This window comes from Mirounga leonina, unplaced genomic scaffold (assembly GCF_011800145.1).
Source record: "Mirounga leonina isolate KUSES-001 unplaced genomic scaffold, KU_Mleo_1.0 Mir_128, whole genome shotgun sequence".
Classification (NCBI taxonomy): Eukaryota; Metazoa; Chordata; class Mammalia; order Carnivora; family Phocidae; genus Mirounga; species Mirounga leonina.
The window spans coordinates 28,353,228-28,425,316 of NW_023270320.1; positions in this window are offsets into that span (position 1 = coordinate 28,353,228).

Below are 72,089 nucleotides of genomic sequence, written 5' to 3' on the forward strand. Positions count from 1 at the left end.
CCCTGTCAAATTACTCCCCAGATCTCCAGACCAAATACTGATCAGCCTTAGTGACAGTTCCACATGTATGGCCCATAGGTACCACTGATGCAATACATCCCAAACTTAGCTCATTATTAAACCAAAACAAATCTTATTTTTTCCTACCCTATGTTTTCTAACTCAGTGACAGACACACCATCTAACCTGGATTCCAAACTAAGAGGCTAAAGGCTACCTTGCACTTTTTACTTTTACTTTTCCTTATCACTCACACTTAGTGACCAGGTCTATTGATTTTGCCTTCTTGATACCTTGGCAATTGCTCCTTTTTCTCTCTCCCTACCTAGGTCAGCTGCCCACTTAAATGAATGATAACATTTCTTACCTTCAAAATAAGGTCTAAACTTCCCATCACGGCACTTACAATCCTTTTCCACCTTGACTCTCCCTCTTTCTTCAATATCATCTCCTACTAACTTCATACTCCAGCCTTAAAGAACTAGATTTTAACACATTCTTTTGCCTTTCTGCCTTTGTAGATAATGTTCTGTCTTTCTAGAATGATCTTTTTCTCTCACCTTTCTCTATGTATCTAACTGCTATTCATCTTCATGAATTCAAGAGTTACTTTATCAGAGAAGTCTTTCCTGACTCCCCTTTATCCAAGGCTAGATTAGGTGCCATCCCTATGTACTTGTATCAAGCTTTGTCTTAATATCCCTCTCTTAGAGCTTTCTCAAACTCACTGCAAGGTAATCCCACCAGAAATCCCACCCTGTTTCAATGATGACTCCCTCATTAGACCTCTTCTAGAGAGATTTCCTTTAGAATGCATTTATGAGTCACACAAGAAAACTTATTTTTATGGCTCAATTTTGTTTTTGCTCAGAAGTAGTACTGCCCAGTGTGATCACCAAAATTATTGAACAGATTTGACCATGAATAACTTTTGGCTATTTCAAAACATTCAAATATGCTTTCAAAGGATAAATACTTCTTCCCACTGAGAATATCAAAAGACTGCTATCAGATGTGAGAATTATTTAATGTTTGCTAAAAAGAAATAGTCAAAGTACTGCAGAACTATAGTTTTAAGTGTACACATGCTTTCCAATACATATTTCAGTAAAAATCACCAAGTAAATAAAAATACAGTTCTTAAATGGAAAAAAAATTAAGCTAATTCTTATTTTTAGAACACTGATATATAGAAATGCTGCACATCAGTGGATAAGAGAAAATGGTTAAAAATGCAGCATGTAAAGTCATACACAGAACATAGTACTATAACACATCAAAATAACCACATTAGGAAATGCAAGGAATAAAAAAAATGATATCAGGTAGGAGTATCTTGGGAGAACATTATAATATAGGACTAGATTATTAATGGGAAGAACATAGCAATACTAACGTGGGAGTCTAATTCATGTTTTACATGTTGATTCTTATATTAATATCAGAAATAATCTTCCCATGGAACTATTATTTGTCATTAGTATTTTCTCTCAATGAATAGCATTATGTTTGAAAAGAGGAAAAAAGAAATAATTTAGAAATATTGATTTAGAGGTATTGTTGCTCAGTACTTGAATATTTTAAAATCAGACCATGTGGCATAAATTAAAACAGATATACTACTACCTAGCTTGATGAAGAGCTGTCCTTAGAGAGTATTCATCCAGCACATTAAAGCATCGAGGTCTTTTGAAAATGTCACACAGTAAAAGCATCGCATGAATCTAAGGCAAATGATACAATCCATGCAGTAGGCACTTAATGAGTATTTGTGAAATTGAACATCAAAGATGAATCAAGGGAGGTAGCAGTGAATAGTAAAGTGACCCAAAGTGACTTTTATAGTCATGATTTCCATGATTTCCTACTTCATTTTATTTTATTTTATTTTTTATTTTTTTAAAGATTTTATTTATTTCTTTGAGAGAGAGAATGAGAGACAGAGAGCATGAGAGGGAGGAGCAGACTCCCCGCCGAGCAGGGAGCCCGGTGCGGGACTCGATCCCGGGACTCCAGGATCATGACCTGAGCCGAAGGCAGTCGCTTAACCAACTGAGCCACCCAGGCGCCCCTCCTACTTCATTTTAATGAGCATTAAGAAATCGTAATTCTAAGCTGAACTTATTACATAGACTATTGCTTAACATAGGGGATTATCTTTTAACACTTAGAAATACTCAGTGTCCAAGTCTTTTCCGTGTGACTTTGGGCTTTTTATTTGTTTTTGGCATATGTGTGTTCTTTTTCCAAGGAGAACTCTGATATCTCAGCTATACAGCTATATATCAATTATACAAAACAAAGGAGAAACTATGGTCATGTCATAAGAAGTATATATTTCACCAAACCTTTATTGAACACTTACAGTCTCTTACTGTTGGGTGTACAAAGATGAAAAGCAAGACTCAATCCTTGCCTTCAGACATGTCCAGTGGGGCAGCAAGGAACCTTCTATTATAAAGTAATGCAGCAAAACAAGGCTAAAGAGGGACACCTGGGTGGCTCAGTCGGTTGAGCGTCTGCTCATGATCCCAGGGTCCTGATATGGAGTCCCGCATTGGGCTCCTTGCTCGGCAGGAAGCCTGCTTCTCTCTCTGCTTGTGCTCATGTGCTTTCTCTCTCTGACAAATAAATAAAATCTTAAAAAAACAAAACAAAACAAGGCTAAACAGTGTGAGATCAGGTGAGTAGCTGGCCCAAGGCAGACTGGAAATTCTTAAATAACTGACGGCCATCACACATTTGTGGCAATTTCCATTGAGGACAAACCCTAATAAGCTTTGTATTCATTCTGGATTCAAATCCTGGTTTTATCTCTTACTAGCTGTGTGACGTGGGTATACAGTAGGTGTTTATCAAATTAGTCTACCAAACACTGTCAGAAGTAAAAGGAGGCATAATTGAGAGCTATGGGAGTTTGGAAAGCCTTGGTGGGTGAGGCAGGACTCAAACTGAACCTGGGGTGCCCTGTAGGATATTTGGATGGGAGGAGGCCGTTTTGGCTCTGAGGAATGAAGGAAGTTTCAGAGAAAAGAGTATACATCGCATGTGATCTAAAGGCAGATGGGCACAGAGGTTGCCTGCCAGCAAGGAAAATATATCAAATTCCACGATCACAGAAAATCTTTGAATGCTATTTCATAAAAGATCGAGACAGTGTCTTTCCAAGCTTCTATTCCTCCACGCTCTCACACTCTCCCTGATTTCTTTCAAATACACATTTAGAAATACTTAATTGAATGTAATATTTTGCCAGTATTTATGGTAATTACTTCCTGTTAGTTCTTTTATTAAGGAACAACACAATTTTATGTAGGATGCATGGCCCCAATTTTCTCAGTTTGTAGTAAGTTATCTGACGTATCTCGCAATAAACCAGCATCCGCAAGAGTTATTCTTCTGGTTTAACAAGAGAACACTACTTAGATTTTTAAACATCCAACCTCGCACTATTTACATCACATACGGTGAAGGTGGAGCAAGTAGTTAATTCATCTTATTCAAGTATATTGTCTCCACTCCTGTCTCGCACAGTATTTTATTACTATTATTTTTTTGCATACAATTGAATAGGCTTTTGTGCTACATAGTTCAGTGGGAAGGAATAGATGCACACAGCCACATTCTAGACAGAGAGATACCAGATGCAAACAATACCTCTCTGCAGAGTTCACAAGAGATTTATCACAATAAAAGGGGCCAGGAGAATGTGGACATTTCTGGGTTACTGTGCTATTCCCCCACCGCTATGCTCTAACCATCTCAGACAGGCTGACAGAAACTATTGTTATAACTTCTGCTGGTGTTGTATTTATATACCATATTGGTTGGGCTGCAAGACCTCAGTACCGACATGCCCTCTAATGTGCTCTTTCAATTTGCACACAGAAACTTTAAGAGTCTATTATCTGGTTTACTTACAGTGTCTACCACCATTGCTAAAAAAAGAGAAAATGGCACCATCAGTTTGAAAACAGAAGAATGTCTGTTGTATAGAGAATAAAAGGAAATTTTTAAAAATCTCTGCTGGAACATTTTATACCCCATGGCTACCTCCTGCAATTTTCACTTTGACATGAAAAAGTTCGTTATGGCCAAAAAAAATAAGAAAAGAACTCCTATTACATTGTGACCTGTCAATAATTGTGCAGCCACATTCAAATACGAGGTCATTCACATGTTTCCAATGTATGATTGGGCAAGGGGCCCAACAATGAACTGATTATGTGAATCCTCTTGCCTGCATAAATTCCGATTTACTTAGAAGCCAGCAGACAACCTCCAGATTCAAATCTACACATCCCTTAACACATGATATATGGTGAGGGATCAAAATCAAATCAAAGCTCTAAGGCTCAGTATCAGGAGTGGCTAAGCGACTAGTACATTCTGTGCTTCTGTTTATCCACCAAATTTGGCAAGAATACGTGCTAATAATCCCAAACTGAAAGAAATGGTATGAGAAACAGTTTCTGTTTGTGAGGTGTGTGTGTGCATGTGTGTGTGCTGGGCAGGGGCGGGGGGGTTGGTGAGGAGAAGAAAGTCCATTTGTGTCATAATATCTACTGACGAAGTTTTTTCTTCTTGTTGTTGTTTCTATCACAGCTTTTGACATTTTTCTATTGTATTAAAAAAAACTAAATCTATAGAATATTATTAACCTTTACTGAGAACTTACTTTGTGTCAGTTCTAAGTACTTTACATCCATTAACTCATTTCATTCCCACAAAGCCTTTTGACATAGACTTTATTTTTATGACCTGGATATTAGAGGTGATGAAACTAGAGCACACAGAGGTTAGGTAAATAGCCCAAGATCACGTAGCTAGTAAAGGGTAGATCTGGGATTCAAACGCAGGAAGACTGGCTGAGGTGTGACTAGAGTTGGACTGGCCAATATGATAGCCTCAGCCACAGAGGGCTACTGAGCAATTACAATAGGGCTGATTTGACCCAAGATGCCCTGCAGACATGAAATATACATAGGACTTGACTTAGTAAGGAAAGGAATATAATAGTATCTTATCTTGCCTGTTTAACATCTCATCAAAAACTTTTGTATTGATTACAGGCTGAAATGATAATATTTTGGATATTGGGTTAAATAAAACATACTATTAAAAATAATAATTTCACATGGCTCATTCTACTTTTTAATGTGGACACTAGAATATTTAAAATTACATATATGACTATATTTTTAATGTTGGCTCTAGTCTGTTTTTGTTTTCTGTTATTTTTTTTTTTAGAGAGAGTGAGTGGGGGCAGAGGGAGAGGGAGAGAGAACCTTAAGCAGGCTCCACCGTGGAGCCCTACTCAGGGTATGATCTCTCAACCCTGAGATCATGAACTGAGCCGAAATCGAGTCAGATGCTTAACCGACTTAGCCACCCAGGTGCCTCTCTAGTTTGGACCCTTAACTACTCTGCAATATTGGTTTTATTTTTAATTAATTAATTTTTTAAGTAGGCTCTATTCCCAGCATGGAGCCCAATGCAGAGCTTGAAGTTACAACCCTGAGATCAAGATCTGAGCTGTGATCAAGGGTCAGAGGCTTAACCAACACCCAGGCACCCTGCAATATTGATTTTAAAATCAGAGTGAATATTAGCCCAAACATGGATCCTTCCTTCACCTTATTTTGTATTTTATTAATTTACTACATGTGTATTATAATATAATCCCTTCAAGCTTAAAAACATAAACTGAACCTTTATATAAAATCACCTGGTGAGGGGCGCCTGGGTGGCTCAGTCGTTAAGCGTCTGCCTTCGGCTCAGGTCATGATCCCAGGGTCCTGGGATCGAGCCCTGCATCGGGCTCCCTGCTCTGTGGGAAGCCTGCTTCTCCCTCTCCCACTCCCCCTGCTTGTGTTCCCTCTCTCGCTGTGTCTCTCTCTGTCAAATAAATAAATAAAAAATCTTAAAAAAAAAAAAAATCACCTGGTGAACCAACTACAGGGACATTAGTTATTTTCATAGGTTGTTGATGAACCTGTGACTGATAAACAGTGAAGCTGAACAATGTCATCAGCACAAGGAATAAATATGATTCAATTATTATCTGCAGGGCCATTAATAAAAATAATCATAATAGGGCTAACATCTATTAAGAACTTACAATATGTCAGGCCTTGGGCAAAGCCAGTGTCATCCATAGGGTTGGTACTGCCCACTAGGCTGCATTTTGGAAATTTGTCGGCCCATTTCGGTTGTCCCAGAGGACATGGGTGGTACAAGAAGTCTTGGGTCAATCCTGCTCAATGAAGAATGCCACTGGATATTCTCAGAGATGCAACATCATTTCATAGTTATCTCAGCCTAATTGGCTAAGCCTAAAGCCTTACATAAAAACACAAAATATTTGTTGCAAAGTTTTAATATGCACAGAGTTTTCCAGGAATTCAGCTGCCATGAAAGTCAAGAAAAGACTGTACTTTGATCAGAACTTCACAAAAGTCATTTACCATTTTAGAAAATTACACCCTTGGTGTCAATACCGCTCTGGGTATTAGAGTTACTGATTCAGCACACCTGTATTTATACTACTGTATCTGCCATATTAATGATGGTAAACTGCAAGCATCTGATTACTTCCAATGTCATTTAGATTTGTCATGTATAATCATTGACATATTGAATATATGTCCCTTTATTATAAATAGCTTTCCTTTTATTTTCTCCTTTAAATCAGAGTGAGGGAATTAATTCCTTTTTAAAATTATGTATGCATTCGGTTATATTATGCATAAATTATTTTTTGGAGAGTAAATGGGGCATTATAAAATATTAATTTAAGAAAGGGCATATTGGTCTGGTAAGAATGAGAACTGCAAGGCTAAATTCTTTATATGCATTAACTAATTTTTTCTTTAAAAATGACAAGCTTTAGGAAGTAGGTACCTTTTTTTTATCTCTATTTCACAGATAAGTTAAATAACTTAAGTATTTTAATTGTTCGAGGTCAACATCTGAGATTCAAAAATTTAAAAATCTTATAATCTATGTCCTAACAAGTATATTGTCTTCTTATTTTTTCTTATAAATTATATATAACTATATTTTATATTATAATATACACTACATATTATAATTTATACAAGTTATTATATAAATGTATTTTAAAATATTCAATTTAAAGATATTTTTAAATGCTACCTATTGATAATTTGTTGTTTTTAAAGGATTTGTGTTCCAAATGACTATCTTCAGTATTCCCCACTGAAAGCATAGGAAAGCATTTACTTTGTCATTTCCAGTAGGGCCTCATTATCTTAAAATTTTGAATGCTCATCCTTAAGGAAAAATAAATTGAAGAATAATGGATTTTGTTTTAAAAAATGTGTAACAGATGGGATATTTAAAATCTCCAGCCAATAGGAAATTACAACATTTACATATGCATTTACCCTATGTCTCAGAATTTCTACTTCCAGGAATCTATCCTCATGACAGGTTGGAAAAAATGGAAAAATTATTAAAAGAAGAATACCCAAGGCTATTTATTAGAATTGGTACCACATATTGGAAACAACTCAAATGTTCACGTTGGGGAACGAGTAGAAGAAACTGTGGTAACTCCTCCCAGTGGAGTACTATGAAGCTACCAAAAAATAAGTAAAATTCTCTTTCTATTGCTGGAGTGATCTCCAGAATATAATCTGCAGTGGAAAAATGAAGTACAGAGTACTACATAGAGCACTCAGAGTGTGGCCTCCAGACCATCACCAGGATCACCATCACCTGGGAACTTGTTAAAAATTCAAACAATTGGGGGCACCTGGGTGGCTCAGTCGTTAAGCGTCTGCCTTCGGCTCAGGTCATGATCCCAGGGTTCTGGGATCGAGTGCCGCATTGGGCTCCCTCCTGGGCGGGAGGCCTATTCTCCCTCTCCCACTCCCCCTCCTTGTGTTCCTGCTCTCTGTCAAATAAATAAATAAAATCTTAAAAAAAAAAAATTCAAACAATTGGATGGCTATCCTAAACCTACTGAAATAGAAAGTCTGTGGGTAGGATTCAGAAATCTGTGTTTTAACAACCCCCCCAACCCACTGATTTATTTGTAGCTGAGTGTGAAACCTTTTGCTATACATTATCCTACTGTTTTTCACAGAATGGTAGAGAATATAATACAAATACATACATATATAATTATACTATACAGATATATTTGTTTATGTGTTTTTTTAAAGCTAGAAGATTAAACCACTGAAATAAATAAGAGGTAATAAAGCTATATAAAATGGTTAACTGTGGAAGAATCAAGGGGAAAGAGACATGCACAGAAGCCAGACCACTCTGAATATAGTTTGAGTTGTAGATTTGAATTTGGCATCATATACATACATGTAATTTTTTTTTAATACAAGGTAAAACAAATAAACTTGTATTTAGTTGGTGGCTTAATAAGATAGAATTTTAAAGCAGTAATTTGTACTCGATTAGGGTATAACAAAGTAGAACAAAAAGAACTAAAAGATATGTTACATTCTTTGCAGTAATAATTTTGTTACCAGTAATACTGATGTTAGTATTCTCAAACTATGGAATAGTGATATTACTATAGGATCAAAGAAATAAGGAACCATGCTAATGTCATTAGGAATCTAGAATTTCATTGAAAGAGAAAAGAAATACAAATACAAAACCAAACAACTCAGGTTAAAACAGTATAATTCTAAATTTAAACTCGCAATATTGCTATGAACTATGATATATATCCTCTTAAAATTTTTTTTTCTTAGTCCTGTCCAGAAAAAGACCTAGAAACAAATGGCAAACAAAATGGATCCATGGAACACAGCTGTGATCTCCAAATACCATTTCTCACTAAAAGAAACTTGAGTTCCCTGAGAAGGAACTGAATTCACGTGTGAGGCTAGAAATGCACTAGAGAAGCCCAACCTCCTTGTCATACCAGAAGGCAATGAAGCTATCAAAGACTACTATGATAATGTCCAAAAAACTCAGCCAAACCCCCAACAGGTTTCTACTGACCAAAGATGAGGCAATCTAAACATCAATAAGTATAATAATGACAATGAATTAAAGTATGTTAAATATGTTAAAAGCCCAGTGTCATTTCACAGCAATACCAAACTAACACATAAAAGACTTCATTGTTCATCTCTGAAGTTGCTCAAAATTCATCTAAAACTTTTGCAAACTATAAAGAGAAAGAGCTAAACACTTAATTTGTCTTTCCTGTGCTAATTGTTATTTCAGGGTAACCAAATAGTTAATGAGAGAAAGTTTCTTTTTATGGAGTATTTCAGTTAATAAAGAAGAAGCAATTACAGAACTAGAATATCACTATTTGGCAAAACCTTTATGAAATAATTAATTTAGGTGATGATCACCATAGCTGCTACCTGAATGAAAAGAGATATAACCTGATAGAATTATACATTCCCTATATATTAACCTTAAATAAAAAGAAATAAAACAAGAGAACTCAAAGCAAATTAAACTACAAGCTTACATAATTTAGAGGAGCATGAACAACTCTACAGAATCCCTTTTAGTATTTTCTCTACTTTTGTATACTAACAGAATTCTTTTTTTTTTTTTTTTAAAGATTTTATTTATTTATTTGACAGAGAGAGACACAGTGAGAGAGGAGCACAGGCAGGGGGAGTGGAGGGGGGAGAGGCAGGCTTCCCGCCGAGCGGGGAGCCCGATGCGGGGCTCGATCCCAGAACGCTGGGATCATGACCTGAGCCGAAGGCAGGCGCTTAACGACTGAGCCACCCAGGCGCCCCACTAACAGAATTCTTTAAAATAAAAAGACAAAAAAAAAAAATAGGAGGCAAAAATGGATATCTGTAAGAACTTTGAAAAAATGATTTGTATATAAATTATAGTGAATTAATTTGAACAGGTAAAAATTCATATGACCAAGATCATAAGGCTTGCTATCCTATTCACCTTGGTATCCTCTCTATGTCCTAACACTGTGCTTAAGCACATAGTATTATATAATAATTACTCTGATTTTTCTCATGTCTACTGATGCTCCAAGTAATTAAGTAGAATACAGAATAAACATGATAAAAATTGTTGACAATTAGCTTAACTGAGATAACTCTCATTGGCACATTTAATTTTTAAAAATGAATATAATGTAACACTATTGTTCTGAAAAGACAAAAATTGGCAATTCTCATTTAGACTAAGAATTATATTTTCAAAAAATGTAATAAAGCCTATAAAAACAGTTTTGACACCCAAGACATTTAGGTAGAATATTTTTTTTCTTAAGAGCAGATGCTGTCTGAATACTCTAAATAAGTATATCTTTAGAAAAAAATTAGAAAAAAATCTATATTATACTTATGGCATCTTATTACATCATTTCAAAACTAAATAGCAAAAACTCTCTGGGAAAGAAATAATCTTTTGAAGCATTTTATTAAAGAAGATTTTTAGTTTTCCTCGGTCATACAAATTCTTTTCCATCTTTTTTTTTTTTTCAAATTCTTTTCCTTCTTATTCTAAATAATAACCATGTTAATTTTTAATAAGAATAATGTTGGTAATGCTCATTCTAAAACCCATTTTTATATCTTATTTTACAGAAATCAGTGTTAACCAAATTTCATTCTGTAACATATAGAATTGAATGCTCTTTAAAAACGCATTTCATGGTCAAATGCATTTGGGAGATACTACATACTACATTCTCTGCAAATTCAGAGTACAAAGTTATATAGTAAAAGGCTCTGAGAAGTCTACTAGCAGAAATATTTCCCACGAACTTTGTAACAGCACATTTCCAAAACTTACTTGATGATGGAACTCTCTTGTGTAACATGTTTCAATGTTCTATAGAACAAATGTTGGGAGTGCTGGACTAAGTTAATTGTCATTTTCTAAGCACAGATTATAGCACGCAGACTACTGAAAGAACTTTCCTTAGTGTCATTTTACACACGTGAAAAAGTTTAAAAAACACAAGAAATCAATGAGCTATTAAAAATCAGAAGCAAGTTATCATTGGGTTTAGAAATACTACCCCTTAATTCAAAGACTGGTATGCATACTTTTCCAGTTTAAAAACTAAAATATATTTTTACTATTTCAAAATGTCATTAACTAAGTGACCATAAAAGTTAACATAGTTAATTTTCACTATGATAGGGATTGTGTACCATATAACTTGGAATAATTACTCCTACTACAGTATATTTGTTTTCTTAAAAAGTAGAATACAAATTCAGTCATAGTCTCAAATTTTTTTTTTCATATTCCACTGTTTAACTCATTAAAAAATCAATAATAAAATAATTTTCTACTAAAACATCAAATGGAACCAAAACAATCCAACACTTTAATAATCAGACACACCAGGAAATTCTAGGTCTTATGATTTGATAAGTTGGGGTTCTGTTTTAACTGGCTATTAATATGCCAAGGCACTCAGTCAGATCCCAAGAAGGTGCAGATAGCTTCTCCTTGTGGTTGGTTTTTGAACCTCAATTTGCAAGGGAAACTATAACACCCCACCTAGTCATCATTGAGGTTAAAATAGAGAGAGCAATATGATACTGGAAACATGTCCATTTAACAAGAGTGGATGACCTGGAAGTATGTACAGAGACTAGAACAGAATGGAATGAACCCCCCAAATATTATATTATATAAAGACTTAAAAAAACTTTAATTTCAAACTACAGTATCTTTATGGGTAATAATTCTTTTTTCAAAAACTCTGAAGCCCCTCTAGAGCCAAGAGGGGATAAAGGGAAAAGGATAAAGAAAAAACAAATAAGCTAGAGAGAACAATGATTTCTTCTTCCTCCTTAACCCCAGTCAATTTATCTGCCTTGTCCATGTTATGTTTTTCAGAAAGTAATTCAATACTACAAAATTACTATCAAAGGATGTGTAGAAAGACTCTGGTAGCTTGTTACAAGAGAATGAGCACAGACTCTGAAGTTAAAGATATGGGTTCTAGACCCTCCTTTACCTTGTATGATCAAAGCAATTAGGCAAGTCTTCAAGCTCTCATTCTTTTTCCAACTAGAACATGCTGGTAATACTTTAAAAATTGTCCATGAATGTATTTTTTAAAGTGTAGTCAAATTTTTGGTTGTTATTGAGTTCATCACCTCTAAGGACTGCAATAGAAATAAACATTTATCTTTTTATGGAATTTTTTAGAACCTGTATCTTGAACTTCAGAGTCTGTGTTCATTCTTGAGGCCCCAGTGTCACACCTGGGATTCTGTCCCACTTCGCCACCTGAGCACCCTTAAACCAGGCACATCCCCCACTGCAGCAGACCTCTAAAAGTTCTGATTTTGAGCTCCACCACTTATAACACTTTGTGGTATCCACAGTTATATCACACCAGATTCAAGTCTCCATACCACCTACCTTCTCCGTATCTCCTACCTTCCAAAAAGTGGTCACTTTCCAAATCGTAGACTTTCAGTATTTGTTCTCTCAGGACTCTGATTGATATCTTGGGTGATCAGAATGATTTCTCTCTTTTTTTTAAAGATTTTTAAAATTTATTTTGAGAGAGAGAGACAGAGAGTGACAGAGATAGCGGGAGAGAGCACAAGCGGGGAGGAGAGAAAGAAGCAGGCTCCTGCCGAGCAGGGAGCCTGACGTGGGGTTCGATCGCAGGACCCTGGGATCATGACCTGAGCCGAAGGCAGACGCTTAACCAACTGAGCCACCCAGGTGCCCCGATGAGAATGATTTGATAACTACCTAGCTGTATTCAAGGTATGACACAAACTTAGGGTTTCTCTACTCCACCATCTTAACTCCTCCCCCAGAATTTTCTTTTAAAAGAAAAACAAAATTGACCAACTTTTAGTTAGACTAACAAAGAAAAAAAAAAAGAAAACTCAAATAAATAAAATTATAAATGAAAGAGAAAAGAATACAACTAATGCCATAGAAATATATAGAATCATAAGAGACTAATATGAAAAGTTACACATTAACAAATTGGACAACCTAGAATTGGGGCACCTGGGTGGCTCAGTTGGTTAAGTGCCCGACTCTTGATTTCAGCTCAGGTCATGATCTCAGGGTCATGAAATTGAGCCCCGAATTGGGCTCTGTGCTGAATGTGGAGTCTGCTTAAGATTCTCTCTCTCCTCCTTTCCCTTTGCCCCTCCCCCACCTCTCTCTCTCTCTCCCTCTCTCTAAAAAAAAAAAAATTATAATAAAAAAAATTGGATACATTGCTAGAAACATACAACCTCCTGACACTGAATCCTGAGAAATAGAAAATCTGAAGAAACCAGTAACAAGTAAGGAGACTGAACCAAAAACCTACCAATAAAGAGAAGTCCAGAACTAGATTACTTTACTGGTGAATTCTACCAAACATTTAAACAAGAATTAATGCTAAATCTTCTCAAACACTTCCAAAAAACTGAAGAGGAGGGAATACTCCCAAACTCATGAGACTAGCATTATCCTGATATTAAATCCAAAAAGAGATTACAAGAAAATTACAGGCTAATAACCTTGGCAGATATAGATGCAAACATTCTTAATAAAATGCTAGCAATCTGAGTTCAACAGCACATTGAAAGGACCAGACATGATCAAGTGAGATTTATCCCTGGGGTGCCAGGATGTCTCAAACATATGGAAATCAACAAGTGTGATATACCATCCTAACAGAATGAAATCTACAAATCATATAATCATCTCAATAGATGCAGAAAAAGCATTAGAAAGAGTTCAAAATCCATTAATGATAAAAAACTCTAAACAAACTGAGTATAGAAAAAAGTTCCTAGGCATAATGCAGGCCATATGTAAGAAGCCCAGAGCTAGCATACAGAGTGGTGGAAGGTGAAAGCTTCTCCCCTAAGATAAAACAAACAAACAAACAAAGGGAAAAACAGTATGACCACTCTCACCTCTTCTATTTGACATATTATTAGAAGTCCTAGCCAGAGCCATCAGGTGAAAAACAAAACAAAACAAAACAAAACAAAACAAAACACAAACATCCAAAACTTAAAAAAAGAAAGAAAATTACCCTGTTTGTGGATGACATGATCTTATATATAGAAAATCTTAAAAATTGCACACACACACAAACTGTTAGAACTATTTAATAAATTCAATAAGATTACAGAATACAAACTCAACATACCAAAATTAGTTGCATTGCTATACACTAATAACAAACCATCTGAAAAACAAAGAAAACAATTCCATATACAACTGCATCAAAAGCTAAAAAAAATACTTAGGAATAAGTTTAACAAAGGAGGTGAAAAATCTGTACACTGAACACTAAAACACTGATGAAAGAAATTGAGGAGACACAAACAGAAACCTATCCAATGTTCATGGATTAGAATTAATATTGATAAGACATAGCACCCAAAGACATGTATAGATTCAGTGTAATAACTATCAAGATTCCAATGACATTTTACCAAAATGTTTTTGGCAAGATCCCTAAAAGTCTATGGAACTTCAAAAGACCCCAAATTGCCAAAGCAATCCTGAGAAAGAACAAAGCTGGAGGCATCACATGTCCTGATTTCAAACTATATTACAAAGTTATAGTAATCAAAACAATGTGTTACTGACATAAATACAGGCACATAGAACAATGGAACGGAATCAAGAGCCCAGAAATGAATCCACATATATAGTCAACTAATATTTGAAAAGGAAGCCAAAAATCCTTAATGGAGAAAACACAGTCTTTTCAATAAATGGAGTTGGGAATGCTGATATTCACATACAAAAGAATGAAATTGGATCCCTATCATACACCACCACATACAAAAATTAACTCTAAATGAATTAAAGACTTAAGTGTAAGACCAAAAACCATTAAACCCTTAGAAGAAAACATAGGGAAAATGAACCTTAACATTGGTCTTGGCAATGATGTTATGGATATGACAACAAAAGCATAAGCAACAGAAGCTAAAATAAATAAGTGGGACTACATCAAACTAAAAGCCTTCTTCACAGCAAAAGAAACCATCAACAAAACAAAAAAGCAACCTATGGAATGAGAGAAAACATTTGTGAACCACATATCTGATAAGAGGTTAATATCTAAAATATATAACAAACTCATACAACTCATCAAAACAAAAACAAAAGCAAATATTTTGATTAAAAATTGGACAAAGACCTGAGTAAACGTTTTCCGAAGAAGACCTACAAATGGTCAACAGGTACTCGAAAAGGTGCTCGACCTCATTAGCCATCAGGAAATGCAAATCAAAACTACAATGAGATATCACCTCCCACCTTTCAGAAGGCTACTATCAAAAAAGACAAGAAATAATTTGGTGAGGATGTGGAGAAAAAGGAATCCTTCTGCACTGTTGGTGGGAATGTAAGTTGGTGCAGCTACTGAAACAGTATGGAGATTCCTCCAAAAAGTTAAAAATAGGAATACACCCTACAAAATAATAATAATTCGTTTTTCTACCCTGAATGTTCATAGTGATGATGAGATACAGGGTCCCGGGTGGAAAGAACTTGCTTCCTATATGATGTTGTTAGTAAATTAATCATCTCTGAAGTTCCCCTACATTCAGGCTTCTTGTGATATGAGAAAAATAAATCCTCTCTTTTTTATTTTTATGGCATTTTTAGTTGAGGCCTCTGTTACTTGCCAAAATCATTCTTACTGACAATGGCATAATGCTCTAAGAGAGATTTTTGTAATTTCTAATTATTTACTGTTTCTCTTTTTTTCTTTCTTTCTTTTTTTTTTTTTTGCATTAGAGAGCTATAATTGTAAGAAAGATAAACTAAGATTTTAGGTTTCCTTTAACTTTGACAGTTTGTTCATCACAAGGTAAAGGTCTTAAATTAATTCATTTACTTTATGGGTGATATTGTTGAATTTTTATTTTAGGACTACAACCTCTCATTTTATATTAATTTTTAGAAAAAATTTTCAAATAGGATTGTATTGCTTCTATTTAATTCAGATTTGGAGGATCTAGGAACTGAGGCAGATCTCATTCCTTCTCAATTAGTTGAGTCTAGGAATAATATTCTTGGTTCATGCGAGTTCTGACTCAAACAGACTGTAATTTTAGAGGCAGTCTTTCTATGTCCTTAGACACCGTGGTTCTCAGGGAGGCACTTAGTGCATTTAAACTAATATACGATTTATTGACCTAATGATGGCATTTTAGTATTTCCCCCTTTTCTAAGAGATGCTAATTATTTGTAATCCTCCCAATAACATTTATATTAGTTCTTGTGCACATGTAACTTGTTGGATAGACTAGCCCAATGCAGCCACCACTTTGGTCAGATAGACTATATGAGCAGTGGCATGTGAGTTGGTAGTTGGTAGGGAATTTTTCTCATAGAGATAAGGTAGTCTGTATTGTTCCATCCTACCCCAGTTCTATATATTTTCTAACATATGGAGTCTTCAGACACTGAATAACTTTGGAGCTATTTTGATGTGCAAACATTTAACAATTTATAAGATGAAAAACCATTCTTTGCGTCAATGACTTTAACAAGTGTAAGCATGATTCCCATCATTCTTCAACCTTTGATAAAGTTGATTGTCTATTTCTCTTTGGCTGGAGTGAGGTATCTCCATCCTGACATTATCATTTATTTGGATATATACAAAGTTATCCTTATTATTTGTGGATTTCATATTTATGAATTCACCTACTTGCTAAGATTTATCTGTAAGAAATGTGATCAGAGGTTCCTGAAACTCTAACTCTGTTTCCCCTGGGGACAATGGTTCAATAATCACTGATTTCGTGTTTGTGGCAACTATATAGAGCATAACTGCTGTGAACAGTGAGAATGGACTGTATTTACTTAAATTTAGCAGACGATATACATTATACTTATAGGCGCCCTTGTCTGACTGCCAACTAGATGGTGTCCAGGGCCCTCCCTTGACATCTCATATTGCCCTTCAGCTATGACCCTGTTTCTTTGATCCTCTTTATAAGAAAATTTTTATGTGACCAAATCCAGTGTTCAATTCTCAGTCCACATCTTACTAGACCCTCAGCTGCATTTATGAAGGTTACTACTCTCTTGCTAGAATTGTGATTTGACTTCTAGAAAGCACATTTCTGGTTTTCTTTGTGCATTACTGGCTCCTCACTCTCATGTTCTTTTGTTTTGTTTTGTTTTCTCTGACTCTTCTTGACCTCTAAGTATTAGTACCCCAGGACTCCATCCTCAAACCACTTCTCTGGTTTCTCTCTAGCTTCTTCTTGGGCACCATGGCGTCAAATACCATCTATGTACTGATGGTTCCCTAATTTCTGTTAACAGCATCATTGTGCTCCCTGAGCTTGACAATCAAATATTTAACTGGCCCCTTAAACTGGGATATTTAATATGCATTTCAAACTTAATATGTCCAGAATAAATTATCAATGCTTCCTTCCCCACCCTAAATATATTTCTGCTTTGGGCTCCACATGTCAATAAATGACACCACTCTTGACCCTGTTGCTCAAGGAAAAAAAAAATAAAGATTCATCCTTGAATTTCTCCTTTCTCCCAAACCTATTCCCAGTCAAAAACTCTTTTTAGCTCTAAGAAAAAGAGTCTTAAATCTAATCACTTTCCACCTACTCACTGCAACACCTCTTAGACTCTCGCCTGATCTCCCAACTGGTATCCCATTTCCAGGGCTTCCTGCTTTAATCCACATGCCCGCTCATGCCCAAGCCCCAAGTGATCCGGTCCCATCACCTGCTCATGCCCAAGCCCCAAGTGATCCGGTCCCTGGCTGCCCCTCTGACCCCAGTTTCTTGCTTCAGTCATACTGGCATTCCAGCTGACCATTCATACCTCAGGGCCTTTGCACTTGCTGTTCCTCTGCCCCTAGAGAGTCTTAATCTCATTCCCTCATTTTATTCAGATCTCTATTCAAACATTAACATTTTAGAAACTTTCTCAGTAGTGATCTCTACAGTGGTCTCATTCTCTCCTACCTCTCTATCCTCTTACCCTGAATTACTTTTCTTCATAGCATTTACTGATGTGTTATTACGTGTCGCCCCGATTTCTTCCAACTAGAATGTATATTCCTTGAAGTCAAGGCTGACATTAACAACATAACTCTAGTGCCTAGAACATTATCTGGCACATAATAGATATTCAAATCCTTGAGGAATAAAGAAACTAGGAAATTCTGAATAAATAAATTGAGTTCATGAATATCTGGCACTTTCTATAAATATTATTATAAATATCTTTCTTTTAGTGGCTTTGTATATATGATCCTCCTATACATATGTTTGTATTATGGTCTTAGTGCTTTTCATAGATTCCATTCATTTCAATTGACTATTTGTTTTCCATCTGATATTCAGATTGCATCAATTTTGAAAATTCCTGTAAGTTTATTCTTTCTACATTTTTTAGCCCAATCCCAGATAGTTTGGAAACTATTCTTGTTTTTTTAACAACACAAGATGTTCTAGATTTATCCTGATGTGCTAGCTGCAACCCTAGAATCAGCTATTCTCCAAGGATGCTAATTTCTTTCAGGTAGTATCTCTTAAGCATGTCTGTGCATTAAAATCATGTGCGAAGCTTTTAAAACTCTCAGTGCTCAGGCTGCACCCCAGACCTATCAAATTAGAATCTTGGTGATGGGATCCAGGTATCAGTACTTTTTTTTGAGGGGTAGCCAAAATTGAAAACAAATCAGGAGACCAAATAGATTTTCATATGAGTATTAATTGAAAATAGATGATGCAAGGAGCTCCTTCTGTTACTTTAGAGACAGAAAAAAAATTTTTTTTTTTAAACAAAAAACTTTTTTTTTTTACTGAAGGTTGAACTCATGTTCATGTTTTCAATATAACTTATTCAACTAAGTTCTTTCTTATCTTGTTCTGGTAGAAAACTTAAAATTTATGGGCACTTCCAAAAGTCCCAGCTTTTCTTATCTGACATATGCAATACCATGCTATATATATTGTAATACCAAATTCTGTCTCTAAGTTACAATATTATTTAAAATATTGAAAGCCTTCCATTTTCTTAAACACAATTGTATCTTATCTGGGTGTACTGAAAATATATCCACAATTCACTATTCATTTTTACCATTCCATTGAGGGCTTAAGAACAAACAGTATGTGCTATAATTAGACAAGGATATTTAGGCAAAATATACATGAGGATTACTACATGGTATACAATGCCTTATTAGATTCTTAACCTAATCTTAGAAATAGTTTAACAGTATAAAGACCCTAATGTCACTGTTTTTCACTCACTATAATATACTTTAAGAATGAGAAGAAAAGTAAAATCACAGCTAACATGTTGGGAATTTTAAATAGCTCTGAAGACACCAATGAGCATATGTCCTGCTACTGAATCATTTGTCACAGAAAAAAAAAAAATGACTCAGAACTATTATGTATTGGCCAACTTCTTCTGTATCCCATATTTTTTTTATAATTTATCTTTTCATTATCTTTTTAGGAACCAACTATTAGATCCATTAAAATCCATGAGATGCTAAACCAAATTATGCATGCTAACTTTGAATTTGTACTGAACAATATTTAGACTGATAGGTTCTTAGTAACAATGGCTGACAGAAGGATTCAAAGCAGGTAAGTTGTACAGAACCTATAATTGTTGAATATTAGTTGAAAGGCATCTAGTCCAGATATTTCTTAGGCTTTTTTGATTACTGACACCTTTGATCATCACGGGGAATTTATGGACTCTGCCTATAGAAAAACAAATAATGCGTCGATGACCACAGATACATTTTCATACTACGCTCGTAGGTTTAGCTATGGACTTCTCAAAAGGCCATCTTACAGATAAGAAAACTAAAATCTACAAAGGGACAGTAACTTTACTAAGAACTCAAGAATCATTATTCCAGCGCTTCACTTATTATTATATCTACTTAGGAGTTTCGCACGAGTCTCCAAAGATGGTGTTTTTCTGTTTTATCAACATGTTGAGCTCCAGTTTGTCCTTGCAATGCCAGATTCTTTTCAATCTAAAATGAAAAGATGGGTCCGGCAGAGAATAATTATAATTATAATTATAATTATATGAATTATTATAATTATAATTATAATAAAAATAACTATTTACACAGCAAAACAGAAACGGGAGAGTAGCCCTCTGCATCCAGATTTATTACAGCACATCTATTTTGTTTTGTTCTTAAATTTCCCCACATGCTGTTACTTCTCCAAGTGATTCAATTTGGGGTCAAACAAAGCTGACAGCCAGAAAGGTAGAAAAAGGCAGGTTCCTTTTCCCGGCACCCTATGCAACTACCCATTCAGCTGTGAAGCACTTTCTAATGTATCTCCTGGAGAATATATTGATATGGTCTGCAATCTTCCACTTCAATCAGACTCTCACTTGTGGGAGATGAAGAAGGAAAAGCCATTGAACATCCTTATCTGGAAACTCCCAGGACAAGGCATCTGGCAACCTCACAGATAGGGGACTCGGCTGGTATCTGCACTCCAGAGATCAGTAGCCAGATGAAATGTCCATAAGTGGAAGAATAGCCTCATAAATATTAGAATGCCTACAATGGCCTCGCAATGGGGAAAATCAAGTCCGAACCCTGGGCTTCTCCATTTCTCCTTCTATTGCTTCGTATAATGCAGGTCTTATTTATGATGTTGCCAGACCTTAGAAACTCAAAAGTAGATCGTTACCTTCTCCTCAGAGTGCAGGGAAGTTCACGGACACAGAATCATTTCTAGTTTATCACATTTACTATGGATGATATTCTTAAAAACACTTTAATATTCATCCTATTTCAGTACAGAAGAATATTTTTATCTGAGGGATACCACCCATCAATGGGACAAAAGTTGAATCTCACGATTGCCCATGTCACGTATTTATCTTGATAACATTGCCGTGCCTGACTTGAATTTCCTGTTAAGAGGCACTATGCTATTACCACTTTAGTCACAACCAGACTATGTGGCACTCTGGAAAGACGGCTGCTATGGGCAGATTGTGCCCCCTCTCCATTCATAACTGAAATCCCTACACCCAGTACTCAGAATGAGACCCTATTTGGAGAGAGGCTCATTAGAGAGGTAAGTAAGTTACAGTGAGCTCATGTGGGTGAGCTATAACACAATATTAGCAGTGTCATGATAAGAAGAGGAAATTTGGACACAGACAGGGACAGAGGGAAGGCGATGTGAAGTTGCAAAGAAAAGATGGCCGCCTACGAGCCAAGGGGAGAGTCCTGGGACAGACCCTTCCCTCACAGCCTCAGAAAGAACCTGCCCTTAAAAGAGCTTGATCTTCAACTTTCAGCCTCCAGGATTGTGAGAAAATAAATTTCTGTTGTTTTAGCCACTCGGTCTGTGATAGTTTATTACAGCAGCCCTAAGAAACTAATATAATGTCTTAAATTTATATTCAACAAGACCAGTAAAGGATAGTGTGAGGTTTGGAAGCCATGGTGACTCTCCTCTGCAAACAGGGCCATCCTATTTAATTTTTCTAACTTGTTCTCTCATGGGTGAGATGGTTTAATAGGACTATTGGTAGGCAGGCATAAACAAGCTTGAAAAAAAACAGAGAACCCAGTCTTAAAAATCTTAATGTTTGGGCGCCTGGGTGGCTCAGTTGGTTAAGTGACTGCCTTCGGCTCAGGTCATGATCCTGGAGTCCCTGGATCGAGTCCCGCATCGGGCTCCCTGCTCGGCAGGGAGCCTGCTTCTCCCTCTGACCCTCCTCCCTCTCATGCTCTCTGTCTCTCATTCTCTCTCTCAAATAAATAAATAAAATCTTAAAAAAAAATCTTAATGTTTAATGGCATTGTTTTTGCTTATCAACCAAAGTGAAAGACAGGAATGAAAAAGCAATCAGCCATTTCTTGTCAATGAAAATGATGGCTCAAACAGCAGTGAATTGAAATTTAAACTAGATTTTCCTGCTATCGACTTTCAAGATTTATCTTTGGAGTGTTCTACCATGCAAGCAATGGATCAAAAAGAGAACACAAAAAAGATAATTCAGATTTTCCAAAAAATTGGAATTCTCCAAATGTATATTTACGTACATTTGGGTTTTTTTTTTTTTTAAAGATTTTATTTATTTATTTGAGAGAGAGAGAATGAGAGACAGAGAGCATGAGAGGGAGGAGGGTCAGAGGGAGAAGCAGACTCCCTGCTGAGCAGGGAGCCCGATGTGGGACTCGATCCCAGGACTCCAGGATCATGACCTGAGCCGAAGGCAGTCGCTTAACCAACTGAACCACCCAGGCGCCCATTTACGTACATTTGTATAATGTATATAATATTTGCAATGGGTTGGTTCACTTGTTCAGTAAACTTTTAGGACATGCCGACCCCCTCCCTAGTTTTATGTGAAACTTCCACCCTTATAGCTTTCATTTCAGACTGCACTTTTCCGTAGAGTTCTTATAATAACTTGAATAAAATTATTATGGCGATGTTAATTTATGTGATGACAATTCTCCCTCCATCCACCCACCTCACATCCAATCAGGACAGAGATGGGGGTCTCCTTTTATTATTAAGATCCCATCACCTAGTGTAGCACATTGCAGAAACATACAGAAAAAAAAAATCAAATCAGTTTCTGAGTAAATATTATAGGGTGAGAAACTTTCAATAAATAACTATCAAAGTGGGGGGATTCTTATATGATTATAAATTATTATTTCCATTTCAGTTTGTAAGTTTACATGTCTACCAGAAGGAAAAAAAAAGATTTTTATCTCAACAACATTTGATCTCAACGAGATTGGCTGGGGGTTGTAGTGAGGAGGGGAGGAAAGAAAAGAGGGCACTTACTTGTGAGAAAGAAACTGTATTCACATGAGAATGACCAACTTTTCCCTTTCACCACACTGCTACAGAGAATTTCTGTTTTTTCTCTTAATCTGCCCATCTCTACCACTGACATTTTTTTTTAAGATTTTATTTATTTATTTGACAGAGCGAGCATGAGCAGGGGGGAGGAGCAAGGGGAGAGGGAGAAGCAGACTCCACGCTGAGCAGGGAGCCCAGTGTGGGACTCGATCCTAGGACCCTGGGATCATGACCTGAGCTGAAGGCAGACGCTTAACCCATTCTCCTAGGCCAGATGTAGTTCTTTGACTCGCATGGCAGGATCTGTAGGAAGAGGAAAGGCAGACTGGAGCCTGTGGCTAGGAAGCCTTGCCTCTTGGACCTGAGGTGACTGCAGGGAAAGATTGGGAGGGTAATAAATGGGGCAGTGAATGGGAAGAATATAAAAGGAGTTGCTAAAGGGGTGGCTGATGTAACAACTTTACATCCTCAAGCAGTAAGCAGCGAGGATCTGAATTATGTTGCTGTTCTTTTCATTGTTGCATTAAGTTCTCTATAGTGCGGCACGACCACATCCATCCACCTGCTTGCAGAAGCTGGTATTGCCAGGGAAGGAGACCAAGGAGAGTGCTGTCTTTCCGTCTTTCTGTGTGATTTCAGCTCCAGACAAGTATGCCTGAGACCAGATTCCATCCGCATGTGAGTACTCTGTCATATTTCACACCCAAGCAATCACTGAACCGCTGGGTCATTTTTTAATGGTGAAACGCAATTTAATAAAGTTGAAGAAAGTATTATACTGCTTTTCTTTATACTTACGCAAGGAAGGAAAAAAACAAAAACAAAAACAAAAAAACCTCCACAAAGAATGTCTAGCCATTAAAGAGGAAGGAAGAGAAGTCCTGGATGCCGGGAGGAAAAGGAAAATCAGCTTACTAGGCAGACAGACATTGCTTCTACCTGCTCCGCACAGGAAACATGACGTTCGCCAACTCAGCTGTTAGAAGAATGAAACAAGCCCGCAAGAGCCTCTGCATTCTGCTCTGCTGTAGGGAGCAGGAAACAGGGTGGCCTTGAAGAGCGTTTCTGAAACCGAGGGTAAGAAAGTCACGGTGGGAGACGGGGAGAAAAATGTTCTCATGCATCAACATCACACCTTGTTAAGGACAAAATCTATCATCCCGTTCCTAGGTCTTATCTATTTCCCCTCTCAGATCTGCATGCATCCATTTATGTTAAAACTAAGCAACCTGACTTTATGGATATTAGAAATAGTGTTTTATACTGTAAGAAAGCAAGCCTGAGGGTAAATTATTCAAATCCCTGAGCACTTAGCAGAGAACAGAAGGTTCTCTAACAGTAGACATGTCTAGTCTATGACGTGCACAACTCCCACATCTCAAATCAAGGGAGACCTGGCTGGTATATGGTGTGTCAACTTCGAATGTGTGGAAGTGCTTGGGGGCGGTGTCATTCAGTGACTAAGTGCGCAGACTCTGGTTTGAATGCAGTTCCAGTGCTCACGGTGGGATCCTAGTCAAGATACTGAAGCCCTCCGCACCTTCCTTTCCTTGTGATAATAATACATCCTACCTCATATAGTGTTGCGAGGATAAAGTTACTAGGGGGCAATAATTGGACTATACTTAGCTCTTAATAAGTGCTAGCTCTTTTTTTTTTTTATATTGGTTAGGAATAGTTCACATTTACAATCATAGAGCGTTAGTTTCATCAGATGCTAAATGCTCTAAAGTAATCAATGGCTAAAAACCAAGATAAAGACGAATGATCATAGAAGTTATCATAAGAAAAAATGTGAGCCCACGATGAAATGGAGATTCATAAAAATAGAATGCCACACCTACTTATGCAATGGAGACTCTTACTCATTTTAGCAGGGAGTATAATGTGTTTTTATAAGTTTTGCTCTGCATTATTGGTTGGATTTTTTTAATAGGTTTGTGAAAACACTTCCTTAGAATCAAACTATTCGCAAAATAGATTTTATATAAGAAACTAAATTTTTAAAATAAATAATCTGTACATATCTGATCAAATCACTTTTTCTATTCTATCAAAATATGATTATTTTTTCCTTCCTACTGAGTATCACGGTTTTGTTTGACAAGCCTATTACCCACTGAGAAAATGTTGGGAAGTTGGGCTTGGTAACAGCTCTTCCTTTACTTTTCCTTCTAACAGCAACAACACGATCCGATGTTAATTCACCTTCTCTTAGCAGTCCTCTTTGTAGTGAGTGCCGAGGGTTAGGGTTGAGTTCTTCAATTTTATTTCTGTATTTTAACATCAAATAAAGCAGTCGTGCATATTAGACCTGATGTGGAATCTCAGTGACTAAAGGAGAGGAAAACAAAAGACAAATGACAGGGAGGAGGAGCCTGTGAAAACGTTGGCCAGAGTGTGGGTTCCCCCCTCCTGCCACGCCTCTCTCTTCCATTTGCAGGCAGAGCTTCCAGGGGGGCTTGAGAATAACACCAGACAGTGGGGAGAGATGTGCTGTACTCTTTACTTGCTTCATCATGTGTCTGGCAACATTTACAGCATAAATTCAGGGTACGCTGCACACAGATGTTCTGGACTCAGGACCACCAACCTGGCCGACCAGCGCAGAGCTACGCTGCTTCCTGCAAGGGGCAGAGAGGCTGGAGAACAGGGAGCTGACCTGTGCCAAACCCACCAGCCCATTTACAAGTGACTGATAGTACTTTCAGTCACTTTGGAGAAGTTAAACATCCGGAAGCCCCGACAAGAAAAGTTCTGTTCACTGTGCATAAATGTAACCCATTTATGAAAGAAAGCTGAAAATCTGCATTGATTTAAATAAATCCTCAGCTTCCAAATATGTGCAGCAGCTCGGACTTAATGAAATATTTATTCAAAATCAACAAACCACCCTCTAGGAGTCTTTCACTATAAAGGCAAACATTTTATTTAGTGCACTTGATTCTCACCTATGGCAATCTTGCAGCGGGTCTAACATTAGGGAAACTGATTTATTTCAGATCAGGCCATTTAAATAGAATGTAACCTGTAACCTTGCCATACAGGTAAAAGCGCTTGCCCTTGGCTATTACTTAGCCTGACCACAGGGCTTTCTGGAAACAGCAAAAGCTTTATGAGTGTCAGCTCATGGCTAAATCAATGTTTATGCATGATGTACCTCTGAATAGCAAACACTTGCTGCCTGCAAGCTAAACAATGTTTTTATCTGTTTGCCTATTTCTGGTTCTTCAACCACTGCATGGAGTGTTGCAAATCGCATTTAGTAACAATTATCTGCTGGTAGTTCATGAAAAGGAAAGTGGTGTGATTAATGAAAAGTGACACCCACCGATTACTTTGTCATGCCAGTCTCCTTGGCGAGACAGTGCCTGTGCTGAACCCAAGTCTGGCCCCCTTTACCTTTAACAAGGTCAAGGGGAATGCTAAGCGCCTGGCAGATTAGCTCCTACAAATGCTCCAGTAGGACTTAATGATGCTGCCTCCCTTAACGAACTGTAGGTAGCCAATTAAATAGAATGACACTGCCTTCACCTCAGCAGCAAAGGTGGGATTAAAGACAAAAGATGGTATGTTTTCTATTGAAATGTGTAAAGTATAAAACTTGGAAATTTGACATGGCATTGTTCCCTGTTCGACGAAATAAAGGAAGAAACAGTTCAAAATTAAAGTTTGTCCACACTGACCAGGTGATTCGCTCCTTGTTCTGATTCACATCAAAAATGTTACTCCACCCCATTCCACCAAGGGGAAACACTGATAGCATCTTTTTCCACTCTTGTGTGGCTCTGCAGAGTGACTAACTGACAAAACGATACTGACTTCCACCAGCAAGTGAACTTTCCTTGCAAAAATATATTTCTTGTGACCAAAATAGTTCATCTTTTTGATAGTGCTGTTGTATAAATAGGTCACAAAGAATAGAGGTGGGGGGGGAGGTGATAATCTTGGATGAGATTAAATACTTCATCAAGATTTCTAGGCTTCTCCCAAGTACTCAGTTTCAGTTGGCAAACACACAAAAGCAAGCAAGTAGCAATGAAATGAGACACAAACGGATTGTATGGTATTAACTAAGAAAAAATGTCAAAGTCAAGGCGTAATGAGATCACATACAAAACACTTTTTTTCTCCTCCTTTCATATCCCACCAATTTTGGCAGACTGATTCTTTCTTTGCATCAGTAATATTTATAGCTTGATTTAGAAGCAACTGATTCTTTTTAACTTGATTAAAATTAAGGAATAAATGTATTTCTGAAAAGCAAAAAAATTACACATTTTTGTCACTAACTTCTACTGGGAATGCTTTCTTGCAGAAAAAAAAAATGACTCTGAAATAAAATAAAAATCAAGCCTAGAAATGCTGACATTCACTTTAAGGAGGCAATATTCATGAGCATTTTCTTTTCCCACATGCAATCTGCACAATGTAGCAACATTGTTCTACACTGTCAATGCCTACTTTATTGGAAATCCTCACTGATTCTGAATGTGAATGACTCAACAGTCGCCCTGGAGGGTCACTTTTAAATTTTTCAGGAGTATTTCTGTGTGTGTAGAAGTCTATAGGAAGATTAAAACAAAACAAAATATACATACCTCATTAAGATACTATGCTCTTTGTCAATGATCATTTTTGTTCGAAGGAAAAAAAATCCTCTTCAGAAGATTTGATTGTTAATCCTCCCCTGAATTTAAGTACATATTAGTTAAGCAGCCATTCATTAATTGTGGAGGTTAAACTACTAGGTGTTAATTGTCTCATAGGGCATATCCAATTTTCTTTCTGCAATGATTCGACTTCCAATAATTTCTATGAAGAGTTGCTTTATTATAAGAAGGAAACAAAAGTTTGTCTATGTGAGACAATAGTAGGTGTAGCTCTCATTCCGTCTTAAAAATGAAACTGCATAAGTAAATATACTTCCAGGGCTTGGTCTACATTCCCTTCTCAATTTAAAGGAAATCCTGTCTTGCATCTACCTCAACTGGGAAAAGTCCTCAGCTGATTATTTTCCATATGTTGTAAAACGATGTGTTAATAATACAACTTCAGTGTTTTCTTATCATTCTTGCCCACAGGCCTGAATCTTTTTTTTTTTAAAGATTTTATTATTTATTTGTCAGAGAGAGAGAGCACACAAGCGGGGGGAGTGGGAGAGGGAGAAGCAGGCTTCCCACTGAGCAGGGAGCCCGATGCGGGGCTCGATCCCAGGACCCTGGGATCATGACCTGAGCCGAAGGCAGACGCTTAACCGACTGAGCCACCCAGGTGCCCAGGCATGAATCTGGATGGAGACTGGGGTGGGCACGCTAGCCCATTCAGCCCCTCACACGTCCACAAAATGATACTTGAAGCTCTGTCTCAACAGTGTTCACTTTGTTCTTCTACCTAAAGGCAAATTTATTTTCCCATCACTTAATCTGCAGTGAAAGAGTTTTACCGAAGCCCTGTGTCTCAACGAGTTAAGTAAAAGTAATTTCCATTTCAATTCTTTAACCATGTTAGTATCAGTAAATTCTATTAGAGGGAACATAAAACAACAGATTCATGGCCCTGAGGGCTTTTTTAAAGGGAGGTATAATTAATCGTGTATTGCACAAATAATTGGAAATCACTTTCCTTTCCAGATCTTTAAAATGTATAGACAAGTTCTAGGACTGGAGAGCACTTTCAATATCATCTTGATTATATTGGAATGGAAACTGAGGTCCAAAGAAGTTAGGTGATTTGCCAAGATCTTACTGCCAGTTTTTGGCAGATTTGAGATCAGAATCTTGATCTGCTAGTTTCCACTACTGGGTCATATTTTCTCTTTATTCCACACTGCCTTTCAGTACAGAATCCTGAAACCAAAATATCATTTTATGAAGGCCATGGGGTTGCTGAATAAGATGGCTACTATTCTGGAATACAGCTCCATATTCAGAGTGGGCCAGAGTAAGTTTTTCTAAAATACAGCCTCTCAGTACATGACTTATGGGAAATTTATGTTATGGGTAAGTTCCTTGGCATCAAAATATGTAACTAGAAATATCTTTAAGACCTGGATTAGACCAGAGAGAGCATCAAGGATCTCTGGAATTAGATTTCAACAGCCCTTTGCTATTTTTTGGCCTTGGGCACCTTATTTACATCTTTGACCCTAATGTCCTTATTCATAAAGGAAGATGTATTAAGTTCTAACTTAAGGTCTTTATTGTCTTTTTTTCTAAGATTCGGACACACAATGCCTTGCAGAGTAGGCATTCAGTAGTTGTTAGTTTTTTTTTTCTTTACTCTTAGAAATTAGCATTAAAGGGAATATAATCTGCTGGGAAATCTGATTACTCTGTACATCTCATTAACTGTGTTTGATAACACAAACACAGTGAGATTTGCACTTGGTATAATGTTATAAAACAAGGACAAGGATAAGATGACTATACAGTGATAGACTTTGTGCATCTCATAGCTGTGAAGGAAAAGGTCCCAAACCTGGCATCAGTCAGCTAGCTGTGTCCTCACCCATAGACTTCCCTTGTAACGGCTGGTCCATGCCAGAGCAAAGGACCAGGCCTATCCACATCTCGTTCTATTTGAAGATGCCTGAAGTCACGAGTCTGATTTTGAAAAAGCTCAGTAACAGGAGACAGATAATTATTAGTAATGGAGGGATCCTAATCAGTGGAAGAGGAGAGGCAGGGATGTAAGCCACAAAGAGAGAAGTTGGTTGACCTCCAAAGATTTGTGAGAGAAAGAAAAAAAAAAGATGAAGTCTGGCTTCTGAAACAGGCACTGTCCCCTTGTTCCCTGGCATCCTGAGGAAGGCCCTCTGACTCATCCCACCCCCAGCCTTGATAGAGTCAGAGTGCTGATTTACAAAGAGCCCCGAGCGCTGGAGTCAGATGTTCCAAGTTCAGCCTCTGTCCCCGCACCTCGCTAGCTGTCACCCTGGGCATCTAAGTTCTTGGGCCTTAGTCCCTTCCACCATAAAATGAAAGTCATAATAACTCAGTTTGGTTTACCATTCACTGAGTGTGATCCAGCACTACGAACCAGGCTCTGTGCTAGGCAGCACTGGGTGTTATACGCAAACAATGAATCCTGGAACACTACGTCAAAAACTAATGATGTAATGTATGGGGATTAGCATAACAATAAAAATTTAAACAAATGCATCAACTTTGGCCTTTTACTTGAAGAGTCTACCTAGCCATATTTCCCTTAGGAACACATGACAAGAGACAAACGAAAGTGCTCTGTATGAGCTACCGTGGTATATAAAGACATGCACATAAATCCGTGGTGTTATCAGGATGCAGTGTTTCAGGTTAATATGTTTATTGGAGAGATTAGAGGGCATTCTTCATGTGTGTAGTTCATTGCTATGGCCTTTGGGAGACAACTTCCCTTTTGTTCAATACCTTGGTGGATAAATGTCAGGTAGTAAAGGAAGTATTGATGAAGGAGAAAGGGAGGGGTCAGAGAGGCAGCGACAGAAAACAGCGTGCCCTTCTGCTGTGCGCTCCGACTCTAGTAGGAACATGCTTTATCAGTCCCAGATTGCTACCGTACATGCTATAAAACCATGAGGCTGTCAGCTAAAATGTCTCTTTCTATTAGTCCTTAATGTACATTGATACCTGTAATGTAATTCTACCAGTCATAATTCACCACATTGCATTGTCATGAAATGCCAAAATGATAGTCTCAGAAAATGCAAACACATGTCCAGCTTCAGGGAGTTCATTTACACATGGCTTTCCAGTCAGTTGTTATTCTAAATAAAATTTCCAGAATAGTAAAAATACATTCAGACTTGCATCTAAGTGCTGTTTTAACCCCCTACATTAAAAAAAACAAAAACAAAAACAAGGACAAAAAACCCTTCCTTCTAGAAAGTGCTTAGCTTGTAAAAAGAATACAATCGGTATTACTGACTTCTCCCTGGCATAAACTGTCCATTCTCTTGATCAAGCTAGCAACTGGCTGTGGCCAAGTCTCCATTACAGAGTAGATCAGTAGTTCTCAAAAAAAAAAACAAAACAACAACTTTTTTTTTTTTTTAAATCTACAAAATTACCTACTCCGCTTACTGAAGTACTTTGTTAACATAAAATGATTTTTGCCTATTCTGGCTGAGAAGCTAGAACTCTTTCATATGAAAACAATTATCCCCCTGTCCTAGAGTAGATATGAAAGAGCAAATGCATAAGGAAGCTCCATCTTCAGCATCAGCATGGGAAGGGAAATCATTCACTCTGAACATAAAGTAGGGAGTGGGAGGGGATGTGTCAGTGGGAGGAAAGAAAGCAAAGTTGAGTAATCGACTAAAATCTCAGGATTTCATTATTTTGCTTGCTCTTCTGTGAAATCCCAAAATATTACAAATACTTTGTTTAAATATACAGTAACTAATAAAAACACATTTGAATGCTACATTTAATTGATTTGGGGATTACCCCGGTTTTGAATTGTTCACATCACTGCTCCCCTCCCTTGGGTCTATTGCCTGAGAGTTGAATCTATTTGCTAAATTGTCTTCAGATAAATTCTGGGTTATAAGATGATGTTAGAATCTGAGGAGCAGAGAGGCCTTCTTTAGCTATATATTTTTTCCCCAGACATTTTTGGAATCAGATTGTTCAATTATTACATCATCAACTGAACAAATAATTTACTAGTAAAATTGTTCATTAGGCAAATGTCATTTCTTAGGATGTTGAAAATCACTAGTTAATTACAATGAATAGAATAAGAATGATCATTTTATCATATTTTATATTTTCCATGTTTTCTGAAGTGAGCAAAGTGCTTACAATAGAAATCAACATCATGTATCCACCAACATCTTTTTTTTTTTTAAAGATTTTATTTATTTATTTGATAGAGAGAGTGAGGGAGCACAAGCAGGGGGAACAGTAGAGGGAGAGGGAGAAGCAGGCTCCCCGCCAAGCAGGGAGCCCGATGTGGGGCTCGATCCCAGGACCCTGGGATCATGACCTGAGCCGAAGGCAGACACTTAACCATCTGAGCCACCCAGGCGCCCCTATCCACCAACATCTTAATGATGGGTTGGGTTCAAGAATATAGAGACCATAATACTGACTTTGCTAGTAGTTTGGTTTTGAAGGCAAGGTGACAAGACAGGCAGTTGGAATAATGCTAAAGGTGAGGATAATTTTCTTTCTTCTAGAATGGCAAACTCTTAAATCACAAAACAACCAGTAATAAACATTTTGTTTTCTCTAAATAGATACAAGAACTGAGTAAGAGAGAAGGCTGGGTTGAGCAAATTGGTTGTTGGCCAAGCACAGCTGTGTCTATTCCATTCCAAAGGTCATCTTCTCCCTTTGGCTGGGTCACATGAGCATCTCTACTACACCCTAAGCATACTTTGCTTCAACACTGTATCTTTATTACTGATTTACGTGTGGATGTCCCCCAACTAGCCTATTAGCTCCTTGAAAGTAAGATTGCATCTTATTTCACCTCTGTCTCCTTAGATCTAGCACACGAATTGATACCCAGTAAGTGTCTGTGTTGCTATACATAGTTATGCACCGAACTTGAATAAAGCTTTTAAAACTTTAATTGATAAATGTATTTGCTATTTTATAGGGATAGCTTGAGTCTGTAGCCAACCCGAAACCAAATCTCTGTTTATTCTGATCCAGGCTGTGTGTGTGTGTGCCCGCGTGCACGTGCGCGAGCATAGGTCAGAAACTTATTTTTTCTTTGTCTTCCCCTAATAACAGCAGCTGATGTCTACTGAAATCTTCCCATGTTTTAGGTGCTGTTCTAGGGGTTTGGCACAGTAGAATAATCACATGTAATACTCTAAATAATCTTTTCAGATAGGTATTATTATTTTCCCCTTTTTAGATAAAGACGTGAAAGCTTAGAAGGATTAAGTAATTTATCCAAGATGCCCGGGCACTCTGAATACAGACACTGTGCTCTTAATTACTATACTTGGATCACTCTAGAATGTCATCACATTCTGAAAATAGAATAAAAATTAATAAAATAGCACAGTCCAGTATAGGTTTGCTCAAGAAGACCTAAGCAGCCAATCGGATTTCCACTGGTGCCTATTACATGCGAGAAATTCTCATTTTATTCCATGTGGGGGAAGCAAATTTAAGTCCTTCTGCCTAAAGATAGGATTTCCAGGGGAGCCGTGCTGATGCTGAACTAGGCACCATAGCGAGCTCTCAGAGGGAGTGCCAAGTAATTCTGCCCAGACTCCCACTACAGAACTGTACTCAAGCTCCCAAACTCCCAGCTCCTGGAGCTGAAAAAATGAAAAAACCCTGGAGATTCCTTTTCTTTCCCTGAGAACAAAAGTAATTCAGCTCTCAGCTTTTTTTTCCAAAGTCAAAGTCAGGAAACCACTTAACTGTACTCTTCCTGGTTGGCTACACGTTTCAGTCAGGTATGATGAGAATATATCAGGATATCAGGCACCCTGGGCCATCTCCGCTGGGTGTCTGAGGAATGAACTGTCAATGGTAATTAACACGCAGAAGAAATAAAAATTATGGATGACGGATCTGCTTAGAAACAAATAAACCTGACAGGTCACCTCTGAAGGCTTGTGAAATCTCTAAGACAAGTCACAGAAAAATGAATATTTTGGGGCTCCTGGGTGGCTCAGTCGTTAGGCATCTGCCTTCGGCTGGGGTCATGAGCCCGGAGTCCTGGGATCGAGTCCCGCGTCGGGCTCCCTGCTCTGCGGGAAGCCTGCTTCTCCCTCTCCCACTCCCCCTGCTTGTGTTCCTTCTCTCTCTGTCAAATAAATAAAATCTTAAAAAAAAAAGAAAAGAATATTTTGGTTTTTAATGCAACAGACACAACCATATGCATTTGCCAAAGGATATTTCAAACGACAAATTCACTCTTAACTACCGTGTATTTTACATATCACATTCGGTTAACAGAGTTATAAAGAACGGATGCCACATGGCACCAAATGTAAGAACGTCTAGTTTGTTTGGATCAGAAGGGTCTGGTGCATCTGACCTGCTGGCAACACAGCAAGTCTGGGGTGGGGCCCGGCATAAGCATACTCTTCGACTACTCTCTCTGCCCACCTCTCGCTTGGCCCTGAGAAAGGCTTCCTAATTACCCAGAGCTCTCCTTTGCAGTGCCTCTTCTAGAACTGAATTCCTCGAGTAGTTGCCATGTCCAACCCTCCCCAATTTCTATTGCAAAAGCAGCTCTCTTGGGACAGCTGATCTCAGCCAGTTGACAGGAGGCTAAATCTTACCTCGGGGGCTTAATAATATTAGTAAGTAAAAAAAAAAAAAAAAAGAGAGGTGAATTACCAATACTACCATTTCAGCAGCAGCAAAGACCCGTTCACGTCCCTCACATCCTGCTGTACATGCTTGCCAACTCATTCCAGCTGTGGATCCTAACCTGCCTAATACCTTTGGTATTACTCTAACAGTATGCTATTAATATTTTCCCTGTCGGTTAACTGCGGTAATGGACACAAGGATGCATGCTTTCACAATGATTGTAATACCAAACTAAACACATGGATTATAGGCCATCAGAGCAATAATGTAAAATCCATATACTGATGGCCCTCATCGGTGAAGGGTCTGTGATGAATCTTTTGTTTTAAGCTGAAATGCTCAGTTACATGCACCTTAGTAGAATTTTGGTCTGGTAAATTACCTTGAACATTAGACTACAACCTAAAACCTTAAAACATGACACAGTGTGGTGTTCCACCATGATCGCAAAGCCTCTGACATCTTATAGACTTATAAATGACAGAGCACAAAACAACACAGCAGAAATTAATTGTGTGTGCCAAACACTTATTCAACAGCGACTCTTTTGCAGAATGTTTGAATATCTTTACTTGAGCAAAATTTGCCAAGTTGATTATAAATGTGATATCTTACCTCTTAATACATTTTACAATTTGCACATAATGGTTCCAAGGGAACTTGCAAACCATAGTAAATCATAAAATTCATTTTGCTTTGCATCAATTCATTCATCCATGCACCAACTAATCACCTCATTTCAAAATTCAATAAACCTAAATACCTGGATTTATGATGCTTTGTCAGAATTAACAAGGGAATATCAACAATGTGGAATTAGAAGTCTATTGCAACTTAAAGACAAGCACCTAGTTGAAAACGATTAAAAAGACTCAGCAGCAATAATTATATCCACAGTGTTAGCAAATAAAATAAATTAAAACTGATTTAATTTCTGCTCTGGGAGATGGGGGAAACACAGAAAAGCCTTAATTTAGTCAGTTAAAACACTGAAGTTGTTTGAAGCAAAACTTTGAAGTGACTGTCAATTGGGGTTGTGGTATGAACAATCCTTTTTTTTTTGAAAAATTTTTTTTATTCTTATGTTAATCCCCATCCTTAACTACAAAGACAATGCGCACACAGGTGTATGTTTAAGGATGCATTGGTTGGTCACATTGTATAATGGTCACAATAGTTCTGGAAAATTATTTTCCTTCTAAGAATTTTGACAGTGAGTATTTTATTGCAGGATTTATTGGTATAAATCCACTTGACATGCCGTTACAATAGCATAAGAGAAAACACACACACTTTCCACTTGAGGCATGCGAAAGCACAATTCATGGAAAGGGGCCCTCTTTGCTAAAACTGCATTTTGACACACAACCTTTAAAAGATGTCTTTCGGGCGCCTGGGTGGTTCAGATGGTTAAGCGTCTGCCTTCGGCTCAGGTCATGATCCCAGGGTCCTGGGATCGAGCCCCGCATCGGGCTCTCTGCTCCTTGGGAGCCTGCTTCTCCCTCTGCCTCTCTCTCTCTCTCTCTTTGTCTCTCATGAATAAAGAAATAAAATCTTAAAAAAATAAAAAATAAAAAAAAAAAAAGATGTCTTTCACCTTCTGTATTAAACACTAGCTTTTGATTTATAGTTCTGTTGGAGAAAAATGTCTATAATGCTGATGTGAAATGCATGGTCTTTGTGTGTATGTGGCATGCACACACCCCTGAATATGGACAGGTACACACACACACACACAGAGCTCGTATTCATTACTTTGAGTTGAGGAGACAGGAAAAGTATAATTATGTTTGATTTTTAGTTCAAAAATAAAATCTGGAGCCATCAGATAAGCAGCTCTTCTTATTCATTGTCTCTCGGTATGTATTTAAATTAAAATAATTTCTCTGCTAATAACGGTGGATGCTTTTGCCGCTCGTTTTCAATGTTTCCCTAATAAATTTTTCTTGCAGGTCTAAAATGATATACAGAAGAAAAAATAACATGCATGAAGATTCATGGAGCAGTTAGTAAAGACAAAGCAAAAGGACAGAGTAGTCATATATTTTTCTTTAAAAAGGCTTAAAGAGGTATCTGATTGTTAGAGTCGCAAAAGGTCTATATGGTCCTCTTGCCCCTTTAATTAAATTCTTAGGAGTAATCAGATGCAAAATGACAAATGGCAAGAAGAGAACATACCACTGCTGAATAATTTTATCATTTATACCTATAACTGTCAATCCACGAAGGGCTATTTTTTACATGTCACCTAAATCATAAGAGCTGGTACCTTTTCCTGTGATTCATGTTAGCCCTGCTCTATGATTTACTGCTAAATTATTTCCCTTCTCTTTCAGGGAATTTTTTATCTCCTTTCTGTGATTAATCTCTCTGGTTTGAATGAGCAAAGCTTTTTAGATGAGTGAGTGTCACAATTTCGTGGAGTATAAATTTTTTCAGTATGATTTTTTATACATATGTTTTTTTTTAATGTGCTCAGAAAAGACAATTATTTATTTAAAGGCTTATAGTTCCATTAAAAAAATCCTTGTCTACCCCAGTTATATATTCCAGGCTTTTCTTCCAGAAATAAATGGGCTTTGCTTTGACAAGATGTGGTGACAATGGTTATTGGCAATGATACCACACAATCACAGAGCTTTTGCACAAAGTAGATGGCCCTGGTTTGAGTGATTTAAGACCACAGAACATCTTGATGTCTACTTTCCTTGTGTGAGAGAGTGCTAAATAGTCTTTGTGTGTGTGTATATGTGCACGCACACGCTTTCCTGCTGGTTCTTAAATGCTAATAGGCCTGCCCTCTCTGTGAGTGAGTAACACATCAGTCTCTGAATTTTTGTCTTTTGAACAGGGAAAGCAGATGTTTTAAACTGCTTTAATGAGCCCCATCAACTAGACTCGGTTGCCATATTGGATGCCTGGGAATCACATTTTATTTTAGACTGACATGTCCAATACGTACATGGCGATCTTTCTGAAGGCAATTGACACCCCATCACCCACCTTCCACATACATTTTTTCCTCCCTTCTTTTACTAAAAATTTTACCTCGACTTTTCACATGTATGTCCCTAATGCTTATGTTGGTTATGCAAGCAGTCAACTTGCCTTAGTGTTGTCATGGAATGCATACCACCAAGAAAAGCCCATTTTAGCCAGCTTCTTTTTTTTTTTCTTTTAGTTCATCAAACCTTCAACCGTGAAAGCTGCTTATGGATTATTAAGTGACTTTTATGTGCCTTCTCTGAATTTGCCTTTTCTCTGGTGAAAGGCTGAAAGAGGAATGTCCTCAAGTAGTCCATTTTTAGATATAGGAGAGGACGCCCATGCCTCAGTTTTACCAGGAGCTGGATTATCCACCACTGAGTAATTAGACTTTGATCAGTATTACCCCTGCTTCCCCTCACCTTACCTTGCTAGAATCATAAATACTGTCAAGAGAATCCCGGACATAGGACAAGTACCTAGGTATGGTGTCTCGGCTCAATAAATGCTAATTCTCTTTCCTTTCTTGAACCTTTAGATCTGAAGACCCAAAAGGGAAATAATCTTTCCATATATGGCTTCTCAAAGTTGAATAAAAATTCTAGTTGGGTCATATAAGTCTGCCAGATTTCAATCAATCAATCAGTCAATCAATCAGTCAATCAAATATCAAATTTAGATAGATAAAAGCAAGCACTTCCAGCAAACAGATTAAAAAAAAAACCCAGCTGTGTGCTCTAATTTTCAGATGACTTTTGCTCTATCTAAAGTAGTGGCATATAATCCTGAGATTCTTTACAAAAAAAACAATATTGGGAAGTGGAATTTTAAAAATAGGTCCTCGCCACCCATACACAGAATAATGTCCTGCATTGTTCATGTGCGCACTCATTCATTCCTTCTCTCCTCAACACAGCCTCTGGTTCTTGGCATTGGGCTATCCATGCAGACTGAAAGATAAATAAAGCTTACGTGTGCCCAGGAGAGGGAAGAGAAGGCATTGAAGTGAATGGGGAAGAGAGAATTTGATATATCCTCACTTTGAGGCCAAGTGTCGAGCTAGAGACTAAGGGTAACCGGGATGAATGCAATCCTATGAAAGGGAGAAGTGAATTGGAAACAGAAACGATAATGTGGTATTTTCCAGAAACTTTGTTGTCTTGTATCATCTTGCTCAGTAGTCGAAGACATGCACTTAAACCCTGAGTGTTGCAGGTTTTCCCCATCTGTGCTACACTTACTCACGGACATAGACCCATACTCTGTCACAGGACCCCTTTTCCAAGAAAAAAAAATTGTTTCCCATTGTCCATTTTACAACAGGAAATGTTGAAGTCAGATGCTCAGTGGACCACAGTGACATTTATGGGTCAAGATGCACATTCAAATGCAAGTTGATTTTCACAGTAGGGGATGTGAGACACAATGACACCTACTTGCAAAACCCTGAGGGCCCGACTCGGAACAAGATCAAAAACAATTTTTTAACAACAAACTGTAGCACATGAATTGGTTTCTGTCTAGAGAAAAACTTAACTTTGTTGAGTGTGAAGACATGACTTGCACCCAAAGTACTGATTTTTCATTTTTCCCCTAGCTATTATCTATGGAAAAAAAAATCAGATTTCTTTTGTGAAATAAGTAGAATGAGATGGAAATTTTAAGAAAGGATTAGACTTAGGCGAAGAAACTTCCCCAGTGAACAAATTTACAATCATGTTCCACCGTGGGTTAATGAGTACCTTTAACCCTGGTGGAGGACTGTGACAATTTTGCAAGCATTGTATGAAGGTGATTAAACTGATGATTGCAACGGGCCCTATATACTAGCAAACGTACATGTCAAACATTTCTGGAGTTCATTCACAGCTACTGAAGAACAGAGAATGACCAGAAGACAGTGATGCTGCTGGATTTTCTGTGTCTGAGTTAGTCTATGCTAGTCACTCACAGCAGCTCAATTTACAACAGGACATAATAAACATTCAGTATATGTTTGCTAGGATGATTGATTCTTTATAGAAGATGTTCAATGTTTCTGTCACAGATTGAAAGACTTTATTATTCAAAATACTACAAAGTGTTAATTCAAATGAAATACAGAGGGCCCGCACTTGGTGGGTCCCAGAGCAGCCGAATGTTGGAGGATAGCCTGGAACAGCCTTCACTGATCAGACATTAGCACTAACTCAGGAATTAGAGTAGAAGAAAGTCCCAACTCCATCCCATGGAGGTGATGGCTTCATGGGAATTTCTGACATGAAATAATTCGGGGTTGAACACTGCTGAGCAAGATGTGCATCCCGACCCTGACCTAGAATGGCAGGGTCTGCAACGGCTTCCACAAACAAGCCATCAAAAGTGATGACCAATGTCCGGAGATGGGTGACTTTCTTGCGGCATACACAAATACCTAAAAACAAGCCTTCAGGAGGACTCTGCAGTTTTCTATTGAACATATTTTGGAAAATAATAGAAAAGTCCGCTTTTTGTAGGAATATATCGCTGTGAAGGGGAGAACAAAGGAGAACAGCTACTTTAAGGGTCTAAAAAAGTTTGTGTGATCTTCATGGCAAAGCTAATTTTGATGAAATGGAAATCACTATATACCCCACAGATTAGTCATTAGAGTGTGGGATTAAATGGTTCCATTACAATGCAAAAAAAAGGAACAAAATAACCACTAAATAAGTCATTTTCAGTAACAGCTAGCCTAATGTCTTTCTACTAACATATGTAATGGTCAGCCTTATTTAAATTGGTATTCTTCTTCCATTATATGACTATTAAATGGTTTAATAAAATTTTATTTTGAAGGTCTGTAGAATCACTAATTTGGCACGACAGGGCATATTTCTAAAACTCATTCTATATGTAAACGCTATGCTTCTCTCTCTTTTTTAATAAGAAGACCCAGAGTAGCTTATAAGCAATTAGTGAAGCAGAGATCACTTTTTTTATAGAAAACAATTATTCATTTAGTGAATGGAACAATGTAAAAAGAAAAAAAAATGAAGTTCAAAAGAGGAAGAAAAAAGAAATCTAGTTTGTTCTACATGGGGAAGCATTTTCAGAACAGTATCTTGTGGGCTATACTCCATCAGAGTATAGAAACAACCATCTGAATTTTTTTTTAATTAAAAAAAATTACAGCAGTTATTTTAAAAAGGACTTACTAAGTGGTTTCCATAAAAGATAACAAATGAATTACATGAACACAACTACTTCAAAAATGTAGATGCACTGATTTTATAAAATCATGTCTTTCTTTCTCTACATGTCCATACGCACATTGCATCCCTGCTAATTTGTAAATCTTTTAAGACCAGGAGCCATGCCTTACTTATCTGTGAATTTCCATAACATCTAGTACACAGCTTTCCACATAATTATACTCAATAAATGTTTACTGAAGAAGTAAAGAAGGCTATGGGGAAACTCTGGTCCTTTAAATTATGTTAAAACCAGACAGCCTGAAATAATCAAGTTCTATCCTAGGAAAAGCAATTTTAGTTTTTCTCACTGGGGGAAAAGAAGAAGAATATTTCTGACTCAACAAATGTTAAGCGGCGCTGCTTAAAAAAAACCAAAAAACCAAAAACAAACTAAAACCGACTTCCATAGTATCCTTCGGCAACCAGGAATTATCTCAAGGAAATGTCCTACTGAGAACTTTAGGACGCGCCTAAAGCATGCAACTGGGAAATCTTGCTCCCTGTTAGGTAGGCTGTCAGGGTGGCGGGTCTCGCGCGCTGGTATTTGAATCATTCTAGGACGTGCAGCTGCTGACTTCCAAGCCACGGGTCTTAGTCATTGTTTTTTATGCTTCGCCTACAAAGATGAGTAAAACCAGTTTGCCGCAGCTCAGCAAAGGGCATGGTGACTCAGACACATATGCAGACTGATTCAACTTGGTTGATTTTCATTTGTCAGCCTGCATTTTGTTTCCCATACAGAAACACCTTCTGCGAAAATGTCAGAACCGTACAGAACAAATAATATGAATATACCCTGAGGACAGTATTTTAAAAGTTCCAGTTAAAGCTGCTTCCTAGTAACACCCGCTAGTGAATGAGAACATGTGCCGGGATTTCACAGGGTGATTCTGACATTGGCAATCTCGGAGAAAACCTCTCTGTATTTTAGGAAACAGTTCGACTTAGTGTCAGTTATGGGCACCTGCCCAGCACCGGAGGGCACTGGATCACGTTTGCAAAGTCGGAAACCCTTTTGTGAGGTGGGGGTGGGGAGGCGGGGTGGGAATTCATCCTTTGACATTATTCTGGTTTGCTCTTTACATATTGTTCAGTTTGGATTAGTCCTGTACTTTTGGAGATCTTCTCACACGGCGTTCTGGGAATGGATGTGGAAACTTCTAAGCGCCTTGTTGAGATGCCACTTCTAAAATATGTCTGAGAAGATTTTCAAAAAAATGATTTACTTGCCTAGAGTAATTGGATGCGGATTTAACCAAGCATTACAAATGCAGTGAGGTTAATGAAATAATAATCAACATTTTGTACTTTATAACAGCACCAATTAACATGCAAAGGTATCTCATTGAATAGATTGAGATAATGCATGCTCTTGTGAGCATGATTTTTTAGTAGTGAGTATCTGAAATCTGAAGTTCCACTTAAACTTTTGCCTCCAGAAATACACTGTTCATGGGATATAATTATGTGCTGTTAGACCTAGATGACCAAAATAATTCTATTTCAACAAATAAAAAAATCTTCAACGGAAGACAAGTAAGGAATTCTACCAAACGTTGAAAACTAGAAATGATTTGAATCCCATTTCATACATTTAACTGTCTCCTGGCATCTTTTTAGATGACTATTTTTTAAAAGTAGGCATTAGTTTATGTCCTTAATTTCCCAAAGAGGAATGAGTATTAAGTACACCACTTTTCCATTTTCTTCATCTTAAAACATCACCGACGCCCCCCCGTTTCTACAGAACACTGACTCCCCCAGCAGAGTTAAATCACCCATGATGCACAGCGCTGGGTGCATAGTGTGTATTTTAATGCATTTAGGAATTGCCTAAGATGTCACTGACATCGTCACATTCATTTCCTTTAAAAACACATTCCTTACATTTTCACACAGATTCTCAAGAGACCATGCAAATGAGTAAGAATGTGAAAACATTAGATTGAATGTCACAGGATTTATTTTTATATATTGAGAAGGGGATGAGGGATGGGAGAGTAGGAAGACAGCAAGAAGGAAGAGGCTTCTGTATCTCTCTAAAAATAATGGTCTTTTTGAAACCTAACCTCGCTATCTGCACAATGTTTGGTGAAAGGATTGAACTCTGGCTCCTAATCTGGTTTCAGCTCTGTCATCCCCACTTCTCTGCCCCCATGCACCCTTGAAGAATAGTGAAAGGAATGGTCATGGGGTGGGGGTGGGGAGGCAAGGGTTGAAAGGGTGGGGGTGGGGAGGGGCATCCTGGGGTGCGTGGAAGGTGGGAGTAGCATAAACAAAGACGCAGAATTATAAACCTGCATGGGGTATACCAGGAACTCTAAGCAACTACTTTGATTTTTAAGCTGGAAACTGCCTAGACTTATCCCAGACTCCTTTTCCCTCCTATAATAATAATAATAATAATAATAATAATAATAATAATAATAATAATAAATATTTGCTAAATGCTTCTACATGCTAGGTATGATGCTAATTTCTTTATAGCTTTAACTTATTTGATTTTACACACACACATACACACAAAACTTTGAAGACGACATTGATCTTAAATTCAGTTTACGAAAGGGAAGAATCGGTCAAGTTGTGTGCTCACTACTAAGGTGGTGGAGCACCTCCCTCATTCATAAGGCAGGCACTTAACCCCCATATTATATCGTGTGTCACAGCCGGAGCAGGGTCTGCCATTAGATAGAATCTTGTTCCGTGCCCACTACCACAGCTTGGGATCATACTTGCTTCAGCTCTGCCAGACCATTGCCTCGGACGCATAACTGGATAGACCATCTGACCACAGCTCATATTCGATTCAGTCACTTTACCTGCTCCCTATTTTCTAAAGTGGAGTGTCTCAAAGGGTGGTCTGACCATCAGGCAGCGTCAGCATCGCCTGGTAACTTGTAGAAACTCAAGTTCTTGGCCCCAAACCCCAGCATACTAAGGAATAAAACAATTTGGGAGCGGACCCAGCAGTCTGCATTTTAATAAGTCTTCCAGGCGATTCTAATGCACACTAAAGTCTGAGAGGCCTTGGTGTTTGGCAAGAGATTTAAGGACTATTACAATCTGGGAGTCTGAGGAGGACAGTGGATAGAAGTATAAGTTTCGGAGTCAGAATGCTTGATTTGCATCTTTGCTCCACCAGTGACTGAGACCCTGGTTGAGTCACAACTGGTGTCCAGTTTTCTCATGTGAAATGGGGATGTTATTTCATAGATTTTATGTGAAGATTAATTAATCACAGTTCTATAACTGGTATACAGTGGGTGCTCAATACATACTAGGGATTATTATGATTATTGTGATTATTAATCCTCTAACCTCATTTCCTGTCACTCCCTACATCCAACTTTAAATGTCAGCATTGTCCAATTCCCCGTATTGCTTGAAACGTACCACATTTTGCAGCTTCTGGCTCTGGGATGCTGCCTCTTTATCTCAAATGTTTATCCTTCTTTCACCAGTCTTGTCTCTGCACCAGAAACGTTTCTATTTGTCATTCCAAACTGAAGCAGAAAAATCACCTCTTCTAGGATAACTTCCAGGACTTTCTTCTCTCAAGAGATCTAACCAATCACTTCCTTCTTTTTGCTACTTCCAACACTTTTATTTTTATTGTTACGTTCCTGATGCCGTGTTATACTTTGTTTCATATGTACATCTACTCCAGACCTTGAGCTTTCCCTGGGTTGTATATATTTTCATCACTGTTATCTGTCCTAGCTAACCCTACCTGTAGATACTTGCTTGATAAATTTTTAAAAATTTGAACTGAGAAGCTGAAGCTCAGGGTAAGTGTTTGTTAGGGGCCACACATATGGTGGAGACAAAGTCTGGACATAAAAGAAGGTAAGGATCTCATCTTAACTCTGTGCCCCTCTGCACCCCCATATTGCTTTGGGAAAGTCACCTGACCTCTCAGTACCACACCTGATCCATTTATAAAAAAGGAATAAATTATCATAGCTGTCCTCTCTACCTAAAGAGCAGGCATGAGGTTCAAGTAAAATAACGATGGTGAAGACATGATAAAATAGAAAGCCTTAAAACTTTCAGGGGCCTATTCTGTTCTCTAATAAGCAAACTTGGTGATCTAACCTTTCCTCACACATTCTATTTTAAGAATCTCTGTGCATCACCCTTGATCGGTCAGGATTCTCCACTGCCCTTGCAGCTGGGAGTCCTCAGGAGAGGCATCCTGCTGGATGCATGCTACCCCAAGATGAAGTTCAGTAAGTCTTGCTCTTTATCCGCCTTAGCTCCAACATTTAATCATATTTAGTTGGGATTTGTGTTCATTCTTCCTCTGCCACATACTCCAAGTGAATTGCCCTAGATATTTTTTTTTTTCTTATTTAATTTCATACTATTTATTTCTGACTACTCTTCTAGTCAAGCAAGGTCATTTAAAAGCCTGGTCATAGTAGATGTGGTACAAGTCGATCTTTACATATGAGTGCATATATGTATGTATATATATTTTTTTCTCTCCCCATCTTGGCAATATTATTTTGAATCTGACCCAAAAGCGAGTCCAGTGCTTTTATTTTAAATAACAGAGGTCATGTCCAAGGTTCACACAAAATGTCAGTGTCTACATGGAAAGAGGTCATGGGATCAACTGTTTTAACAATCAACCAGTCAATTTGATGAAACAACTGCTTTTTCATATTTTTCACTGAATTGACTGGTAAGCTGCCTACAGATGCAAACTTGAAGGGGAAAACAAAGGGAAAATGTCTTGGAAAAAACTGGCTGTCACCGAACAGAAGACCTCCACAAAAAGGGAAATTGAAAGTAAGAGCTCTAGCTGGTTTAATGAGGTTTCTAGTTCAGTGATATAAACAGCCTCTGTGGCCATGGCAGGATACTCACAAGGACTTCTTGTTGGATGACTTACTGAATTCTCTTTCTGTTAATTGTTGCAGTGGATTTGAATTATGTTGTGTTCCATGTTAGGGCCTCCCATACCAGTCATACTTAAATGCCTGATAATCCATGTCTAGTAGGTTTCAAGACCGGTGCAATATTGTTAACAACATATTTTCCTTAAATTCAGCTAAAGTGGATGGTTGATCCTTTACGAATGACAGGCTGCATAGATGTCATCGAGCTTTCACTTGGGATGCGATTCACCGAGTTAGGATACAACATGTTGGAGTATTCCTTCAAGCCCCATCTCACATGTGCGGATAATTTTGGAAACACTGATTAATATGTGTTTCGTCTCAATATGGCTAGGGTTAGGGTTAGGGTTAGGGTTAGGGGTTAGGGTTGGGGTTAGGGCTAGGGGTTAGGGTTAGGGTTAGGGTTATGGCCATATTTTAAATAACTTATTTAAAATATTTAGAAAAATAACCTGCTTTATGTTGTATTTCCTCTGTACTGGGGGGTGGGTGTGGATATATCTGCCTAAAACCAACTTTTACACATGAGTTCCTTCCTCACAGAAATGGAAAGTAGTTACTTGATATATGGTCATGAGTTAGTAATTCCTTTAATCATTATCATCCTAAAGTGGAATAATGTTTTTGGTAGGGTGAAGGAAAATGCTGGGCAGACTAAGCATTGGCTGACTGTATTGTAAAGTTACTTATAAAGAAAGGATATTGCATCTGGGCGATAAAGGAACAATACCTGCTAGTTGTAGATAGTAAAAACAGTACTAATACAGTAATGACCAACTGGAACCCTAAGGCTTTCTGGAATTGAGCAATTTTAGTGATAAATGCCTTCAGAACAAAGGAGAAAAAGTCTCTGGTGTTCTTTACACCTGCATATGACCACCCAAGCGGTTTCTTTCGGAGAGAAGGAAATATCAAGGTCCAGTTAAATGTTAGGAATAGAAATGTTATTTCTATTATTTTTAGAAAGCCGAAATGCAATACTCTCTTTGCTCCTTTTCAATTAGACCACTTCTCAATCCTGGCAAATTATGGGATTCGACTTGCAAAATATTTTTCAAATGCCTTGTCCCTTTTCTCTCCTCTTATCTCTGTTTCATCTGGGTTGGAAAATTTGCACATGAGCTCTTTCCATTTAACCAGAATGTGCTTATCTTGGACAGTCTACGCTCCTTCTCCCATAAACTAAAGGAATGTATACTTATACAGATAAACAATTTGCCATGAAAAACAAAAGGGGCAGAAAGATAATATCCAGTATGTCTTCCAACTCACATTTTAACTTTTAGGATGCCCCAATTTCCATACACCCTCTGCACATCATTTAGTATTTCCCTTTGTGGACAATTGACATAATCATTTGAATAATTAAGGTGAAGGCACCTTTTCGGAAAACAAAGTCAATGAAAATTTTAGAATGTTGGGATTAAGGATGCAGCTGTACACTGAACAATTTAGATTGACCTGAGTAATAGCACTATCTCATATCCATCTAGCACTTTACAGTTTACAGAACACCTTGGTTCCTCATGAGAATACTTTGTAGTGAGAAAAAAACTAGAATAACTTATGGTATCTTTACAATCTAGAATTATTCTATTTTTATGACTCCCTGGCTGGTTATTTGAACTACAAAGCAGAACACGTCATAGTAAAGATCTCAAAGATAGAGGCAAGACAGAGAAACAACCTGACAGATTACAAACACACAAATGATAGACCCCGATTTTATGGGGTTGTTGTTGGCAGTAATACTTGTCTCTACATTTTTTATTCTTGTCATTTCAAAATCTTTGTAATTGCTCTCTATAAGAAAATACTCTCTTCAAAACATCCTGATGAGTTGTCAATGAATGACTTTTGGTCAAATTCATCAGCATGAATTGTAGCTATTAATAATTTATGTGCCATCTGAATTACCTTTAATGCTTTCAAAAAAAAAAAAGTCACTACTCGCCTTTGGATACATGGGGCCAACAATGTATTTTATTTTAGAAAAAACCGTCTTGAGGAAACCAACCAATGTCTCCCACTTCTGGTAGTTAAGGGCAATGACCAATATAGGTCTATGACATTGCTTTGGCATTGACATCCCTAGTGAAGCTTTTCCTCTACTGACCTGTAGCTTGATTGGTTTGTTCTAGCATATTTACAGAACCAATTAAATTTCAGTTAAAAAAATGTTTTTGAACAATTAAAAGTGATTAGCAGTATCATATTTTTAAGAAAGATGAGGTAAATATTAGATATTCTTTGGAACGATTTTTATAAAAACAGCAGAAAATACCATAGGAATTATTATATTAGAATTACTTATTATTTATAGCTTATATTCTTGAGAGAGAGAGAAAGAGAGAGAAAGTGTGTGTGTGCGTGTGTGTGTGTGAGTGTGTTTGTGGTAAAGCAGTTAATTTACAGATCATAGAGTTGAGATATATTTCTGGAGGATATTACCCCAGAAATAAGGTTTTAGGAGGAAGTGGGTTTAATTTCACAGGTATAAAATAGAATGTCTAACTCTATGATACAGTGTGGCAGTAAGCTGTAAGTAGGTGTAGCTGAGAGCTATACGTGGCACTTTTTATAGACATGGGTATTTACAAAAATGAGATACAATTTTGGAAAGGAAATTGATTAGACATGATCATGATATACCTGAGCAATTTGCCAGGTAAAACTCTGTCTTCTGAGTCAAACCAGCTGGGAGATCCAGACAATGATTTGTGTATCAAGTCTCATCCTGCCTGAACCTTATTTTGAACTAACTACATAAATAATGCAGAAGCGAATGTTTAGATTATCTAGACAAATTCCCATTTTATTTTCAACATAGAGACTAAGTCTTATGTATTATTTATATTACTATAACATATATGCAGTTTAGTATAATTCAGTCCCAATAATATACTTGATCAAATGTTTTAATTTGTGATACTTTAGGAAGTTATACCAGTTTTTTTAAAGCGAATTAAATCAGTATCTTACATATTTACATATATTTCTACAGGAGGAAGATGAGTTGTTTTCAGAATGATTTAGCCTAGATAAAAATAGCTTGAAAAACTATCAGTTTAATGGAATTTCCATCTAGAACAGTAAATCAAATCATATAAATATTTCAGATGCTATCTAACATATATTTTACTCGTTTGTACTCATTTGATTTTGGAAATTTGCCTGTTTTAAGGATCTCTATGTAAGAGTAAATATAAATTTATTTTAAACTGATTGTGTTAGAAGGAAGGTTTATAATTTACTACTGGGAAGTATTGTGATACCAAAGAGATTATTGTATTCTCATTGTATTACCGTGATTTACAGCTTTTGCTGGTAGGCAATGCTAACGCAAATTGTGTCTTCTCTTTTTTGTTTTATTTAAAACCTTCCTCAGAAGTTTGTAATCCAAATAGCATAAGAGAAATGATTTGGATAGAAACAGACATAGGTATCATAAAGACAATTAAGCAGATATATTCTTTAGTACAAGTACATGTAAAACAATTTAACGAAGTATTTTGGTAAGTAATGTTTTTCTTAATAAATTATTAAGTAATTATTAAATGGCACTTTTATTTGAAACCTGAATTATGCATTTTGTGTTAGGCCAAGTCATTTTGTAAAATGAGTTATATCTGGGTATCTATTTTCTTTCAGTAACTATATGCCAATCAATGAGTTTGGCACCGAAATTGCAGTAAGAGCAAAACAGACATGCTCTCTCCTCGGAACTCATGGACTAGAGGGAGAGACAGACATAAGAAGGCCTCCTTTATGGTCTTTATGTATACCAAATTCTTTCCTGCCTTGAGACCTTTTCAGTACTCTTACCTCTGCCATAACGTGTTTTCCTTTTAACACATACCCCCTCACCCCAGTCCCTCATATATATTTTTTAAATCTTAGCATTAATGCTACTTTCTCAGAAAGGTCTTTCCTGATTCTTTAAAGCAGGCCTCCCCACAAATCTCTTCTTCCTTTTCACTGAACTCTGTTTGCTTTAAAGCAGTTAATAAAATTCAAGATTTACATTTTTGTAGAATATTTGTCTATTTTCTGTCTTTCCCCTTAGATTATAAGGACATAAAATTGTAAGGGCAGACAATTTGTCTGTTTGTTCACCAGTGTTTACTACCATCTTACAGTGTACCTAGCACATAGTAGGTGCTCAATAAATGTGTTGATGCATGCATACAATAATGCTGAAAATAACATGACTATATGACTGAGATAAATTCTCCCAGACAAATATGGTGCCAGGAGGCCATATGGAAGGGAAGTTGACTGAGAGGATCAGAGAATGTTCTGCAGAGAACATGAGTGGGAGAAGGGAAAAGTGCAGAAGAAATCATATGTGCAAATTCCTCTATGGGAAAAAGTACAGTTTGTTTAAGGTGCTAAAGTAAGACTAATGAGTCTGCATCTTGGAAAAAGGGAGTTAGGAGTGTGAAACAGGGTCCCAGCGCTAGGCAGGGGCCAGATCACAAAAGTCCTCACTGATCATTTAAGAGTCTTCATTACTCAAGGAAAAGTGACAATGGTTTTAAACGGGGAGAAACATAACCCCATTTGAACTTTTATAGAGCACCCCAACTACAGCATGGAAATTGGTAATTTGAATATAGAAGAAACTAGAACAATTGGAAGGTGAGGTTGTCAGCTAATGGAAAGGGATGTCTTAGACTATGGGAGAAGCACTGGACATGGCAACAGGAGATGCATTTAAGATAAGCAGACTTGTTAGCAGCTTGGATCATGTGTAAGAAGGGAGGAGACACTTCAAAGAAAGTTCTCTCTTCTGCACAGCTGGATGATGACTATACCATTCTCTGGACGTTAACTCTGGAAGAGGATTAGGGTTGGAGAAGGCCAACTCTAAGAGTTTGTTTGAGACATGGTAAGTTTTAGGTACATAGGAGATATCCAAATTGAGAAGGACAGGGGATAGTTGCATACATGAATCAGAAAGTGAGAACTCAGAACTGGAGATGAAATTTGTGAATCATGGATATTAGGTGGTAAAGAAAGCAATGGACATAGATTGGTTCACTTATAAAGGGAATGTAGGGTAAGGGAAGACTGCTAATAGCATATATATATGGAATAAAACCAGGAGGGTAGGTTGTATTACTGGAACCAAGGCAAAAAAAGCATTTCAGGAAGAAAGGAATGGTCAATAAGATTAGTCATGTGCAATGAATATTAAAACATGCCTCTCAGATTTAATGGTCTGAAAGGCATTGGTCACGTTAGGGAGAGCTATTACGGGGACTATTTTGGGCTTACATCAGATAGGGAGTGTTAAGGAACGTTTGGCTTTGTGATTTGTGACTAATACGACATAGTTAATACATGTAACCAAATGGAAATAAACATCTGAATTTGAACATATTTGTGATCTATAAAGTTGACAGAGGTTTCTGGCTTATACTGAGAAAGAGATTCATTAAATTTTCGTAACGGAAGAGATGATCTGTTCTAATCCAAACCCTATTTTAAAGATGAGGAAAACAAGATGAAGAAAGAGTCCAGGCACACTTCTAAGGTTACATTCATCCACAGGGTCTAAAATAGAGGCCAGGTTTTGCAACCATTAGTTATTTTCCCCTTCATTCACTACTGCTTATCTCTCATGTTATATATTGTTTGTGAATTTGTCTTTATATAGATCCAATATCCACTGTAATTTGGGCCAGCATGCATTTCATTGCAATACGCATTCCTTCAGAACCGCAAGTCCAATTTACAGCACAAATGGAAGCTAAAAACTACCCTGAAAAGATGGAGCTGAGCACTTAAACTGTAGAAAAAGAAAATGCCGCCCCCCGCGAGCCTTACATAACACTTTAAAAGAGTTCATTAGTGATGGTTTTCTTGGAAAACAGGTTGAAAATGGGTCAGTGGATGAGGAAGAAACTTGATTTATGGTGTAACATTGCTGGTGTTTATGTCCTCTCCTCTAAGATATTTTTCTGCATAAGACATTTCCCTATTTCCCTAAGGGACTTTTATTATCAAACCTGCCAATTTAACCCAATTCAAACTGGAGCAGTTAATAGGGAATCTGAAGTCACTGAGCTGGAGTAGTCTAATCGTATTTCTTCACCAATTCTATCTCCATTTTGCATGCAAAAAACAATTATTTTCAAAGAAAAATGTTTACCCATTTTGCTACAACTGTAAAGTGATGATAACGATTTTCATGGGGCACATGAAAATCAGGCTTGCTACTTTATGGCCACACATGAGAGAAATATTATCCTGATGGCTTTTGCAAGACATGGAACATACCCCAGCCACGTTTCTATTTTGCCATGCCCATCAAAGTTCCTGGCATCGTGAACACTTAATGCACAATCCGTTAAAAAGATAATAAAATATATCACAACACTTAAAATCCTGTACTTACTTTAATTCCATCTTGCCTTATATCTAATGAATGTGTATTTTCCAAACTGTGACAGATAGGGCTAATCATAAGAAAAGTTTGTAAATCATATCAGTGAAAAAAAAATTTAAGTATATTGCTAGGTTCTGAAACAATAGAAGGGGCCATATAAAACATTCATATTTATTACCACCTAGAAGCCACAATTCTTCCAATATAACTCATTTTCCAAACTGCAAGGAAATGGTTCACATTATAAAATATGAATGATGACTTTAAAAAAAGCTCTGTCTTCCACATAAAGTATAAGTCTTATATCTTACGTTTCCAAAAGGGCATTCTATCTGCTCTTTGATTTGATAATATTTCTGGGAAATAAGTCCCATTCAACAAACCTAGATTCAGGCGAGTGTATCAGAACAGGCAGACCCAGGCACGCTTTTCAGTGGGTAGTTCACATGAGAAGTCTTTAAGGACCATAAGTCATTATCATCAAATCGCTTTGATTTGAGCACCTTCTGTGTCTAAAATACTGAACCAGGTGCTGGAGGTGATTTATGGGGTAGTATGAAACACAGAATCTGTTCCTAATTCAATTTTGGAGTAAAAAAAAAATATGTGATAGCAATTTTGGAAAACATGATGACTATACAAAATACATATAAAGGGTCCCTATTGGATATTTCAATATGATTTCTGGTAATCAGATTTTAACAAAAGCAAGAAATTTTGGAAACACAGAGTGCTCTTCTAAACGTGGTCCAAAAACACTAATAGAGCATGCATATTGATGTGCTGAATATCGTACTGTTTACTCAGAATAACTCTGGTCCAAGAAAATCATCAGTGGCCTCAACTGCCCATTTTTCCAAATCAGCATTTCTAAGATTATGTTCTGGGGTACACTTAATGGAAGGCTTGCTGAACAAAAAGTTACATGTTCACGTAATTTTATGAAATGCTGCCTTTGAACTATCTTCTTGAAATTTCACAATGTGACTTAATAAGGTTTCAGAGAAGTCCTCACAAAGGGAACCCATTTGATTGTGTCTAATTCAGCATTTCCCAAACTTAATTAAACACGGAACGTTTTTTTTTTTTTTCATTGACCATTTGCTAACATCCCAATGAACTCCAGTTTTTAAGTGCGAGCTAGATACATTGCTACAATGACTACTGTTGTTGTGAAATGTAATGTTGTGAAATGTAAAAGGTAATGTGTGGCCCCTTTGCTATAATTCTAACACACACACACACACATGTCTTATCCAAGGTGTCCACCAGCTCTTTGGTCAAAATTTCCCTACAGATAGTACTGTAATCCAGGAGACTTGGAATCCAGATTGAACTTGATTGACAATGACGATACATGTTAAGAAATAATAATAGAAAGCAATGATAGATTCATTTTATTCTTCTTAGTTCTTCCATTTCAAAGGAATTGTTAGTAGTAAACTGTTTCTTTGAAATAGTATGTTCTGGAAGACTTTATTGTAAAATGAGGTCATTGCTAGTTCTTTGCAGGCACCGACTTCTTTGTAACCACTCTCTTCCCCCACCTCTAAGTACTATGTTAGGTACACTGCAGATGTTCAATACGTTATTACTACATTGATGAAATTGTATAAAATTTCCATAATTCTTGTCAACAACCATTAGTATTTATTGAACTGCTTGCTTTTATGTGACATTTTACTCTACCCTTAGATATATAGGTTTTTTAAAAAATAGACTATTTTCTAGAGAAATTTAAATTCACAGCAAAACTGGGCAGAAAGTGCAGAGAATTTCCATATTCCCCCAGCCTCACACATGCATAGCCTTCTCCATTACCAAAATCCCCCACCAAAATGGTACATTTGTTACCATTGTTAAATCTACACTGACACATTGTTATCACCCAAAGTCCGTCTGGACGTTAGGTTTCACTCTTCATATTGTACATTCTTTGGGTTTGGACAAATGTATAATGCCAACTATCCACCATGTTAGCCTCATACAGGGTAGTTTCACTGTCCTAAAAATCCTCAGTACTCTTCCTTTCCTCTCCACTACCCCTGGCAACCACTGACCTTCGTTACTGTCTCCGTAGTTTTGTCTTTTCCAGAATGTATTTAACGTTCTTCCATCTCTTTTCATGGTTTGGTAGTTCATTTATTTTTAGCATTGAACCATATCCATTGTCTGGATGTACCACAGTTGATTTATCTATTCACCTACAGAAGAACATCTTCACTGCTTCCAAGTGTTGGTAAATATAAATAAAGCTTCTATAAATACCTGTGTGCAAGTTTTTGTGTAGACATAAATTTTCAACTCCTTTGGGTCAGTACTAAGGAGCGTAATTGCTGCATGTATGGTGAGAGCATGTTTAATTTTGTAAGCAACTACCAAACTGCCCTCCCAAGTGGCTGTAATTTTACATCTCTACCAGTAATGAGTGAGAATTCCTGTTGCTCCAGTCTTTTATGAGTGTTTGGTGTTATCAGTGTTCGAGATTTTGGCCAGTTTAAGAGGTGCATAGTGGTATATCATTGTTGTTTTAATTTGTATGTCCCTGCAGTCATATGATGTGGAACAGATACATAGGTTTTTAAATCAAAGACAGGCCTCTTATACTATAATGATACATATTGAGGTAGCCATTTGGATTCAGACACGACAAAATAGAAAAACAGTCACTGGACTGAGAAACCATCTATGGTATGTGGAAAGATCCACATTCCCGATGGAAACACGTTTGTGGCATGGTAGAAAACAGATTCAGTCTTTTACACTGAGAGAGTAGGGATATACAGCTTTGGGAAGCGAATTTCATGAGCTTGTCATGTATGCCAGATTTCTACAAAGAATGTGTTAATGCTCACTCTGTGTCATTAAGAATGTGCCCTGGATTCTAGTTCTAGGTTTTTGTTTTGTTTTGTTTTGTTTTTCCCCCACTTTTAGGATATTTCCTTGAGCTACGATGTCCTTCTCTGTGGTATGGAGACTTTATCATCTGCCCCTTTGTTTATTGTGTTGCTCAAAATAAGCCGACACAGCTAACGTAGATGTCAGAAGCAGCTCCAGAAGGAATGGGCATCAGACCCGAGTAGGAGTGAGAGCCCATCATTTATGACCCGGTGGCAAGGCCAAAGTACTTAGCGATTTCAGCCTCAGTTTCTATTTCTATAAAATGAGGATCACACCCACTGTGTAATTTATTTTGAAGAGTGATTACATTATATGCAAAGTACTAGCACAGTTCCTGGCACATACAAGAGGAAATTATTGCTAGGACCTGTAACACATGTGAAAGCACTTTTGTTAACTGAGCTAGAAATAAAATAAAATTAGCAACAATCATTATGATAACACACCATGATGTTAGAATATTCTCCCCTTTATTTGAGTAGCCTTTTATGCAGTTTGAGGTGAGAAGAAAGTTGCATTTGAATCCTGCCTAGTTGCTTATTCATCATATGATCTTGGTTAATTTCACCCAGCAGTTTCCTTGGAAGATAAAGGGAGTTAATACCACTTCACTTACAGAAGTCCTTGCAGGTTTAAATGAGATAATATTTGAAAAATCCTTGGCACAGTGCTTGGCTGGCAGAAGGTACTCAATAAATGCTAATTTTCTTCTTTTTGACTTGGAAACTAGTGTTAGTACTATCTATAGAAATAACAAAGCCAATCTTGCATGTTTAGAGCACCTACCATGTACTCGAGCTCACCTAAAAATCAGAATGGATTTTCTATTTTCTCTACTTCACAGGAAAAGAAAACAAAGCTCAGAGAAGTTTAAAGACATGATCAAGAAAGGGGGCCTGGAGTCTTGTGTGACAGTTTTATCATATTACAGTGTCATCTGGACAGATTCTTACAGCATTATTACTATGGGAGAAGTGCATAGAACATTTGCCGGATATTCTGCATACACAAACATGATGACTGACTCTCCAGAGGGGGGCAAATATTCCAAGGTATTATTTTAAAAATATATTTTGGAATTCTGCAACTTAAGTAAAAAGCTAAGAAGTTTCAAGTTTCAAGGGATATCTTTTTATTAAGAAGAACAAGAGGGGAAAAAACAAAACAAAAAGAAAAAAAAAACCCAAATCCAAAAATGTATTCCATCTTAGGGTACAATCCTTCACATGTGCCAGAGATTATACCAGAACTGCCTCCCTGGGCCAGACCAAAGAAAGACTCCGTCCAAGATAGCAGAGGACATCAGAGGGAATCGTATTAATGTGTGAACCAGAACTACCAGGTGCCAGCTCCTTTTGCTCATTGCAGGGAATGCAAAGATGAAAGAGGTAAAGTTTCCTTCCTAAGCATAACTGGCTTGTTGAGAAAGAGGGACGGACAGCCAGGTACTAAGCTACTGTGCAGTAAGTACTCTTCCTCTTTGCAAAGGGCCCCTGCAAGAGACAAAATCATACTTGTTTGAGCACCAGGCAGTAAGTTTTGCATAGTTTCCCTTACTGCATTCCTCTGCTGACTCTATGAGGCGGGTATTATTGTTCAGACAGGAACTGGAAAGGCAGAAAGGTGAAAAAACTTGCCGCAAATCATAGAGCTCAAGAGCGCTCAAGCCAGCAATTACGGAGGGCTGCCCAGTCCCAAGATTACACGCCACCATTTACAGCAAGGGGATCTGAATGACCTCAGACCCGGCCCTAGGTTCTCCACCCCTCGGTGCTGGGAAAATACAGTGTGGCAATGACCCCCTCAGAAGGAGGAAATGTAACATCATTTGCACGTTACTTTCTCTGTATTTAGTAAGTGGATCAATTTACTCATGACAAACTCCAGTAATAATTGTCCTTGTGTTTACCACTGAAGGCAAGTTGATTACAATTTTTGGAAAATATGAAGTAACGCATTAAGGAGTCTAATTTACTCCGGCTAATATTAGGCAACCCTTAGAGCTCCTCATTACTCTTTAGTTCCAACCCTTTACTTTCACAGAGAACCTTACCCACCCATGTTGGTAGATCATTTTCTATAAATTATGTACACCTCCAGTAGCAGTGTATAATACCACTACTTAAATAAATATGTATTATTTATAGTGTCACAGGTGAAGTATTGAAAGAAATGATACAATCTGCCAAGAATCCTATTTTGAAAATAACTTGTCCAGAATGCTGAACCCTGTGCAATGCTGGCTTTTTTTTTTCCCTGCTGTTTAGATTTTTTAGTAATAAATGTGGGTTATAATAAAATATTTCAAATAAACACTGCATTATTAATGTACCTTGTACTTGCCCTAGGGCAGCGGAGGCATAAATGGTTCATTTAAATTCTGGGCTCTTCCTGCAACACACACAGTCCTTCTAATCATTCTCTACGTGAAGACTGTGACTTTATTGTCCCACAGGAAGGCTACACACTGATGTGCCACCTAAAGTATTTAATGCTTTGCAACCAAGTATAAATCTTTTGCCTCCTACTTGGGTGCCAGGTATCTATGGCAAAACTAATCATATTTAGTCTTGCTAGTGTTTCCAAAAGAAAACACATCGAGGTGAATTTCTTCTCTAGTTCCATAATCTTTCCTTGTCTTTTTTTTTTTTTTTTTCCTTTCATGGGGTTAAAAACAATCCATTTTAAATGGTGACAAAATGCATGGGTCTTAAATTGTGTGATAGATCATATCAAGGCCAAGATAATTAATATAACAGCATCATTTTGTGCTTTGGGACATTAATAATCTAGAATTACCAGAGAAGAAAACACGATAACAAACTGGTCACTCCCGGCAATTGCTTTTTACCACAATGGGACTCAGGGACAGAGCCCTTTTACCTTCCCATTTTTCAAATTCATATACATTACATTATGTAGTTTCCATTAAATATTACCTCGTGGTTAATTAAAAATTATGAAATGGTATTCATTCCAAAGTATTAATCAATACTTGCAATCCATCTACCTTGAGTGTGGAGATCAATTTCTAGAAGTCGTATTATAAGCGGTTTATCGTCTACCTTTTTCTTGGCTAAGAGATACTTTGGGATAATCTATGAGAAGCAAACTTCATATCTAAAATTAGAAATTTTAAACTGCTTCTTCACAGAATAATCGTAGAACGATTCTTATCAATAGCTTTCTAATAAAGCCATCTTCTAAGCTCTCCTTAATGCAGGGTTTCAACTCCATGCGGTGATGTTGAAAGATTTCAGCGGGTAGATGCAGACTCGAGTTCTCTCTAGAGTTCCTATCAAATAAGAATTTCAACACAGTCATAACATTCTCAGATGGAGAAAGGCTTCCTCTGTGGTCTCCAAAGTCAAGGTGAGATGAATATGCTGAGCAGGCATCCAGCTGTGCCAGGGACTGCACAGACATCTCTCCAGGTTTGCAAATCAGAAAGGGAACCCAAGCCACCAGTCCTCCTAGACAGGTTCCTCGTGTAGTGGGTGAGGACGCCTGACCCAGCTTGAGTGATTCTCAAATCTGAACGGAGAGAGGCAGGGAAATACGGAACTGGGAAGCAGACCATGGGAGGGAACTGGCAAAAGTGAATGAAACAAGATTTATTCCACTTCCCCATGATTCCTGAGAAGATTCTATCCAAATATTACCCCTTAAAGGGTGTGTGGATTAGAGATATGTTTTTGATCTCCTTAAGAAGTAGAGAATTTAGAATAGTGATTTGGAATGCATGGTCTCTGGAGCCAAACAGCCTTGGTACAACTCCCAAGAAATCATTAAGTAGCATAGGACCCTGAACAAGTTACTTAACCTCTCTGAGAATTCCTCCATCAAATAAAGGTGGATGATAATTATATTATCTCTCAGGGTTATGGTGATGATTAGATTCATTAGTATGTGAAGAGTTTAGAGCAGTGTCCAGCATTTGATGGGTCTTCAATAAATCTTAGCTATTATTCTTATAAAACATCCTTGGCAATGTGAGGGATTTGAGCCTTTGCTGCCTGAACAGGGCTAGATTTTCACTGACAAAATGTTTCTCAGGTAGCTTCTTCATTCTTGACAGTGCTGTAAATTGTGAGGAAGTCTCAATTACTCATCATTTAGGTATTATTGGTGGTATTTTGGCAGAGCACTTCCCTAGGCAATGGTTCTTTCCTTCCTTCCTTCCGACCTTCTTTTTCTTTCTTCCTCTTCCTTCCTCTCTTCCCTATCCTTCCCTCCCCCATCTATTATCTATCTATCTATCTATCTATCTATCTATCTATCTATCTATCTATCTAATCTATCTATCTATCTATCTATCTATCTATCTATCTATCTATCTATCTATCATTGTGTTCTTAAAGACCTTGCTATCAAGGAGAAGAGACAAAAGAAAAAAAAATCTAATATTAAGTTGAGTTTAATTTTCTGATAGTATGAGAGCTGAAGTCTTTGAGTGACAGTCAGATAGGTAGGGGGAAAAACAGGGCATTCCAGGGAGAAGGGACAGAAAGAGTAGTGACAAGGAGTAGGAATTGCTATGGGTTGGTATGTGCTCCCCAAAATCCATATGTCAAAGTTCTAGTCCCTAATACCTCAGAATGTAAGCCTATGTGCAAATAGAGTTGCTGAGATATAATGAATTAGGATGAGATCATACTGATATAGGGTCGGCCCCTAATCCAATATAACTGGTGTCCTTATAAAAAGGGGATATTTGGACACAGACACACTGGCATGTGAAGATTGGAATTCTGCCTCCACAGTTCAAGGAAGCTAGGAAACAGGCCTGGAATATAGCCTTCTTGTGCACCTTCAGAGGGAGCATGGCCCTGCTGACACCTTGATCTTGAACCTCTGACCTCCAGGACTGTGAAACAACAAATTTCTGTTGTTTAACCCACTCAGTTTGTGATACTTAGCTATTCAGCCCTAGCAAACTAACACAGGAATAAAGATGGAGCATGCAGAAGATTGATCTAATTTCAGATTAATGGAATTAGTGAAAAAGCAAGCCGTGCAAGCCTAGAAACAACTATGGAGAGATAAGGGAACAAAAACCAGACAGAACCGTGGACTTTGTTTTAATGTGTGTGTGTGTATGTGTGTGTGCATGTGTATTCAAAAAAGATTTGAACATCTACTATCTATACGCCAGGCATGACTGCAGACACTTGAGATACATTCAGCCTAAAACAAAATTATTGTATATATAAAAGTTGTCTTTGTGGTACCTATGTTCTAGTTTGCACACACAAACACACACACACACAGAGTAAAAATATTTCTTCATATGACCTATTAAGTGGAATATATTAAAAATACATAGGAAATGTAAGACCAATAAAAGTAAAATTGGTCTGTGGAAGAGGTAAGTGGTGAGTGTGGACAGGGGATGGGTGGTTACTATTTAACCTGCACGTCTCTCATCTCAGCACCCCAGTGACAAGTTCTCAGTCTCTTCCCAGATTTGTAGAACTTTCTCTGAAGATGACTGAGCCGTTGTCAGAAACCAATGGCAGAGCCAGTGGATTCTTGACCAGAGGAGGAACATCATGAAAAGACTGGTTTAGAAGAACCATCTGGTGGTGACATGCAGGATGGGATAGGATGAGAAGAAATAAATAAAAGGACAAAATAAGAGGCTGAAGACACAGATGTAGTGAAAAGAAGGGCCATATGCGCCCCAATGTTCATAGCAGCAATGTCCACAATAGCCAAACTGTGGAAAGAGCCGAGATGCCCTTCAACAGATGAATGGATAAAGAAGATGTGGTCCATATATACAATGGAATATTACTCAGCCATCAGAAAGGATGAATACCCAACTTTTACATCAACATGGATGGGACTGGAGGAGATTACGCTAAGTGAAATAAGTCAAGCAGAGAAAGTCAATTATCATATGGTTTCACTTATTTGTGGAACATAAGGAATAACATGGAAAAAATGGGGGGGGGATTGGAGGGAGAGATGAACCATGAGAGACTATGGACTCTGAGACACAAACAGGGTTCTAGAGGGGAAGGGGGTGGGGGGATGGGTTAGCCTGGTGGTCGGTATTAAGGAGGGCACGTACTGCATGGAGCATTGGGTGTTATACGAAAACAACGGACCATGGATCACCACATCAAAAACCAATGATGTATTGTATGGTGACTAACATAACATAATAAAATTAAAAACAACAACAACAAAAAAATAAGAGGCTGAAAGTAAAAAAAAAAAAATAATAATGGATGGCCACAGCTACAGCGATTTCTTGATGGGGTATTTTGAGGAGTAAGACTTACGGGATTTAGGAAGAAACGACTCCCAAGAATTTGTCCTACAGAAGTGTGCAAAGATGCATGGGTGCCAAGGTACATCATATCACTCTTTTGAGCCAATAAACATCTTAGCACTTACCAGAATATGACAGGATGGCTGTATCTATTCAGGAGGATATTCTGTGGTCATGAAAAGGAATGAGGTAGACCTTTATGTACCGACCTGGAAAGGTCTCTCTCTTGCTCCATGAAGGGACTAGTGTGGAAGCAGTGGGTGGGGCAAGGGCAGAGAGTGCGACCAGGTCCACTCCAGTGCGGGCAGTGATGAAATGCGTTCTCTGCACTTGTTTAAAAACAATAATGAAAGAGACTCCATCCAGTGTGCATTTCATTATCACTGGGCACTGGCATTTCTTAAATGACAGTGATAAAATAATTCTCCCTGAAAAAAAAAAATTGTGTTGGTCTAAGTTTGAAACAATGGTTGTAGTTATGGTTGAGTTTTAATAATCTACATGCAAACGTCACAATAGTACATTTTTATTACTCACCCCTTAATAAATCTTGTGTTCTCTTTAGAAGTTAATTCAGAGAACTTCCAATGATAGAGCTGACCCCTGACTCACAAACGCGGGTTCAATTTGAGAGTAAGAACTCTAATTCTGTTTTTTAATCTTCTAATCACTGTGCTATTATAGTTTATTTTGAATCTACTGTTTAAATGTAGGAAGCGGGGGGGCACAAACTTCTTTCAGGGAAAGCTTGAACAATTCTGAACCACTATGAATTTTGAAAGTTCTTACAAAATGTGGTAGAAATTTACAATGTATTTTCTGGTGAGGATATTTTAGTGGGAAATTTTTGACCTCATATATATTAGAAAGATGCTAAAATCGATCCCAAAGGGAAAAAAAAGACATGGAAAAGATCGCAAATTCTTGAATTTTTATGAAATGGAATTTTTTGAATCTCTGCCAGACCCCCTACATTTAAGATTCTCCTTAATTTGTGTATATATTGTCTTACGTAAAGGAAACTTTTCAAGGTTAAAAGTAATAAAAAGTGTACCTCAGTCAACAGTAAGTGAAGATAGTTTGACAAGTCTGGCTATACTTTCAGTTAAACCTGACAGGGCAGAATCATTGATAACTTCATAGAAGTTAATGCTGGAAATAGAACTATTCACTACTGTGACAGACCAATATGTAGGTATAAGTTTTTTTTTTTTTAAAGATTTTATTTATTTGACAGAGAAAGAGACAGTAAGAGAGGGAACACAAGCAGGGAGAGTGGGAGAGAGAGAAGCAGGCTCTCCGCCGAGCAGGGAGTCCGATGCGGGGCTCGATCCCAGGACCCTGGGATCATGACCTGAGCCGAAGGCAGATGCTTAATGACTGAGCCACCCAGGCGCCCCTAAGTTTTTTTTAAAAGAGCATATATGCGGTTAAAATGTTAATTCATTATATTCTTTAAATGTAACAGTATTTATCATACTTATTTTTGGGTTTTTACTAGCATGATTTATATTTGTGTATATATATATATATATGTAAAGTTTACATATACAAAGTTTAACATACATTTTCACATCTTGTATTTCTTTCTTGAGCATTATTATTATTATTTTATGCTTATTATGAAAAATAAAGGAGGATGTTTAAAAATTATCTTCAGGTGTCCAATGTGCTAGGTTTCCATGTGTCTCCGCAGAAGAGTGCATATGTATATAATGACTTCATCCATTAACAAATATATATGCATATAATATATACATTCATATTATACATACAGATGCACACATGATATTTGTATTGATGCTCAAATATGTGTAGAGCATTTTGGAGGGTTGCAGCAGAATATGTTTCTCTTGGGGAATGGAATTAGGAGAAAAAGACAAGTAAACTTTCAGTTTTCACTTTGTATCTTCTGTTCTATTTGCATTTTATTTTTTTTAAGATTTTATTTATTTATTTAACAGAGAGAGCGCGTACAAGCGGGGGGAGTGGCAGGCAGAGGCAGAGGGAGAAGCAGACTTCCCGCTGAGCAGGGAGTTTGTGCATCCCAGGGTCCTGGGATCATGACCTGAGCTGAAGGCCGATGCTTACCTGAAGGAGCTGCCCAGGAGCCCCAGGGATAAAATAGCTTTTTCAACTGTTCTATTTTAATTTTAAACAATGTTTATATATTATTTTGGTAACATTTCTAAGACCAGTTTAATTTTTAAGAGAAAATGAGCTAACATTTAAGGGCTATAACGTCCCAGGTATGTGTTTGGAAGTTTACAAAGGAGACAGTGTTGTAGTGCCTAAGAGTTTAGGTTATGGGCTCCCTCCAGTAGAGTCTGGAACGTGACTTGGCCAGCTGTTCGAATGTACGGGACGCTGCGTCACCTACCTGAGCTGTACTGTCTGCCTCAGCGAAATGGGAACAAGAGCAGTACCTACCTATAGAACTGACCTGAATATGAAATGAGTTAACTTCTTTTTTTTTTTAAAGATTTTATTTATTTATTTGAGAGAGAGAATGAGAGAGAGCATGAGAGGGAAGAGGGTCAGAGGGAGAAGCAGACTCCCCGCTGAGCAGGGAGCCCGATGCGGGACTCGATCCCGGGACTCCAGGATCATGACCTGAGCCAAAGGCAGTCGCTTAACCAACTGAGCCACCCAGGCACCCGAAATGAGTTAACTTCTATCAAATACTTGGAACAGTCCTGGCCCTCTCAATGTTACCTACTAGTAGGATTATCTCACTTAAAAAAAAAAAAAAGAAGAAGAAAAATAATAATAATTAAGGTCCTTGGGAGAACATAAGAATTACGAGTAGACCAACAGCTTAGAGGGTAAGCAACTTATATTACCTTGGGGTTCTTCCTGTTTCTCTAGCAGAAGTGTGAGGCTGAGAGCAAAAATGGGGAAGGCAGGTGGTGAATGTGCAGGCAGCATGTGAAAAGAGAAGTTCCAGAGGGCACCACTAACATGATGGGCAACGGAGTCTTGCAAGGAGGCTGAAAATGAAGTGCTGTACACTCAAGTTCAGCCCTGGGCTGTTGAAGCGCTGTGGTAGCATGGCTTGGCCAAGCATAGAAGCTGAGTGCTGAGCTTGAGAATCTGTAGAGACAGCTATGCTGGTAATGTTGATAGCTAGTACAGGTATCACTCTAGGCACTTTTCACGTTTTAATTCATTGAAACTTCACCCCAGTAGTCTTCTAGAGTAGGCACTATTACTATCCCTATTAAAAGATGAAGAAACCAAGGTAGAGAAATAGCAAGAAACCTACCCCAGTGGTTCAACTCATCAGACATCACTTTCTTAACCGGGACCCTAAATGATCTGAGTGATATCAAGGGATTATTGTGTTTAAGGAGTCAGAAGTGCCATCTACCTGACAACTGAAGTCTTTAATTAAAGAGAGTGGTGGAGGAAAAGAATAAAATGCTGAAGTTGTCAGGAAAGATAAGAAGAATTGCTAGGGGAGGCAGAATATAGCATTGAAAACTGAAAATGGCTTGCAAGGAATTCAAATCCTGGACACGGAGGCAGGCCAGTCTGTCAAAGACTGAGGCAGTCATGAGTCATGGGTATCAAGGAAGAGCTGACACTCCCTTGCACATTTCTCTCCATCCTGCATCCCTTGCCCTCAGGGGGAATGCTGGAGTCAAACTTCATTCTGCAAATGTGGTCGCTTAATTTTGAAGGATGTTCTCCCCATCTTTGCTTGCTAAAATCACGTGGCACTTTGAGACTAAGATATAAATTCATGGTCCATAAGACTTTTCCCAATATTCCTATTTGGAATTAACTTTCCCAACTTTCAGTTCCCCAAGCTCTATTTTATAATATTTTCCTCCTAAAACTATAAGCTCGTTGATGAGCATGGATACAAGGGACATGAGGTGGCCAGGAGAAATCAAGAATGGAGGAGTGGAGGGGCGCCTGGGTGGCTCAGATGGTTAAGCGTCTGCCTTCAGCTCAGGTCATGATCCCAGGGTCCTGGGATCGAGCCCCACATCGGGCTCCTGGCTCAGCCGGGAGTCTGCTTCTCCCTCTTCCTCTGCCTCTCCCACTGCTCATGCTCTCTCTCTCTCTGTATCTCTGTGTCTCAAATGAATAAATAAAATCTTAAAAAAAAAAAAAGAATGGAGGAGTGGAGAGAAGGGAGGAAAATGAATTTGGAGAAAATACTGAAGAGTCTTCAATTATTTATGCTATAATTTTGATGAATTTTTAACGCCATTGTGTTAGAATGCACGATTGCCCCAAATCCATGTGCATTTGGAGAAATTCAAGCAGTTGCTGTTGCGTTAGGGAAGAGAATATGCAGAGCCCAGGAGAGAGCCAACCTCCATTTCTACCAACCAATGGCCTGTGGTGACAGTCAAACTAGGAATAATACCAAATGACTTGAAGGCACTTCAGGGACTGAGTGGAACATTGTCCACCCCCCTGGAAAATGTCCATGAGGCAGAACATTTGTTTGAGAGGTCACCAATAGTTAGTAATAATTTTTTTAGATCTCGTTGAAAACAAAGTTTTAAATAATTTTACTAATGAGAAGTTGGTTCCGTATAACAGAAAAAGGGAAAACAGGAAAACAAAGCCTTGCTGGCCAATTTATCAGTACTGGGTGGTTCTAGGCTTAGGATACAGCTGCTTTCCAAGACTATGAGAGTTTTAATTGGTCTCTGGCCATTTACTACCAATAGTATTTGTCAGCAGTTGAGCATCTATCCTTTTTCTACACTGTGTTAATAGAAAATAGGAGAGGGTAAAAGAGTAATTCTAAGGGGGCAGAAAGTCCTCTTAGAATAAATTGGGCAGAATCAATGTGTAAAACCCTTCAAGGAGAAGAATATAAAGCACTTAGTTGTTTATTGTTCGGTGACTTAGCCCTTTCATTATGTGGCTGACACGAGACACATATGGTTCAATTGTTCTGGGTCTTCACAAGACTAAAATTATTCAGTAGAAAGCATACATTAAATTCATGACATGATGCCCTAATGGGAGAATAGAGTCTTGGGTCTATGCCCAGGCCAAGGTCAGAAAGAAAGTCCCACGCTCAGATTCCTGGGATGTCAATATCCAAGAGAAAAGGGACAAGGATGTTAGTTCAAAAGCTGTACAAAGAAGTAATGAAATAATGCGATGATTGCAGAACATATATGGTATTAGCCATGGTAGTAAACACAGTTCACAGTCTACATACATTCAAGTATGAAGACCCATGGATTTTTTTCAGGTTTTCAAAATCAAATGAAAATAACTCAGTCATTTTAACCCACTTATACAATGTATCCTGCAAACTCAGCATTAAATAAAAATGTTGGGAAAAAAATCTCAACTTTATTTAGCTTTGCATCCATATTGAAAATAAAATAATTCAGCCCATATAAGCCAGAGTGGATAAACAGTCCATTTGAATTCTGAAATAAACACATCCTATCATGAACCAATTTAAGGTAACAAATCATAGCATTAGGAGAATTACAATCCTGTCACATTCTTGCTCGTGTGGCTACTAGACTTTCAGATCATCCAGAAAACTTATGGGAACATCTCTTTGAAAAAGAAGAGATGTTACTATAGGAAAGATTCTGAAACAATTAGAGTCCATTATCTCAAACACTATCAATTTGATAAGGTCAAGCCCAAGAACGGAAAAGCAGAGTAAGTGTTTTTACAAATGTCCACTCCTTATCTGACTGAGAAATGTGTACCTTTTGGATTTTCAAAGGGGCTCTTTTGGGAGAAGAAACTGACAGAAGACAGAGGGAAAAATCCACTCAATGTTTTATGGACTAATTAAAGGAAAGTCTCTCCTTTTATGAACTGTGGGGGAAAAAACAAAAACAAAACAAAATAAAAACTCCCAACAACAACAACAACAACAACAACAAAAACCCTTCATTAATATAGAAACTAGAGCAAGTGGCTGGAGGAGACCCTGATAACTATATCTCCCAAGGTAACAATATCAGCATATCAGTAATCGGTTTTCTGAATTTTAATGATAGTTTTCAAACAGGGCTCATGATTCAGCAGGGGCAGTAAATGTTACATTCTCTGCGTAAGGATTTCTCTCTCTTTTGGTACAGATCTCTCATTAGAGCTTTGATCCAGATATTAGTCCAAACACTGAATTACACCAAACTTTTAGCTCAGCAGCCTTTAAGAAGTAGGGAGATTAAAACCGGATTTTGTCAAGCTTTTTCTTACACAATTTCTCATCTTAGTATGGAAAGATTATGTGAAAAGACAATTTTCCGAATATTGTCGTCCTCCAAGTTTGCTTTTCCATGAGCCATTTGGATCATGAAATAAGAATGTGTGGATTTTATTTTTACTTATCCTAAAGAGCCCGCTCACGAGAATGTGCTGATTTTAAAGTATAAAGTAAGATCAAAAAAAAAAAATTGTCACCATGGATATTAAAATCAATTTTAAGTCACTAAAAATTTTCATCACGACATAATTAACATAGTGTTTTGCTTGTGAAAGTTAAAAATTACCACGTTCCTTTCACTGATAGACTTAAATTTGGGGTCCATGCTTAATTTCTTATTTCTATTGACTACAACATACATCCATGGTGCTTTCAGAAGCTTGTTGCCTTCCGAGCTGATGAAAATAGGATCATGTGTGTCAATGTTCGAATACAAAGTAAGATAGTACTTTGGGGGATAAAATTTAATCTTTAGAAATACAGACTTTTAAAACATTTGACATAATAAAAAATATACTGAATATTAGCTTTTATATTAGTTGCTATAAATTAATCCATCCATAATGCCTCAACAGGTATAAAATATATTGAATGAGGGATTTTTCCAGTAATGTAAGAGGCACTGAGCAGATGTGCTTTGTACCAAATGATTTCATATTTCAATGTGACAAAATAGATGAGCCACATAAAGCCTAATTTCAGTTGCAAATTGCAAGCTGGAATAAGTTCCAGAATAGTAAACAATTAGATGCTTTATTTTCTTTTTAATAAGACTAAATTACCAGATAATATCTACTGGCATCAACTTGGCTAATAAAAATCTGTTTAATAGGATTTGCCATTTTTCCAATTGCTATCATGATCAGCTTTGCATTTTGATGATCTCTAAACTTTGCCTCAATTTTCTCATAGAAAAGCTCTCAGTGGTAATTGCTTTAACATTTATTCCAGGTCAAGTGGTTAAGTATGAATAATGATGTGTCAAAAATGTACAGTAATGCCGTCAATAGAGCAATTACCATTTAGCTGGAGATTATTATGGCAAAAGAGCACATTAACTGGGCACAATAAACAGAACAACAGAGGAAAAGGGGGCAAAGGGACTGACTGTTTGCAAAACCTGTGTTGTACGTGTTCCTGACAGATATTAATTGTCTTTCAAGACCAATTAACCATACCCCCACAATGGTCTTCCCTGTATGGAATAAATTAGGAACTTTTCATTACTGATAGAAGGAAAACAAATATTTATACAGCTTACATTTAATATTCCCCAAAAGGTTGTCTCACTACCTTTTCTACAATGGTGTTTATTTCTGTTATTCCTCATCTCTCCCAGGCAGGCCCACCACAGGGCGGTATTAGTTGTCTACTTTAGTGAATCACCGATTAAACGAATGCTAATGGGAGCTGACAACACCTGCTTTTGTTGTCAATATTACTGCAAAGGCCCAATTTTTCAAAGTGTCTTTCTGGAGAAGAAGCAATGAATAAGGCTGTTACTCAATACAGTACTACTTGGGGGGAAAGGGTGATAAAAAGGATAAAAAGGAAATACGTGTACCCAGTCAACACAGTGTTGTTTAGTTGCGACCCCCTTAATATCTGGGGCTAAGGGGAAACCTTCAAGAGCAGGTGCAAAATGGTACCTTGCTTAGAGGTAACGCCATTAACTAGTAACTCTGTAGCTAGCTAAGCATTTCAGCACTCTTCCTGGATAAGCTTCCTGCAATTCGGGAACAGGCCGCTATCATTCTACCTTCTACTGTCACCCGCTGATGTGTATGTACAAGGGATATGCTCAGATTGTAATTTTAATGCAGATGCGCTCAGAAAAGTGGCCATAGGTCACCGAAACTATTTACGTTCACTCATTCACTCACTCACTCATTCAGATGATTCTTTGATCCTACTCTCTCAAGAACGATGGCTCTGGGGGCTGACCTGGGAGTCTCACACATTTGGGATGGAGTCTCATGGCTCCGTCGCTCAGCAGCTGTGGCTTTAGACAACTTCTTTCACCTAAATCTCAGCGTTCTCATCCGCGAGGCGGGAAATGATACAGTGTGCGTGCTCTGGGGACACAATGACCTAATGAGCGTGGAGTGAAGGTAGGGTGTCCAGCTCACAGTAAACATTTCATAAATGTTCTCTTGTTAATTGTGCTATGGCAGCTTGAGTCAATATGATAAAACCCTGTTTTCTGAGAGCTTCAGATAGGCATTGGATGCAGCCGGTAAATGGCAGGCTGTATGCGATGAGGACATTAGTGGTGGTGGGGTTGGGAAGCACAGATGTCCTAGAGGAGTCCAGCAGAGCGTTCTCTCCTGGTTGAGCTTGTCCCCCACGCTGGAGCTACTGCTCGCCCTTTCTGCTTCATTCAACCCTCAGATGTATTTGATGGGATGACAGAAGTGATGTGTTCTGCTTCTAAGGTTTGTCACTAGAATGAGCCACTGGTCCCTTCTGGAATGTTTCTGGAAGAAAACGATAAGAACTGGACCATCAACCTTGGACCCAGAGATGGAAACTCTCATGTCAAGAAGAGCAGAGGCCCCTCATGTGCATTATCACCCCTGATTTGCTCATCTCTGGACCATGACACAAGGGAGAAAGAAGCACCCATCAGATTTACACACTTTGTTCTGTTACCTTTTTATAATTGAAGACTGGACATTACCCTAATTAATCTGTTCCCTAAGCATTGTTACTCCTTCACTTCAGCTCCAATAAACTTCCAGTTCCTTAAAGATGCCACACACTTGATCACTTCTGGACTTGGCATATATTGTTTCTTCTTTTTGGCTATTTCCTCTCTTCTTCTCCCTTTGACTTGAGTATATCCTTCAGGTCTTAAAAGAATGACACTTCCTCTGGGTAGTCCTCAAGGACTGCCCCCATCCCAAACTATGACAAGGACACCTGCCATGCACTCCCAAGGCACCTAGTGCTTCACCAGCCATGGCACAGACCCGCCATTTTTTCAATCATTTGTTCAACTATCTCCAGTGTTGGGGGGTAGGTCTTGTGAACACAGGGGTTCACTATCTTTCTCTCTGTTTTCTCTCCATTGCTTCACATAGTATCTGGCCCATAACAGATCCTCCACACGTCTTTGTTGTATCAGGCTCCATTCAGACTCAGCATGACTGAAACCAAGTTCATTATCTTCTCTCCTTAGCCTTGGAATGTTTTCTCACCTGTGATTTCTGTCTAAGTTAATGGCAAGTCCAACTCTCTAGATAAGCCCAAATAGAAAATGTAGTGACTCACTCCTTATTCCTTTCTTCTCCTCACTTCTCACTCTAATTGGACACCAGGTTATTTTTTCTAATTGGACACCAAGTTATTTTTAAGACATCTCTGAAATGCGTCCTAAATAATCTTGGCTTTTGATTCCTAGTGTCACTTTTCTTCTGTACCCGGATTACTCCAATACTTGTTTCTGGATGGTGCTCCCCAAGGCTGCTCGTCCTGTGTCCAGCCCTTCCTCCAGAATTAGCACAGCTGATTACACTCATAGTGTTACAAATCTCTAGCTACTCTCTATTGCAAATACCTGAAAGTGGCTAGAGATCTATTTATCCTTTAAACCTGGTCTCACCTTATATTTCTACATTACTCTCCTTCATGATCTTGATCTAGGGCAGTGCTTCTCTCACTTTGAGCTGAAGGAGCTTGTTAAAATGAGAACTATGAAATCCCAAGGACTGAGACTGGGGGGGAAATGAGCGTCAGCCAAGGAATCTGCATTTGTAAAGAACGTGAGTGAATCATCTGAGGATTGCTGAGAAATGGTGGTTTGGCCAAAGTAAATGTCTTGATGCAACCCAAATGAATCCATCATGCCATTTCACACCAATGAGCATATATCCTTTCATTTCCTGGAAATATTCTTTTCCTCCAATAAAGCTCAAATGTCTCAAAACTCTGTGGAGTTTTACTTACTCCAGCAGAATAATTATGGAGGCCAGATTGCTGAAGCCTGAAATGTCTCAAGTCATGAATTCAGATGTTTTTTTCTGAAGGCAAGATACAATCAGAAAAGGATTTGGGGTATAGAGTTGACATATTTCAAACCTGTTTTAAGAATATTAATCTGGAAGCGCATGTAGGAAAAATGGCAGAAGAAAAAGACTAGCTAAAAAGAGTTCATCAGGGCGCCTGGGTAGCTCAGTTGGTTAAGTGACTGCCTTCAGCTCAGGTCATGATCCTGGAGTCCCTGGATCGAGTCCCGCATCGAGCTCCCTGCTCGGCAGGGAGTCTGCTTCTCCCTCTGACCCTCCCCCTTCTCATGTGCTCTCTCTCATTCTCTCTCTCTCAAATAAATAAATAAAATCTTTAAAAAAAAAAAAAAGAGTTCATCGTATTCCCTGAAAGATATTAAAAAAAAAAAGAAAAAGAAAAAAAAAAAGAGGGGGCAGTGAGAAAGCAAGAGTAAGGGATACCTCTTAGTTTTCCTGCCTGAATTATTGGAGATACAGTGGTGCCAACAAAAGAGAGACAGGCGTGAGGACCGCAGGAACAACAATGAAAATAATAGCCCAGACCAGTGATTCTCAAAGAGTGATTCCCGGACCAGTATTATTAGCAGCTCATCTTCACTTGTTAGAAATGCAAATTATAACAAGTTAGAAAAAGTAACTGCTAGAAAGCCAAACTGTCAATCCACTTAATAGATAACTTTAGATACAAATGATCATTTGGTTGTCTGAATCTTTCTTTGCACGGTGTTGTGGCTGGGGAAATGTAGGTACATGTTGTGCCTGTCTTAGCGAGAGGATGTAAAGCCCCCTTTGACTGCAAGGAGAGCCCATCAAGTGTCATGGCTCCTCACGGCTGATTGGAAAGTTGCTTCAGTGCATCAGGACACTCGAAGTCCTCAGTCTTCACATGGACCCACCTCTCTGTTATTCTGACTCCTCAGAATGAGCCCTCTATTTTAACCTTTTTACCATCATACCATACTTATCCTAAAATCTACCATTTGCTTAGATGCCTTCTCCTCTCTGAAAATTACCAGCCTCCCTATCTACCCACCCCTCCTCTCATCTTTCTTCCACCATCATTGTCATCATAGATACAATTTGT